Below are 52,606 nucleotides of genomic sequence, written 5' to 3'. Positions count from 1 at the left end.
AAGAATGAGATTAAGTGCAAGTAGACAACATATTATGATATATGTGTGGAATGCCAAAGACATCTAATTTGTTTCATATTTTCCTGTTTTTGAAATTTTTAATTTTTTTGAAACAAATTAGAAATTTTTTTATATATTTACATACCAAAACAAAAGACATATTTTCCTGAAATATTGAAACCAAATACATCTTCCTTCATTCACATATATCACAATAAGTTGTCTATTTCCCCTTTTTTGAAAATTTTCATATTTTCCTAAAATTTTCTAATTTGTTTCAAATTAGTCCCCAAGGGTTTTAAGATTAAGTCTTTAGTCCCTAAAGCCTGATTTAAGCCTCGTAGATGTAAGATATTTTTGTAAATCAATTACTTTATGGTATTTGAGAAATTATATTGAAATTATTATGATTTTATTCCTGTTAACTTCTGTTAACTTGCTGTAGCATTCTCGTAACCCTATTCTGGTGACAAATACAAGTTAGAGGTGTTACACAAATAGATTCACCTGTTATGGAAAATTTGTATTACAATTATTTCTGTTAATTTTTGTATTACTTATTATGGGAAATTTATACATAAATAATTATAAGTTCAAAATAATATATGAAAAGTGATTACTTATTTACTTTTATTGCACGTTGCATTTAGGGAAAGAGAAGTATGTGTAAAATGGTACGTAGTTTGTTAAGTGAAATGGTGCATACCATTGCTAGCTGTGAATAATAATTGGTGTAGTTGCCTGAAACGATTATTTGTTTTCATTTTTAGGCTGAAGGGTGAGGGGGATTAGTTATGCATGTTTCAGCAAGGAAATTGAATTTTGTTATTCTTTGTTTCTCATTCTTCTATATTCTCTCTCTTATTTTCTCTTCTCATTTTTAAGTTCATAGCAAAGGTATCAGAGCCTAGACGATTCTCTATGGCCAATATAAAGGGATCACTACCAGATTGCAGAAGGAGTTTAGCCACTTGTAGTAGGCAGTTGTCCAACTCTAGGTCGAGATGTCACAATGGGACACCAAGTTAGACAACTATTTGAAGGAGCTGAAGGAAGACTTTCATGATGGGATCAAAACTGAATTATAGAGCTTGCTCAAGTAGTACCTAGGCATTTGCCACATGCTGCTTCTATTGTAGCTGTTGGTAGATCTTCCCAATATAGAGGCAAGAGTATCTTGAGTAGTCCTCCTCCTAGCTTCATTCCACGAAATCCTGTGGTTGTTTCTCCTATAAGGGACTTGGGTATTCCTGACACCTTCTCTCGTCGTAGTGCCGTAGATGGCTCGAGGCGGCCCTATAAGTTGGATTGCCTAATGTTTGATGGCATAAATTTTTTAGGTCTGTGGTCTAAGTTAGAGCAGTATTTCGAGGTAGAGGGTATTTTTTACAGTGCCAAAGTCAGGGCTGTGATACTCCACTTAAAGGGAAGGTCTTGGATTGACAACACTTTTATGCTCAGAGGAAAAGAGGTTTCCATCTATTAACTTGGGATGAATATGCTTGTAGTCTCAATGAACGGTTTGGATCTACTTTCTTTAGGAACCCTATGGCTGAGTTGGTATCACTGAAGCAAGTAGGGTATGCGGATGATTTTGTAAGTCTCTTCAATCAAATCCAACTCCTTGAAAATTATGCACTCAGTATCTTTGTTAGTAACCTTAAACTCAAGATATGCCAATATTTGCACCTATTCAAGCCTAAGTCCTCGGTAGAGGGTTATTTGGCTGGTAGGCAGGTAGAGATTATTTTGGTTAATACTAATAAGAAGCTAGGCAACTTAAACATGAGGGGATAAACAGATCTCTTTCCTTATTCCCTGGTACTAAAACCAACCCTACACCATTGTTTGATCTAGTTCCTAGTGTCTCACCAGTCAGAATGATTGGTCAAAAATCCACTAATCAAGTTCTCTCACAAGCTGACATGGAGGATAGGAGAAAAATAGGGTTATGTTTCTGGTGTGGTGCTAAGTGCGGTCTATGTCATAAATGTATGAAGTCCTAGCTATATTAGTTGTTATTGGAACCTCTATTAGAAGAAGATTGTGAGGACTTTTAAGATTGCCAAGAAATTTTTGAAACAGCTGAGGTTAAAGGAAACAAGCCCTTAATCCTATATTGTCCTTACATGCAATACAAAGGTATAAGGCCATGACACTATGAGAATTGCAGCTCAACTAGGTAATATTGGGGCAATTATTTTGATGGATTCTGGCAACAAACCTAATTTCATGGATGTTAAGCTAGTGAAGAAACTAAACTTATTAGTGGACTCTTAGGCTAGAATCAAGATGGCTATTGCTAATGGTAGTAATTTACTGACTCAAGGTCACTGTAAAAATGTATCTTGGGCTGTATAAGGAACCAATTTACCACTAACTTTGTGGTATTGGCCTTAAAAGGGCGTGACTCAGTGCTGGGCATTCAGTGGCTACTTTCATTGGGCCCTATTATGTGGGACTTTGTATCTTTAACCATGCAATTTTGCCATTATGGCCATCCTTGTACCCTACAAGGTATTCATCTTGGAAGATCATGCAAGCCACACAATCTACTAAGTATTTAGCCTTATCAAGACAAGTGCCTTGTACCTTGATGGTGACCTCCAACAAGCAAACAACCTTGTCAACATCTACTGAGTTCTTTAATGAATATGTGCAGTCATTATTGGTTGATTATGCTAATGCGTTTCAAATTCCACAAGGATTTCCCCCTCCAAGGCTACAGGATCATAAAATTTCTCTCAAAGATGAAGGAGCAGTTGTGAGGATTCAACCATACCATTACCTTGTAATACAAAAGTTTGAAATGGAAAAGTTAATTCAAGAGGTGCTTCAGTCTGACATTATTCAAGGCAACAACAATTCCTTTGCCTCTCCCATTGTAATTGTTGAGAAGAAGGATGGGAGCTAGAGGTTGTATGTAGACTACATGCAACTTAATAAGTTAACCGCGAAAGGCAAGTTCCCAATACCAATGATTGAGGATTTGCTTGAAAAAGTTTGGCCCTTATTTGAGCATTTTTTAAAAAGTTTGGTTCTTATTTGACCATTTTGAAAAGTTTGACCTTCATTTGAGCACATTTATAAATGTTAGGTCCATATATTACCATTTTGAAAACTTTGACCTTTATGTTAGCATCCCCTAAAACGCTGGGTCAATTTGAGCATTTAGCTTTTATTTTTATACAAATACCATTATAAATAGGTTTCATCAGCGATTTGGCTCTTAGTATATTTTTCACTTTGGTACCTAAACTATTTTTTGTCCCAATTTGGTACCTATAGTATGCATTTGTTATATTTTTTAGTCCATTTCTTGACGGGCACTAAAAAAAAAATCTGATAACTAATTACAAAGCGTCATGTGACAGTTTTATGTTAAAAAATAAACATTTTATTTATTAAATGTATATACACATCAAAAATATGAAAAATGGAAATAAATATATAAAAATTCAAAAATATATATAATCTAGAAAAAAATATAAATTATAAAAAAATTTACAAAATACGATAATTGCAAAGAAATTAGTTGAAATTAATAATATTATTACAAAAAAAAGTAAAAAGTGTAAAAATTATAAAAAATGTAAAAAATATTTAAAAAATATTTTTTATAAAATTCTAAAAATTATTTAAATTTCAAGGTTCTTTTTTGCAATTACTTGAAATTTAATTTTTTAAATTTTTATAAATTTTTTCAATTTTTATATATTAATTTGATTTTTTTAAAATTTATAAGTATATATTTTAGAATTTTATAAGAAAAATTTATATATATTACTTATGAATTTTTACATTTTTAATCAATATAATATATATGATATTAAAAAAATTACAAAGGGACACGTGATGTACCACGTGGTAGTTCAACGTCCGATCAACGTCGAGCAACTGTCGGTAAATGACAACAATGTTTTCTAATATTTAATATTATATATTTTCTATTTTTAATTTAAATTTAATATTTTTATTTTAAATAAATCAAATTGCTACATAACATTTTTCATTAGTTAAAACAAGCCACGTGGTACTTTTCCATTGGCCAAAGTGGCCTAATAGATTTTTTTAACCATCATTACAAAATGGACCAAAAATAGAAGAAATTGATACTTTAGGTACCAAATTGAGACAAAAAAATTTAAGTACCAAAGTGAGAAAATGAGTATATTTCAAGAGCTAAATCGTGAATTAAGCCTTATAAATATACATGGTATGTATAATAGCTTTAAAGTTGAATAGATAATCTAAGGATTAAATCACTTTTTAGAGCTTAAACTTCACAATATTTTCACATTGGAATTTGAACTTTTTTTTTATCCAAGTTAAATCCTGAACTTAGTAAAATTTTCCACATTGGGGCATGAACTTTTTTTTTAGCTAAGTTAAGCTCTAAACTTGACAATTGTTCTCACATTTAATTCTTGAAAATCCTAAAGCTGAGGCTTTAACGTATGACCAATAATCAAGTTTAAACCTTAATATAGGAACAATTATCAAATTTAGGAATTAATTCGAATAAAGAAAATTCAAAGCCGAATGTAGATAGAATTACCTTGGTCCAAAAATCATTAGTTTACCAATGATATTGGATCTTTCTTTTACGAGATTTAGGGTCAGTTTAGCATTGCTTTTGAGAAGTGTTTTTAAAAAGTGCAGTGAAAAAGTAATGTTGAGAAGTGCTTTTGAAAAGTTTGGTTTAAGATTTAAGTGTTTAGCATTGCTGTCAAAAGTACTTTTGATAAATAAAATGTCCATTTTAGACATTGTGTTATAAAGTAATAGATATGCATTTAAATAATGTTCAAATTAATTAATATTATGATATCTTAATAAGAATATAAAAAATAATTTATTATAATTTGTTGTTAATATTTTAATATATGAAATATAAATTTTAAAATTTTTTAAGTAATTAATATTAATTATTCATAAAATTTAATTCGAATATATAAACTATATTTTAAATAATAAAATATGATGAATAAAAAAATAAATATATAATATTATATATAAAATAAAATTTAATAAGAAAATAATTACATATACAATATAAATATTATATAAAATATATTATAAGGGTTAAAATTATCATTTACTTCTAAAAGCACTTTTGCCAAAAGCAAAAGCTAAAAAAAACAGCTTTTACTTTTGAGTTGAAAAGTAATTTTCAAAAACACTTCTAACTTAAAAAGTTATTTGTTTAACATTGTTTCCGGCTGAAAAACAATGCTAAACAAAGCCTTAAATTCAGAGTACAACAAATGTGTAATAAAAACTGTCTTTTAACGCTTCTACTAGGGCGGTTAAAAAATTTTACTTTCATATTTTAGTGACGGTCAGTATAGTATAAAAAGAATTTGAAAGTATTTGGTAACTCTAATGCTTTATTAAGTTAATTCTTTTATTATTAAACAAATTAATTAAAATTTGAATTATTGAAATAAATAACATAAAATGTTTAATATTTGATATTAAAAATGTAATTTATTATTCAATAAAGAGTTAATCGTACCAGATATTTTAAAACTATCGATGTTATATTAATTAGGTCTTTCTATTATTGAAATCATTAAATGAAATATAAAATCTTATATAATATAATTTAAAATGAAAAAAAATAAACTATACTTTATGTAAAAATTTCAAAAACCTTAAAATTAATATTTTTACAATATATTTTTTTAAATTTTTATTTTAAATTATGTAACATAAGATTTGATATTTCATTTAACTGTTAAATTAATGATTTTAGTAACGAGATGACCTTATTAATATAACATCGATATTTTGAGGATGTAATTAAAATATTTTAAAGTTTAATGATCAATTTAAAATGAGGATAATAGTTTGAGGACGTTTGGTGTAATTAAATTTTTAATAAAATTAAAAATTTTATAACTATATAAATATATTTTTTAAAAAGATGAAGAATTTTCATAAATAACAAATATTTAAGAACAACAGCTTTATTTAAATCTTAGATGAGTTAATTTTATTCATCTAATAACTAAAAAAATTAATCGGAAAGGAGGAGGAAATGAACCAGAAAATAGCCTTTGGAAAGTGGAGGGGATGGCGTTGGCGGGGACAGTCTGGCGTACTTATCTTTTGCACCTCGGATTTCACGCTAATCTACGATTGTACCCTTTTCCCTTTGCTTTTTTTACTTTCTTACCCTCCTGTTTCCATATCCCCTTCTACAAAACTTACTCTAACGGTATCCGTACTCCTTTCTGCCAAAAATGAACCCTGCCGCACACGATTGGGTTTGGTCGGCCCCGTCCTTTTCCAGTTTTGCTTTCTATCTTTTCTTTGGGTGCTTTAATTAATTAATTTATTGATTTCATTTTTTTTCACCATCAAAATGTGGGTTTTATTCTTAAAATAGATAATAAAGTTAAGAGTAGAAGAGTTTAAAAGGACGGATCTAAAAAAGGAAATTTTGAAAATAATGAAAAAAAAAATCAATGATTGTTTCAAGTTGGATGCAATGGATTTTTAAGGTGATTTGACATTTTAATTATTTTTAGTTTAATTAAATTTGAAAAAAAAAATAGGGTTAATATGTTATTTATACCTAAATTTAGTTTAAATGTTCAAATTTGATACATAAATTTGACTTTGATGTCTATTTCGTTATTTAAGGTTTTTTTTTAATTTGATACTTGAGCTCTTTTTGTGCTAGTTAATTACCCGATTTCAATGTTTAATTAGAATAAAAAAGTTCAAATACTTAATTGAATACTAAAACTAATTTAAATACCAAATGGTGTATTAATCCTTGAAATTAGAACGAAATTTTTTAGGGTAAACTACAAAAATAGTCACATTTATTTACCTCAGATTACATTTTAGTCACTTACGTAATCGTTTTGTTACGAAATGATCACTCTACCGTTAAACTCCGTTACCTCCCTAACGGCAATCCTACGTGGCAGTCCAAATAGATTTTAAATACCAACTTTGATGTCTAATTGCTAGGATGAAAACATGTTTTTAATTAAATAAATTTAATTTGAATTTGCCACATAGGACATCCAAGTTGGTATTTAAAATGGATTTGCCATATAGGACATCCAAGTTGGTATTTAAAATTGCTATGGACTGCCACGTAAGACTACAGTTAGAGAGGTAATGGAGGTTAATGGTAAAGTGATCACTTCGTAACAAAACGAAGACACAAATGATTAAAACATTACATTTCAAATATAAGTGACTAAAATGTAATATGAGACAAGCAAAAATGACTATTTTTATAATTTACCCAATTCTTTATAACTTAAAATATTTTACAAAATTTCAAGTTAAATGAGGCTATTATTCTAATTCATATTGTTACAGGCCATACCAGAAGTTTACATTATACCAGATATTGCACATGGATGAAAATAAAAATAAAATGTTTAAATTATTTTAAGACAATAATCTATTCGATAATATGCAGTAGCTTTTCTAAGGAAGTTTTTTAAAATGTTAATAGATGACAATTACAGAGGAAATTTATTGGATAAATATTTTTAATTTAATTTTTAAAAGATTACTGTAAATTATATAAATATAATTAATATATACAAAAAATTTGAGTCGAAAGTTGACTTGAAAATTTTGTGTTAAATTTATGGATGATTTGAAAAAAAAGTTAGAATCTTTGAAAATTTTTTGAATACAAAAAAAAAAATCTTTTGATTCTTCTCTTCGATTTGACTTTGATCCAATAATCGTCTGACTTGATCTTGAATAAATGTTGATTGCTTCAAGGATCGTGTTGACTTGCTCTTGAAACAGATTTAGACCTCTTTTCTTAAGTTGAAATGGATTGAAAGACAACTTTATTCAGAAACAGCTTTTGATTTGTTCTCCACGATTGAACTAGATCAAAAAGTGACTTTTCTTCAGAATTGATAGGGCGTTCTTCAAAATTTCTTCAAATTCTTTAGCTTCTTCAAAGAATTCTGCAAAGATTTTCCAGGATTCTTGAACTTGAGTTTGTGTAGAATGCTTGGGGTGATCCTTTTTTATAGTGTTAATTACTCAAATAAAAGATAGTTATTGTATAATTTAACTGCTCCATTTGATTCATCACATTAATAAAATAGAGTTATTGCAAAATTTAATTACTCCATTTAATTTAATTGTTCAACAAGAATTTAAATGAATTTTATTTATTATTTATCTTTTATTAGTTTAATTAATTAGAGATAAAATAATAATTTAATATTATCACTTAATTATTTTATTTTTAATTAGTGATAATATAGAATTTTAATATTTATATGTTAATTAAATTAAATTAATCAAAGAAAATTATTTATGACACAAGTATAATATCATCAATTTTTATCATGGTAATTTTGACTTTAATCTACAATAATTTTAGCTTGACATGTATCGTTTTTTAATTCGTCCAAAAAGTTCGTCGTTTACAAATACTCTACTAAGACTTGATCACGAATACAAATTTAAAGTGTAACAAGTGAGCCATGAAATTTGATTTGACATGTATCATCGATGGGATTTCTAATTGAACATATATTTTTAATCTAAATTAACTACATATTTTTTTATGCATATTCGTGTGTCACGGGTCACGAATCAAAACTCATGACAAATGCACACAAAACGTTTCATAGAGATCAATTGATCAAATGGGGTTCATTTGACCCACTTGAACTGGCCTGATTCAAGGAACACATAGAGAAGCTCATCTACTTGAAGCCTTGGTAACATTCCAATAAAACTAGAGTTACCAGGATACTTATTATAAATCCTAAGGGATAATATTGTATAGACTTTAAATCCCTTAGGATTCTCATTTTATAAATAGACACTAATCTCAACCGTTAATGTAATTCAATCAGCATCGTCGGATATGGGAGCTCAACTATAAATAGAGGCCTTCTCCCTCATTTGTAATCATCCCATTGTATTCCATATTGATTTAAAGAATATATTTGAGAGCATTTACTCAAACACTTTATGTGTATTGCTTTTTGGTGGCTTTCTAAGCTTTTACTATATAAAACCTTATTTTCAGTGGTGTCAAAAAATTACATTTTCGGGACTCTATTTCCATAAACTGAGTCCGTAAATATTTAATACGAATATTTATGGAGCTAGTGTATTGATGAATTTAATTTTGGTTAAATAGTTTAGCTGAAATTGTGATTAATTAAGGCCTAGGGACTAAATTGTAAAAATTCAATCGCTATAGATTTTTAATTAGAAAAAGGTTTGAGGACTTTAGTCGTTGAGACGAGGCTTGATAGTATGTTGCACCATGCCATGGCATTTAGATCTTGTTGTGACGACATTCGAATGATGTCACGACGTCACATATTTTTTCTACAATCTCAAATGAATTTTAACCTGTATTTTTTTCAATCGAACTCTAAGGACATTCAATTCATATTTCAACTAAAAAATGCAATCCTTTTAACATCAATTCATATACTTTAATGCTTTATTCAACAATACGCAAATGCTTGATTACCTATAAGCTAACCATCTAATGTAATACCTTCAAGTCATATGCATTCATATCAATTTAACCAAGGCCATTAATATTGCACCATATCACACCATTTCATACCAAATTTAATTAACCAAGCTTATACATTAACCTTTAAAAACATAAGTGCATATAAACATAGTTATGTACCAAATACGACTCAATTAGGTACATGCCGTATAACTAACGAAAGAAAATACACAAACATTATTGAGTTAGGAACATTTGACTGGATGTTGAAGATGATGCTCAGAACCTCGAATTAAACCTAACCTGCTCACGAAAAACAAACTGTACGTTGAGTGATAAAACTCAATGGTATTTCTATAATTCAAGCAAGTTAAGTCAATTATAAACATTCAACTAATATCCTATTTCATTCAACTAATATGACATTCATACCAATTACAAATCAACGTGCTAATTCTCTTTTTCACTAAGTATACCATTTATGCCATATGATCCCACTTATAAATGTTCAGTTAACTAATCGAGTTGCTTTCGTAATGGTATGTCGTTGGGAAGAGCTTAGTCACGATACTATAGTGGAATGACTTCATGACTAAATAAGTTTATAATTAATAGACAAAAAGCTGAAACTTAATTATAAATCAGTTAAACCTCAATTCCATATGTCCAATCGATCCCTGCGCTAGCTCGTTGAAACCAGAAATGAATTGCATGATGAATCAAATTAACAAAAATGAATATAAATTGTGAAATAAGAGAAATGGAAAACATTCAGAAATGATTGTGGTTTTCTCCGAAATGAAGAAATAGAGTCATTTGGAAATGAATGTGGTTTTCTCAAATTGGAAATGGAAATGGAAATGGAAATGGAAATGATTCATTTGCAAATGAACATGGATTACTAAAAAATGATCGGAAGAATGAGCTTATGTTTTTGAGCTATTTTAAAGCTCGAAAGTAAAAATAAATCATTCAGTCATAGTGAACAAATTGAATGGTGAAATATTAAATATATTTTCTTAGAAATTTTACCAGGAGTAAAATCATCATAATTATATCAGGTGTAAAATTGGGATGAGAAAATTATTTAATTGAATATAAATATTAAAGTTTATTTGGGAAATAGAAAAACATAATTGAGTTGGGTCAGATTATAAAGTACTGGGTCGAAAACCCATGAAGTACTTGTAATTTGATCTGATATGAGAGAGCCTCAAAATCCCCTAATGGAATATGAATGGGAGGCAAACCTAGTAGGAATACTAAGGGATGTCGTCCACCCTACTCCTACCCTAAGGAGGAAGTTGTTTTTCTAGTCGAAATAAACTTTTGCAATTCAACAAGGGTTTTACTTTAAGATATTGTTGCTCTATCAAAAAGTAGATAGAATTTATTCTTAACTATTGAATATATTTTTCCAGAATAACAATTCTGTCGGTTTCTATTTTGAGAATAAAATTTTCATTTTCACCCCAAAAAGAAAGAAAATGGTTTCTAGTTTCTATGTTTGATTCGATTTGATCGAGCTTACACTCAAGGAAATTCGTGGTACGAGAATAATGAAGAAGATCATTTGGTTGAAAGTCGAGAACGATAAGGATTCGTCTATCTGAAAACACAGGTACAATTTTGGTCTAGGGTTTATTGCTATAAATATCACAAATTGGATCAATTTTCAAAATTTTTATTTTCTGCTATGTAAGAAAACCATTTTCAAACCGGATATTTTCCAACAGTGCCAATTTCACCACCTATTGTTGCTTGTAACCAGCATTAGCTATCTCGATGAGAATGAAGACTTCCATACTCATGAAGGGATCTTACAGGCCTGATGTATCCTTTCAATGATGGTTCAAATACTTTTGATTCTTCCATGTTATTGAGGGGAAGAGTCAAAGCCTTCAAACCTTGAGTTATTTTATCATCTACGCTAGGAATAAGAGGTATGGTCTTTCTTTTTTACTTGGTGTCTTTAATTAAGCTACCTATAATTTCTTCCGCAAATGAGCTTTACAAATAAAACTTAGCATCGAAAAAGTGAGCTTCTACTGTAGAAAACAGCTTTGTATCTACAACAACTATTTTGGCTTGACCATTGTTATTATACTTGAAGCACTGGTGAAGAGTTGAGGAAACCACACCATTTTGATGGATCCATGGTCATCCCAACAGCATGTTATATGTTGTCTTAACATTAATCACATGGAAAAGTGGATTTGATTCCATATCTCTGATAAAAAGTTGAAGCTTAAGTTTACCGAGAGCCTTTTGCCCCTGTAGGCTCAATATTTGAATCATTAAGTGATTTTGCATCAACTTATCGAGAGGGACTCTCAAACCTTTCATCTTCTTCAAAGGGAGTATGTTAATAATTAAGCTATCGTCTACTAAAATTTGATTCACTTTTTTCTCACAAACGTATCTAGTAACGAACAAAGGTCTATTGTGAGAAGTGGATCCTAACAACAAGTCTCCAACAATTGTCATACTCAACTCCATATAATGAGCTCGAGTGGCTAACTCTTCAAAGGTCTTGGGCTTGATGCCTTGAAGAATATAACTCAATCCCTAATTCATTCATTAGATTCACATGTCTAGATTAAAGATCTTAAAATTCTTTCCTTGCAATTTAGACTTAGATTCCTTCAGCGATGGATGTAGTTAATGACTGGTTCATCTTTCCACTGTTGTGTACTAGTAAGCTTAATCATGTTAATAATGCAACATGTGGTGTAAAATTTGTTTAGAAATTCATGTCCAAGTTGTTCCCAAATATCAATTATTCCAAGCTTAAGGTCAGTGTACCAATCAAAGGCATTTACTTTTAGAGATCGGATAAATTGCTTCACTATGAGATCACCATCAATTCCAACATTATTGCAAGTCTCCATAGAATGATCAACATGCTAGCGTGGATTACCTTTGTCGTCAAACTATTGGAATTTGAGAGGTTGATAGCTTGTTGGCATTTTTAAGTAATCAATCTTGTAGGAATATGGCTTGAGATAGGTGTATAAAGGTTGAGTTACACAATCAACTTCGTCTTTAACAACTTTTTTTATGAGCTCCTTAAGTTGATCAAGAGTGACAACTTCACTAATGGTTGGTTGAGGAACTTTGGCAACTTGCACATTGGATTGTTCACTAAGCGTTACTAGTAGATTCTCATGTTGAACTTCATTAACTGGCCTTTGATCAGTAAGATTAAGAGGCCATTTCATTATGAAGTCCATCTTTTTGTCCATTTGTTTGAGGCTTACAGTAATTCTCTATTGTCTTTGTTAGAGATGCCACTTATTCTTCCAAGGATGTGGTGTTAGTTGTTATGACATTTATCACTCCAAAATTTGGCTTTGAGGGAGATGTTGGAATAGCATGGTCACTTGATTGGATGTCTTTTTCCCTTGAATGATAAGCAGTGGGCTACACTCGATCGATAAGGAAAAGCTTCTTCCGGATTATGAGTTAATGAAGAATGATAGAATGGATTGTCACTGAGCATTGAAGAAGTTTGACCAAACAACTCTAAAAGAGCATTCGTCTTTCGCCTAATGCCATAAGGATGGGTGGGAACATTGATGTTTGATGATGAAGTCGAATGGGTTGTAGGATTAGCTTGAGCGGGCTTGCTGATAATGATCCTCTTTGAGGCCATCGTTACTATGAACTTTGATTTTTTGAGAGAAAAGATGAAAGGCAGAGATTGTAGTTTACCTAATTATCAACTTAATTGTTATTAGCATTTCGATCGTAACTTGTCTACCTACGTTAGCTTTGTCAAGATCTCTTCAAAAATACCAAATTTGGGTGACAACTACAATGTGAACTTTAGTGGTGCGATCCCAATACGATCTAAAACGATCTCAACCATTGAATTGATGAAAATAAATTTAAGCCATTAAATATAACAGTTCAATACTTACTACTTACTAACGGGTGACTCATTATCTTTTTACATTGGAAAGTAAGTTTTTGACTTAAATCATTAATATATATTATGTGCAACTATGACGGAACTGAATAAAGCCAGGAACCTAAATTTTCAAATGATTTATCTTTTCCTTTTTTTTCCATTTAGGGACCTCTTTTTCTTTTATTTATTTCTTTTTTTTTATCTCAATTGTTAGCTTCATTTATTCTTTTTTCAAGCTTCTAAAAATAAAGTACATCTATTTAATTGTTTTAAAAATCAAAATAACTAATTTGTAATATGTTATATTTTTATAATAAAATTATTTAACACGTTTTCATTTATATAATAAATTTTTTATAATTTTTATACTCACAAATAGCAATAACAAATATTAATTTTAAAGAAAATATAATTAAAAGATTTGATTATAATAAAAAAATTATCTAATATATAATAAACTAATAAAAAATTATTTACACTCTAGAGGTCGAGAGGCTAGCGATTAATTCTATTTTTGAAGATCACCGCATGTTTGCTCTACCTAACGGGAGCGAAAAATTTATTTTATCGATCAAAATCAATCTTTTCAAAATTAGACCTGTAATTGGTTAGGGCACTGGTTCAAAGATAGGGGTTGAACAGATTGACCTGCAAATCGATACAAACCGATTGAACAAGACCAAAAAAACCAATTGAACTATTTTTTTTTCTCTATTTTGATTTTTTTTAAATTTTTAATAATTTATTTGAACGAACTAGACGAACTGATCAAACCGGGAATTGGTGGTTTGACTGGTTCAACTACTACTCTAATTTTGAAGAACAAAAAAAAGAAAAAGAAAATGTATAAGAGAAAATATACTTTTATTATTTTTTATTTTTTTATCTTTTTTACCGTAAGTTAATTTTTAAATAGTGTTTTTAAATAGACTTAATGATTTAACTAACAATTGAAGTAATAAGATATCACCTTGAAAAAATAATAGTTTAGGCATCATTTGTGACAAAAAAGAATGTGTAAGTATCAAAATAGAAAAATACATGGTTTAATTACTAATTTGTGAGTTAACCCTTTTTTTAAAATATACTTAATGGTTTGACCAACGAGTGACCACTTGTAAAAAAAAAAAGATATCAAAAAGAGAAAAATGATAATTTAAGTACAAATTTATAGTTTCAACCTATAATAAAAATACAACATTAAAAATGATTTAACTCCTTAAAACGCCACTAACATGTGGCAGAGTTTTAGAGGTTTTCAAAAATAATTTTAAATGCTAAAAAGTAAAAAAAAAACTAATATTTATATATAAATTTGTATTTTTTATTTAATTTTGAAATAAGAAAAAGTCAATGAAAAAAAGAGAGCGGTCCTCACACATCATTACACCAAAATACTTTTATTGCTGAATTTGACCACTTTGACAAAAATTCTTTGATTTTCTATCGTATTGTCTTCCTTACACCAATGATAGACAATAAAAAATACCACACATCTTAACTTCGAATATTGAATTATTACAAACACTAATTCAAGTAATTAGTCTAATAAACTAAGTCACCTAAATAAATACAAATCAAACTCACACTGCCTTGTAATTGATATGCTTTGGCTAAGAGCAAATAACATTGTGCATAATTTGAGTACTAAGTAATAATTTAGTTGACACAATCCTAAAATAATAAAAAAATTTAGTAACGTCGCGCCTTATAATCATTCTTTAGAATGCGGAATTATTATTTACATAAAAAAAGTATTTTCACTATTTTGTTTACTTAAAACACAATCCTAAGTAATAAACAAAATCATAATTGAAAAATAGGCATAATATCAAATCTAGTCCTTAACGTTTTTATCTTTTTGTTAATTTGATTCTTATTCTTTTTTTAAGTTAAATTTGCTCCCATTCTTTTAAAAAAGAATTAAAATTGTCAAATTTGACCATCAATTTTTTTAAAAGCGAATCAAAAAATATTTTTTTAACAAGAATATTAACTAAAATATTAAAATTTTAAACATAACAACTTGCATGACAATCCATGTGCTATCCATGCTAATTCTTTTTAAAATTTTATGAATTTTTTTTATATATTTTTATTTATTATAAGTTTTTATTTAAATAGTTTTAAATTATTTACTGACATGATGTATAAGACAAATGATGTTATATTAGCATGACATGTCATGCGAGTTATCAAGCCAACAATGTTAAAAATTAATATTTTAGTCATTGTTTCCGTTAAAAAAAATAAATTGACTTTTCTTTCTAAAAGTTTAAGATAAAGTTTAACTTAAAAAAAATAAGGATTAAAGTGACAAAATATAAATGTTAAATGTTAAATTTATTATTATAATAGGAAATACATTTAAAAATTAAATAATATTAATTAAATTCAAACTTTAAAGAATATATAATATATTGCAATATATAGATATAAGAAATAAAATGCTTCAATCATTATCAAATATGACTTTGTTTTATAAAACGGAACGGATATATATTGCCAATAACAGAATTTCAAATGGCGTAGACTTGTTAAATTTTCAAATAAAATAATTTTGGAGTTAACAAAAAATACAATATATTTAATAAAGGATGGAAATAAAGTAATTTTATTAATATAAAAAATTGAATGCATTCTTTTTTGGGGATAAAATAAAAGAAAATGAAAAGAAAAATATTAAACATATTGAAGTGCAGTAGTTTGTGTGTGTGTCCTTTTTCAATGCAAGGCAGCCGCGGGAATCATTAAAAATGGTCAAATGAGACAAAAGGGGTAAATACGTCATTCAACGACGCCCTCCCTTTAAAGTACAAATCCTCGTTCCAGCTCACAACTGTAACAAAGTACATCCACCTCAAAGCTCAGGAGTTGCACAGCTGTAAGGGTATTTTCGTAAATAAACCAAAACGGTAGCCCCACTTTGCAGCGAATTTTAATTGCAATAAAATAAAATCCATTGAAGATCCAACTTTGCCCATCCAGAAACCCCCCATTTTTTTCCGACGACTTAAAAAAAAAAAATTCAGCTAGAGAAAGAAAATCAAATAAAAGAGAAAAGAGAGAGAGAGAGAGAGAGAGAGAGAGAGAGGGAGAAGAAGAGTAGCAGGCATTAATGGCGGAAGGAAAAAAGGAGAAGAAAGCGACGAACGAAGAGAGCGTGAAGCTGTTTGTTGGTCAAGTGCCGAAGCACATGACGGAAGCTCAAGTTCTCGCAATGTTCGAAGAGTTTGCTTTGGTAGACGAAGTCAACATCATCAAAGACAAGGCTACTCGTGCCTCTAGAGGTTCAACTTTCTTTTTTCTTTTGTTTTAAGTTTATTATTATTATTTTTAAAAGTTTTAAATCTCTCACATTGTTCGTTCTTCTTTTAGCGGTTGTCTTTTTTAGTGATTTGTTTGATTCGTTTAGTTTGGAGTGAGATTTGTCGTGTTTTAGTGTGGTTTATGGTGTTTGGAACCCTAATTTTGAGGTATTTTCTCGTTGCTTTTCTTTTATGTTGATTAAGGGTGTTGCTTTGTTATATGCCCGTCAAGAGAAGAGGCTGATAAGGCGGTCAATGCTTGTCATAATAAGAAGACATTACCTGGGGTTAGTTCAACTTTTGAATTTCTTTTCCTTTCATCTTAATGAATTTATTGCCACATTATTAGTTATTGTTGTCAAAATCTAGCTGGTACTGTCCAAAGATTTTCTCCACTGATCTTAAATTCTTAATGTATCGTACATTCACAATTAATTTCACACTTTTAGCTTAATTCAGCGTCTGACCTGCAAAAGTAGCACCTAACCGCTATATCTGTCCACTCTATTTCACTATTGATCTGAGGCAGTCAAAATTTACTGCATTTTAAACATTGTGGTAGTGGCATGAATCTCAATATTTACTGTTTTTGACGCTGAAAGCTTGTATTATATGACATTATTTCTTAAGCTTCCATTAAAACTACCTTGCAATTGTGTTCCCTGGCATTTTGTAACGAACTTGGTAGAAGTTCTTTTCTGCTTCATTGTGCTGATTAAGGTACATGCAAATAGTGCAATTGTAGAATATACGAGCATATAAATTTGATAATTATTTGTACTTGCTCATTGAAGTAAATCAATGTCTTGAGTTTTAGAGACAACGGAAAACGAGAAGATCACAGCATCAAAGTCCAGCATGCTGTAAGCTTATTTTTTTAACACCTGGTTGTTTTCTGATGAAATGAAGTTTTGAGAAATTTTACTAGTATGTATAAGATTAAGGCTAGGGGTTTCTATGCTAGGTACCATTTTAGCAGCACATTATTTCAGCGAGAAACAAGGTGCTTAATGATTTCAATCATCAAATTTTAAGAAATTCAAATAATTAAGCAAACAATAGGTATTGAAGTTATAGTGATAGGGCATCACATAAGGCTGACTAGTCTCCAGTTCCCCTCCCTCCCCCCCCCCAAGTAATCTCCAGCTATTTTGCATGTTGTCACATTATGTCAATCGATACCTATCATAACTGATTGACCTGCTTACCATCTTCGAGTGAATAAATGCATGGCTTATCATAAGAATTATATTGTAATCGAAAACAATGAGCTAGCTGATCAAATGAATTGGTCTGGTTAGTAATTTCAATGTAATGAGTAAAAAGTGTATGACTTGAGTGAAATGAATGAGGTGATACTGTGGTTTTGGAAATAAGGGGAAGTATTTGTGCATATTAATGTAAATAAGAAAATGCTTATCAACAGAAAAACCTTTCAACGGTTATAAGGTAACATCAAAATGAGCTTCTCCCAGTCAGACTTACTCCCCTTAGTTCCGTTATGTGCCTTTTTTGCTGATCATTGATCGTTTTAAACTATGTTTGAAGCACCTTTCTGCCCTTCTTTTCATGAAATGGTTGTTTACTTTTACAATACAAATGAGCTGCTGTAGCAAATTGGAAATGTTAGAATGTCTAAACTGGAAGTAGATGAGGACTTCATTCTCCACAGTTAATAAAAGAGATGAATTTCTTTATGTAGCTTGACAAATCAAGGAGTCTGAAAAGAATTCATGATTTCATCGTAATACTGCAATTCAAAGTATGTAAGCATAGTTGATAGTGCAGCAATGGGAATCCTCTTTATATCATCTCCTGTACAAGTTATATTAGATTTGATAAATTTTAAACAAGAGCAGGAGAATCGCATGGTTATGCTTGAGCATAGATCTAGGAATCTAATCCAAAGAAAACCAGTGTTCCTTCTGGGAACAGTTGTTACTAGAATTTGATTGACTAAAATAAATTGTATTTTTGCATCAATTTATCCTAAGATGATACTAGTGCGACTGGATAAATTTATGCCACAAGTTTGGCGTACATTGTCAGTCATATTTGCATTTTATTTTCATGATTGATCATTGTGCATTCTGTTATGATGGTGTAAGATATGCATCTTTATACAACATAGTGTATCCTTGAGCTCGGGCTTAGAGTGGTTAGTCACTCGATTCTTTTCCTTCAAGCCTTTAACTAAAAATTTGGTGACAATTAATCCAAAGTACTTCATTGCAATCTCCTATGTCTGCTATTGTATATTTTGTCCATAGTATTACTTTTACCATGCCAGTGTTATTACCTCCCTGAGTAGGACTCATCTTTCTGTTGTTTTGTCTGATTCAGGCATCTAGTCCATTGCAAGTGAAGTATGCAGATGGCGAGTTGGAAAGATTAGGTATGCGTAACTTCTGTACATTAATTGCTTATTATTCTGCCTCCTATGAGGTTGAAAGAATTGATTCTCATTCATCTTTTGGTAATGCTCTTTCTATGAAATCCTTGGTTAAAATGAATAATCATCTTCTTTTTACTGCCTGATGGATTTAGAGCACAAACTCTTTGTTGGCATGTTGCCAAAGAATGTCTCTGAAGATGAAGTTTCTGCTTTATTTTCTAAATATGGAACCCTAAAGGACCTACAGATTCTAAGAGGTTCTCAACAAACAAGTAAAGGTGCTTATTCTTTGATCTTGTTTCTTTTTGGTTTGTTATTATTATTATTATGTAGAAAATATGAGAACCACTAAATTGCATTAACAATAAAACCTAAACCACAAGCTGATTTCAATATGTGAATTGTAGTTTTGTTGGTTTCTATTGCAGGCTGTGCCTTTTTGAAGTATGAGACAAAAGAACAAGCCCTTGCTGCCCTGGAGGCCATTAATGGAAAGCATAAAATGGAGGTTGGTATATTTTTAGATGCTTCTGCTGTTGAAAATCAACACATTACCATGAAGCTTGTTCTGGGTATCTATTCCTGTTTTATATGGTATGCAATGGTTATATGCTGACCAGCTATCTTACATAGTCATTGCTCATTCATAGGAATGAATGTCATCAAAATTTCACTTATTTCATGATGTTACCTTGTGAGAATTCTAGTTTCTAAAGGTTCCGATACTAACCTGGAAATTATTTGCATTTGCGTCAAAGGCTGATGTCTATGGCTTTTTATCCCTATTATGTATTGTAAGCCACAAAGCAGATCTCACTGTTATAAATAATAGCATGCTGCATCCAGAATCAACATTGTCAAGCTAGTGGGCTCTCTTTGGAAGTCAATAATCTTTTATCTTCATCAAGATACACTTGGATTATGTCTGGAATTTTGTTCTAGACCCTAGTGGTTTGGAAAATGCATATATACAACTTGAAGTCATTGTCTTCATTAGACTTTGATCTTGTACCAGATAATCAGTTTTTATTCTGGCATCTCTTTCCCTTTGGCACCGAAATCTTAGTTAAGGATGCCGTGGTCGTTTGCCTGAAATAGCATCTTATTGTTATCATGTATGATAGTGAGTTAGACGGTTAGTTATTCTAATAAAACTGGGGTACTATCTTCTGGTCTTTATCTTCTGCTGTTTTAGGGTTCAAGTGTCCCTCTCGTTGTCAAATGGGCAGATACAGAAAAGGAAAGACAAGCTCGAAGGGCCCAGAAAGCCCAATCCCAAGCTTCGAACATGCCAAATGCTGATTCACCACATCCTTCATTGTTTGGAGCCTTGCCAATGGGTTATGTTCCTCCATATAATGGATATGGATATCAGGTTGGTTTTCCTTTTCTTTTTCTGGATTTTTAAATTTCTGAACAAACTCATTAGTGATTCTGTCTCCTATTAACTGAGCTATGGGGATTGTCCATTTTTAGTGTCATGATGCTTAGCTGAGCATCTAATATCTAAATATGATATATCATCTCATTATTTATTTAGGCTCCAGGAAGTTATGGACTTATGCAGTACCGCTTGCCACCAATGCAGAACCAACCTGCGTTCAACAATATGATTCCTCCTGTGAATCAAGGAAGTTCGTTGCGAGGAATCACCCCTGAGCTTGCTCCCAATATTGCTCCTAGAAATTATGCTGTGCCTCCTACAAGTTATGTGGGCTCAGCTTACCCAGCTGTACCAGGTCTTCAGTACCCCATGGCATATCCTGGGGGAATCATGAACCATCGTCTGTTGACTGGTTCACCTGGTTCAGTGCCACAAGCAAACATAAATAGTAATTCTTCATCATCTTCCCCTGTTGGTACAAATTCAGGAGGGCAGATTGAAGGTTTGCTATCTCTGATCATCTTGGTTTTTGTTGTACTTTCAAAAATAGATTCTTGGTTGTAGTATGTTATTAAATAGTGTATCCTCTGACCTAGGTCCACCTGGTGCAAATCTATTTATTTATCACATACCTCAAGAATTCGGTGATCAAGAGTTGGCTAATGCTTTTCAAGGATTTGGCAGGGTCTTAAGCGCAAAGGTTTTTGTTGAAAAAGCAACAGGAGTTAGTAAATGCTTCGGTAAATGTGTTCTCTTTTACCTGTTAATCTGATATGATTGTTAAGGAGTTTTATCTCTCAACATTCTCCTTTTGCAGGATTTGTTAGTTACGACTCTCCAGCAGCGGCTGAAAATGCAATAAACATGATGAATGGATGCCAATTAGGTGGTAAGAAACTCAAGGTTCAGCTTAAGAGAGACAACAAACAAAACAAACCTTATTGATTAGGAGGTGGTAGAAAATCTTTGTAACATTTGGTCACACGGAGCTTGGATATATTGACTGACTGGTATCAGCCTTTCGGGTGGATTGAGGATAAGCTGTGGTCATATGTTTCACTCCATCCTCCTTGTAATTGCTTCATGGGATCAAATTCCCAGAAACTTGTAATTTATGGCGCATTCCATGCCTATGCAATTTGTATTCTGTGTATCATTGAATTCCATTTAGATACTAAACATTAATTTATTGATTTTTCCTCTAGAACATCTGTTTGTAGTATAATTTTGCAGGGACAACCAGGATACAACATTCCTTTAATGTATTTGTTTCCACTTTCAAATAACTTGTTCTCAACAGTTTTGAATTTTTTTTCCTCAGCAAGATACATTCTGAGAGTTTATTCAATATCTCTGTACTTCTCTTTTGTTCCTTGGTGAAACTTCTTTTTGCTGATATTTTTAAGGATTCCTTCAAGCTACCTGAAGTGACCTGACATTCAGGTATTATGAAATCATTTATGCATAGCGGTCTATCTTTATGATTTTTGCAAGAGAATTTTTTTCAGTTCTCCTTCCATATATTATCTGCATTGCTGTCCCTTGCATATTTTTACTGTAATTATGATTTATCATTTAGCTACTTATTTCCCCTTCTTTGAATTTAGTTTCTATTGAGATTTGTAAGATTTTAGTTGTACAACTAACATCTATCGTACCTATCTTTATCTTCAGTAGCTTAGTTCAAGATGATGGAGATACATTATCTAGATAGATACTACCCAGTTTTCTTCGTTGAAATTTGGAGGTATTTCTCATGCTCCGCTGTTTCAGTTGAGCTTTTACCTGCTTGGTTATATATCTGTTTGTCGCAGGGTAACCAGGGACCGAACATCTTCGGTATCACTTGTTGCTTCCATGTTGACTATTGTTTGTACTGGGATCGTGAAGCATTACTGAAAATCAAGGTATCATCTATCTCATTTATGAGAATCATCAATTTATCATTGTGACATCACTAGGATTAAAATTGTACGTTCTGAGGAGCAGTCACATTACTTTGACAAGCCTCATTCAATAACTATTCCTGACGTGATGAACCTTCTTCCTCGCATTTTATATCTCCTTTGATACTTGCTTATTTTCATTAGTTCATGGCTGCATTAAAATGATTTTTATTTAACCATCATTGTGTGGTTAATGGTTTCTTGTAATACTGCTAGTTGTTGTTGATCAAGTTGATATAAAGGACTAAATCTTGACGTGCGCAATTGGCCATGTTCTTGACATGCGCTATTGCACTGTTCCTTTCATTTTCCGTTCCTTCCATACGTGTCTCTCTTCTTTGTCATGCATGCCACATTGTCCATGTTCCTGTGGGTGCTGGTTGCAACCCGCTGCATTGTTGGTTTTTTGTTAAGTAGGGACTTTCTAGAAGCATAAAAGGCAAAGAAACGTCATTTGTTTTATTCAGATTTGAGTACTAGTGATATAAATCTGTTGGCTGCTTGTGACGCCCGGACCCTTCTTTCATGATTCTTTTCCCCTTTCGTGCTGGTTCGGTCCTGTGATTGTATCAAAGTTTAAATCTTTCGGTGGGTCTTCATCATTATTAACCTTATCTATACTTTTCCAGATTCTCATATCTCAGTGAAATAACAGAAATACTAAATTATTAAATAGTCCATGCTTGGTGAAGTAATGATCCATCTTTACCTCTCTACCACGTTTTCTATTATTTGATTTGTTGGGAGGTCGGCTGGTTCGATTTCGAACTGGTTACAAATTGAACCAATATTCTACGCCAAACTCATCTGTTCTCAGCAGTTCCATTTCCTTTTCTTGTTTACCTACTAAATTATTATTTCTTATCTTAGTTCTTAGTTATTCAGATGGGTATTATTTGTGCTTGATTGTATTTGTAATTTAAAAAGTTTATTTTATTTTCTTCCGTTTTGGCATTATTAGTCATGAAAAAGGAATTTAAAAATGGATTGACAGGTTTCACCCAGGGAATAAATTAATTCCATTTATAATAGAAAGAAAGAAAGGTGGAGCAAGAAATCCCAGAATTAAAAAAAAAGGAAAAAAAAAAAGAAAAAAAGAAATGAAATGAAAAAACCGAAACTCGCTTAGTCAATTGTTGAATACCATCAAGTAGCTCTACCAGTTTAACACGTGGTTGATTTCAGGCGAAATAAAAAACTGCCATAAAATAAATTCCAATATATTTTTTGGGTAAACTACTCAAACAGTCCCAGTATATCTATATTTTTATGTTGGTCACTCATTTAAAAAAAATTATTATTTTAGTCACTCTTGTTAGTTAAATTTCTTATTTTAGCTACTCCCCGGCGACATGATTTTATTTTGATTTTATTTTGATAATTTTAGTCACTCTTGTTAGTTAAATTTCTTATTTTAGCTACTCCCCGGCGACATGATTTTATTTTGATTTTATTTTGATTGATATAATAATAGTGTTAGCATTATAAAATTTTACACAATATGTAAATTTGATTTTAATCCTAAAAATTCAAAAAATATATTTATAAAATTTTCAAAATAAAAAGTAAATAAAATTTTAAAAAAATGATTATTTTTCATCAATTTTTTTGGTTTTTAGATTTTTGTCTGAAAAATATATTTTATATAATATTTTAAATATCAAATATTTATTTTATATTATAAAAATTTAAAATTCATTTCAATTCACACCATTGTACTTTTTATTGTGAGATTAAAATTAAACCAAACAAATTTAAGTACAAACTAAATTATAACTGAATCAAATTTAATAAATCTCAAATTCTTAATCGGAATCAAATCAAACAAATTTAAGTAGGAACTGAACTATAATGAAATCAAATTTAATTTATCTTAACTTTTCAATCGGGATCAAATAAAAAATTATTATTTGAATTGGATTTTTTTTTTGTTCAACCTTAGGAGTGAGTTGGTCTTGCGATTTAGAGTTGAAATCAACCTACCTATCTATCTATCTATCTATATATATATATATATATATATATATATATTAATTTTTGGATTTTTAACCAAAAAAAAAGGACTTTGGTTTTATTAATGTCGGATTAAGTGTTGAAAACACATACAGAGAACATGATTTAGCTATAAGTAACAAAATACTAGATAAGTATAGGGGGTCTAGTTGAAGTAATCTCATGCCATTAAATTTGCTTAGGATTGAATCTCCTTGTTACTCTTGCCATTGCCTTGATTACATACTTAAAATTCACAACTTGGCAGAAGAGCACTTTTTATTTTTTTTAATTTTTAATTTTATGTACTTTTTATTTGAAATCTTTATAATTACAATTTTTTTTTAAATTTTTAGGCTTAGGACCAAATTGATACAAAATGTAAACATTGAGAGAGAAATTGTTATTTTTTTTAGAATAAGGATCGAATTGACATAGTGTATTAATATCAAGGGTTAAAATTATTATTATACCAATCAAAATAAAGCCTAATCAACATTCTATTTGTATTTTAACGGAAAGTGACTAAAATAACAAATTTTTAAAATAGGTAACCAAAATAAGAACACGAGTAAACTCGAGTGACTATTTATCATAGTTTACTTTTTTTACTTTATTATTATTATTATTGATGAACCCCATGTGATTTTTTTAGTATACATTCAGTGCACGTTATGTAGTAAAACATCTCCATCCATCCCTTTTAGTTTCCCACTCTTTCATTGTACGCTCCGTTTCCCTATATTATAAAATCATAATCCTCTTCATTTGGGTTAACCTCTTCTCTAAGTTTATTCGTCTATAATTTTTTTAATGGTATTTAAGCTTGTTAAAGTTTGATTTTTATTATTGTTTTTTTTCCTAAAAAGGACAAGTGTTTTGACAAAAAGGGAAGAAAATTGTTGGATGAGTGTTTGGGTAATGGGAAAAACACTTCCTTGTTTGCAGACGGTCAAATATAGCAGTAACCAGTAGTTTGCTCTTTTTTATTTTTTTTTTAGTTTTCTTTTGTGATCAAAATAGACCCCAAACATTGGTCATTCTTGGATTGATGTGTGAATTAAAAATTAAAATATGTAATTTAATTTTTTATTTCGGATTTAAAAGTTTAAGTTCAGTTGTTACCACCAATAAATTTCTTTTATTAAATTTTCTAGGGTGATGTTTTGAAATTAAAAAAAAATTATACTTGAAAGTCATATAATAATAAAAATAACATTGAAAATATTAATAAAAAACTTTTTTTTCTTAAAAATGCCTATTCAAACTCATGATAAAATAAAGTTGTTCTCTTGAATAGTATTCTTAAGAAAAATTGCTGTCAGCATTTTAATTGAAATAGTTAGAATTATTAACTATTTAGATTAACTAATGTCATTATAAAAGTAGGGGGATCAAATCATGTTAAAAATTAAAAATAATAGATTTAATCTTACATTTTAGCATCGCCTAGGGACCAAATTGAAATTTGACCATTGTCTTTTAATGTCAATTAAAACAACTCAAACCTAATAGAAATAAGAAGCTACATACATGCCAACTTCTAAGACTCGAAGAACTAAATAATAACATTATAAAAAATATATGAGACTAAATTATATTAAAATTAAAGTAGAAAGATTGAATCTTATCTTTAAGCATAATAGAGGAACCAAAGCTAAAGATTAATCATTCTTCTAAAATGTGGGGGGCCCTCGTGTCAATTAAGGAAGGACCTTTCAATTAATTTTTCAAAAAGGAGAGAAAATCTCTCCCATTGTATTTTTTTTCCATAAAATTCAAAATTTAAACTTTTCACATGAGAGGTGGTAAAATAATTCAGGCTCGATCCTCGTAATTTTTTTTTATCACACAAGGGATGATAAACTTTTCACAAATATAAAATCTGAGTTTGTGTCAGGGCTAGATTTTGATCAAATCCTCATCACTTTGCCCTAAAAATTATCAAAAATACCCTTATATTGATTTTGTAACTAATTATATATATTAGAACATTTACAATATTTTAATTATTTTTATGTCTTTAATTAAATATTTTATAATTTTATAATATGTATTTTTATTTAATTTTGTCGAAATTAATATAATATAAAAATTAATTAATATTTCAAAATGGCTAAGCATGAGAAGGGAATTTTATTTTTTAGGGGTTGGAATTGGATATTTAAATTTTGAATAAAATCGATTTAAAGGCAACATTGAGTTGGATTTGGAAGGAGTAAAAAATCACCTTACCTAATTTCACTCTGATACCATCTCTAAGACTTTACTTGGTAGAATAAAAAAATTAAAAAATTAAAAAATTAAAAAATTAAAAGAGTAGAAAAATAAAAGGATAGAAAATATCATTTTTTCAGTGGTGTACTTGATAGGATAGTTTAGAAAATAGCTTGTTAGTTGAAATAATAAAATTGAGTTATCAAAATCGATAATATTTTAAGTTTGAATCCCATCATGTACAAATATATATATTTTTAGATTTTATATATAGACACAAAATTGCCAGGATAATATCTATTACTTTGTAGAAGTAAGTGATTTTTAGTAAATTTTCCACTAAGTTGGGACCCATTTAAAACATGACATTAACTTCGTAAAAATTTTAAATATTAATATAGATACATCTCTCTCTCATATTTTTTCTTCTCATGATTTGTTTTTATACAATAAGATAAAAAAATTTAAGGGTACAACTGGTCACCTAACTATGCTCGCATCACTAATGTTTGAATTCATTTCTGTTTTAGTCACTCACCGTTAAATTGATAATAGAAAGACTTTTTGTAATTGGTATAATAACACATTAGTCCTCAATACTTACATATCTATCAATTTGATCCTAATTCTAAATAATTCAATAAATTTAACCTTTCACATTTACAAATTCTTTCAATTACAACTTTTAAAACAAAGGCGTTGTAACAAATTTATAGATGTGAAATGCTTCTGTTTTAAAAGTTGAAAGTTTCAGTTAAGAAGTTTGAGGATCAAATTGATAGAATTTGTAAATGTGCATGGTTGAATTTATTAAATTATTTAGAATTAGAATCAAAGTGATAGAATTTGTAAGTATTGAGGACTAAATATGTTATTATACAAGTCTTAAAAAAAACTTTATGTTATTAATTTAATGGCTGGTGACTAAAATAAGAATGAATTGAAACGTTAGTGTCTAAATTGAAAATTTTTAAAATTGAATGACTAAAACAGGAATGCGAGCAAAATTAGATGACCATTAGTAAAATTTACCCAAAAATAAATCATCCCTCCTATACCATTTTCTGTCATTTTCCTTCTATACAAAGCTTTCCATTTTTTTATTCAACCAAACACAAACTGTTTCTATAGGCTAATTGTATTTCATATTACCTTGTTTTACCTTAAAAACAGGTACAAGTAAAATGTGGGGGCTTCTGGAAGATTTGGTTTACTTTTTTTTTTTATTTAACACGTTTTCTTCCTTCTAGAAAAGTAAAAGGCAGGCAGATTGGTTCTGAATTTAATAAGGGTTCAAATTCAGCATGCCAACAATGCCCACAGCCACACTCTCTTTTTCTTCTTTAATTTAATATTTTATTTTAATCTATCTATCCATCAGCTATAGTATACAAAAGTCCTTTCATGTTATAAAAAGGGAGACTTGAAAACAAAACAAAAGTCAGTCTTGTGCTTTTTTGCTCATGTTTGTTCTTTAGTGCTGTTATTATATTATATAATGAGTAAAGTTATTGATATCTCTTCTTACTTGCTGTTTGAAGCTACTGGTGATTCGGAATCTGGGTGTTGTTTCGATCCTGCCATGTCTGTTATTAACCGTGATGATGATGATGATGATGGTGGTGGTGGTGGTGGTGGTGGTGGTGGTGGTGGTGATGATGATGATGATGCAGAGTCATGTAGCTGTGATACTACTACATCTGATGTTGTTCATGGTGTTAGAGAGGTTAATAGGTTTGAACAGAAAGCAAATGATGATGACGACGACGACGACGACGATGATGATGATGGGGAGGTGGTGGAGATGCAAAAGGAGGTTCGTTTGCATAAAAAATGCAGGGATGATAGGCGGTTCAATGGAGGAGCGGCCAAAGACAAGAAATCATCTACTGTTGATTCAACCAAAACCCCGAAAGAAAGGAACAGGTTATTTTGGGAAGCTTGCCTAGCATCTTAAGCTGTTAAATATTTATTATATCTGCAATTACCATTAAGTGTGATATAATTGAAAATACATAAATAACTATTCTTTAACTCACTTTCTACTTCCAACTATACAAATTATCTGGCTTTGAGTGTATTTAAATACGTTTTTATTGATTAATATTTTAGATAAATTTTTTTGATTTATGAATAATTTAAGTAAGTCATCCGATAATAAAATTTGTGTTTACATATCTCTAACTTGTTTGATAACCATTATAGTTAATATATCGTATAGAATCTGATGTAATTGATCTCCAATTCTTAAGGAAAGTTGAGAAAAATAATTTCATTGGTAATTACAAATAATTATACTCAAATTCAATTACCCAAAACTTTTTTGTATTAATAATAATAGATTTTAATTTTAATATATATATTATATTTTTTAAAATATAATTATATGTTATTTTATTAATTTCGTCTAAATAATTTAAAAATTTTATTGATGATAAATAATTGACTAAATTAAATTGTATTTATTATTAATTATTTATATTGTGTCAATGATCGATCGATGATAATAATGTGTATATGTTTAATGTTACAGAGAGATTAACTTAATAAATATGGTAAGCTAAAGTAATTAGATAACATTGTTTAGGATGTTTATTTTTCTTATTAATTTTATCAGTAATCATATTTTTAAATATTTTTTAGATTGACGTATTATATATGATAGACTGATTTTAAGTTTTGTTACTTGTTTAAAGAATTTTTTCTAAAGCGCTATCAATAATTTTTATAATAATTATTATCTTTTCAGAATTTAAATTTATATAGCATAATTATAATATATTATTAAATATGACACAAGAAATTACAATATAATTACGTTCTATTAATTAAAAATGGCTAGAAAACTAGAAATTTTCATAATTATAAGAGAGTGTGTATTTATTACCTTATCTATGATGTTTAAACACCGTTAATAATCTTTGAGTGTTGGTTTTTTAAGTATATGGACGATTTTTCATATTTGTCCCTAAAACTTTTTAGAGACAGTTTTAAAAGATAATTGTTGGAGATGACTTAAGTTGTCTTTGAATCTATTGATGACTTAAGTTGTCTTTGAATTTATTGAGGACGATTCTTAAATTTTTAGGGATAGTTTAAATTTTCCGAAAGCCACTATAGAGACTTTTGCACCAAGAGTTAGATTGCAATTTGCACTTTCTACTAAAAAATGGGTAAATTAGCTTATATATATTAGTTCAAACAACAAGTTGATCCTTTTGTCAAAATTTTCATTTATTTCTATTGTTAAGTGGTTACATATTACTGTATGGTTGCTTAAATTAGTCCATCCACGTAAAATTTCATTCATTTTGCTTGAATTAATCCCTCCATATTAGCATGAGGTGTACGTGACACGTTAAGTGTTATTGTTTGGTTTCTCCAGCAAACATGTTAGCACTTAACAGTAAAAATGAATGGAATTTTTAACAGAAAAACTAATTTGATCAGTAAAAATGGATGAAATTTTTAACAGAAAAACTAATTTGATCTTTAATTTAATATAGAAGGGCTAATTTGTCTTTTTTTTTTGCGTAGAATGACAAAATGAAATCTAATTTCTAGTACAAAGACTTCCATGGTACTTTACCGAATTTTAAATAAAACAAAAATGTTCTAACCATTTATGTGATTGTAGCTTGTTAGCAATCATATTCATCGTCGTATCATTAGCCAGATTCAAGTATAATATTGATATTGATATAATTATTTAGGTTTGATTCGATAAGAAATAAAGTCTTAAATTTCAAATTTTTAAATAGTTAAATGAACTCGTTTAGATCTTACTCACATTATTATTATTAAATAATATTTTTATTTAATATTACTATCTTTATATACTTTTTTAATTAAAATTTGAAATATAAACAACTTAAATATTTTTAATATTTACATTATATTAATTTTATAATTATATAAAAATAAATAAATGACGTACATAATATAAAATTGAGAAATGAACTAGGTTGGACTCAAATTTTGAATATTAAAACTAATTCGATTCGTATTTTAAATAAATTTAATTTTTATTTAAATTTATTTTTCATATTTAATATTTTTATCTAAAACCCTTTTAAATACCAAACTATTCTTCAAACTTAAATGCTTAACCTAACTTTAGAATAAAAATCTTTTCAAGCTGAGCCAAAGTTTAATCAAATTATTTCATATTATTAATTTTTAAGAAGAGATACCCAATAAATTTAATGCTTAAATATCAAATCAACCTCTTTTAATGATTATTACCCAGCAAGAAGAATGCACCAAACTACAGTTTGATGAACCCAAGGATCGGATAGTTGAGCTATGTTATGTTCATCCCTCAAATTCGAATGCGTTGGATTAAGTTTAAGTATGATATTACTATCATATATAATTATTTAAGTTCAGTTTGATTTGAAATATAAATTTTAAATTTTATTTAATTATGTTTATGTTTGTAAATGATTAACTTAAATTCATTTAAGTATGTTTATATTAAAATTTTTAAATCAAATTATTTTTATTTAATATTTCATAATTATATATATAGTGGTGGATCTTGGAACAAAATTTTGAAGGCTTAGAAAATTTTCAAAAATTTTAAGAGTTTACCGAGATTTTTTTAAAAAAAATTGAGGTCAAATTAAATTTTTTTAATTTTTTGTGAGATTAATGATAATTTTTAAAAACTTTTAGGAGAGATTAATTAAAAATTAAAAAAAAAGTTGTATTGAGAATTTTTTGAGAGATCTAATTAAAAATTTCCAAAAATTTTAAAGGAAAAATAAAAAATTTTCAAAATTTAGGGGAGAAGAACCACTGTAATGGTCTGTCTTTATATATATATATATTAATATCATTTTATATTTTCTTTTATTAAATTTTTAATAAAATAATTTATTATATTTTTAACGTTTAGATTATAGTAATCTATTTAATTTATCTTACGAATTATATAACACATGAAATAAATGAAAATTTATGTGTGTAACAAAATATTTTATTTTCCTAAAATAACCTCAGCTCATTATTAACTCTTGCACATAATTATCTAAATACTAAGTGTAAGTTTAAGGGTTTGACATTTACATTATACTTATCTTTTTATCTTTGCTTAGAAAAAAAACAAATATTTGATTTTTTTAAAAAATAAATGGTGTCACATCTTAAAAATAGGGTTAGAAGAATTGAATTTGTAAAAATCGAGAGTAATCACGCTTCGATTTATAAGGTTATTTTTGTGCGTTTGTAAATAAGTCGAGGGTTTGAAGTGAATACCAAAATTAGGGGCATAAATAATTAATTAAACTATTAAAATGATATAATCATGTTTTATTTTATTAATTAATCTAAAACGAAACTTGATTACGATGTTTAATTTGAAAATAGTGTGTTTTAATTGAGTTAGGACCTAATTAGAAAAGGGGAGAAACAAGGAGTGACCAAAAAGGCAAATTGTCCAATTTTTAGGAAATTAGTCTTCTACTAGGAATTTCCAATATCTTATTCTTCCCTCTCCTAACCTATACCCCCATCCTAAGTTCTGAGATTAAGTACTTTAAGAATTTAATTATGTTTAAGTTATGTTAATTAAAAATTATGTCAATTAAGTAGCTTATTTACTACTTTAATAATGCTATGTATAGTATTATAAGAGGAAACTAGTGTTAATGATACAAATTTTAGTTTATGAAATTATCGTAATTTTCAATAATAATGGAAAAAAGACTAAATTGTAAAGTTAAAAAAGTATGTCATGACATTGTATAAAGTGGAAAGAAGGCTTAAGTGAAGAAGTGTTAAAAGTTATGGTGTTATATTTGTAACCTAATAAAGAATATGTAAGTTGAATCCTTTCCTCCTATTTTATTATTTTCAACAAGCTAGAGAAAAGTCACACCTTGAAATAAATCGATACAATTAAGAAATAAGATTAAGTAAGAAATAGACTTCAAACTTAATGGTTTAAAGTTAGCTTCCCTTGTTTGCGATCCCAAGTTTGAACCCCTTCTTCTCATTTTATTTTGGAAATTTGGCAAGACTCCAAAAAAAAAGTAATATATACAATTAAGTGTCTAAATTAGGTAAGAAATGAGTTGTAGGCTCAATGCTTAAAATGCTAAAATCTCTCTAGATCCAAGGTCAAGCCCCCTCATTCCCTTTTTATTTCATAATTTTGCCAAAAACACCCTAAGACACAACTATATGATTAAGCGTAAAAAATAAATAAGGATTGAGCAATAGGCTCAATGGTTAGGGTGTTACACTTCTTTGAAGCCAAGGTTTGAGATGTTGCCTCCTCCTTTTCATTTTAAATTCAATTTTGGCAAATCTTGAGAAAATTGCAGGTGACGCCTTTAGGGTTTACAAACTCTAAGAATTTAACCAATTATTTCCTAATTAGAATTCACAACTTACTTATTCCTAAAATTTCTAATAGAACTAGAATTCAACCATCTTTTTATATTATTTTCCTAATTAGATTTTCATATTTCCCATTTTCAAATCCTAATAGAATTTGCTCTCCATCTTTCTATTCATTCTCTTTTTATTTTCTTCCATTTTCTTTACACCATATTTTCATCCTAAATGCTGCTGATTATTTTGCTATCTTGAATCAAATCATCCCCTATTCAATCCTTTTCTATCGGAGTTTAGATTTGTCATTAATAAACATCCATTATCCTGGCCAATAATCGGTAAGTGCCTTTCGTTTTTTATGTTTAGATCTCAAATTTTTGTAGAATTTCTATCCGACTTTAATCTTTCAATTCAACTACTCAATCTTTTTCGGTTCTTGTCGAATCTTTCGATAATCTTGAAAAATCTTGAAACCAATTATTAATTCGTGTATAAATGTCGTTTGAAGGACCTGTTTTAGGTGCATCGGATCAGATTTAATCATGAGGAACATCGATACTGCTTCCAAAGAAAAGTGTGTGTTCTTTTAAAAGTGAATCGAGGCAAACTGGCTCTATGATTAGGGCCACATGGTCTACCACACAGGCGTGTGGCCTACACGGGTAGACCACATGGCCCCCACACAACCGTGTGCCTTGCAAACCTTAGGTTAGTTCGTGAACCATGTGACTAAGACCTTGCCACATAGCCGCATCTCCCCTGTAGATTAGTTTTTGCATTTGCCACAAGGACACAACCTATTATACAGTTTGGCCACATGGCCGTGTAACCCTTCTACACAGTCGTGTGTCCTCTATTTTACAGTTTTGTCCAAAATTTTATGAATTGTTCAGTTTAGTCCATGAATAGACCCCAAACTATTTTTAGTGCTTTATTTCATTCAATTAAATCCTTGATTGTAACGGCCTAATTTTCAGTGGTGTCGGAAATGGTGATTTGAGATCACTAAATTCAACAAATAAGATTGAACAAGATAGTAACTTAATATTTATGAGTCAAGTAAGAATTTAGAAGAATTTGTGAAATGGTGAAATTAGTGAATTAAAAGAATTTATTAGGTCAAACGGGTCAAAAATGAGGTATCGAGACCTCAAAGTTGAAAATTGAGCTATAAATATTTTTATAAATATTTATGGAGTGTCATTGAGTTAGTATTAAAGTTTCGTTAGAAAATTTTAACGTTTGGATGGCTAATTAATTAAAAAGGACTAAATTGAAAATAGCGCAAAATTTGTTAAATTGTGAGTAAATAGCTTAAGTATTTAAAAAGATGGATTTAAAGAGCAATTAGACCCAAAGGTTAATGGCTGGACGGTTTGGGTATGAAATAAGCAAGAAAACAATGTGAACAAGGGGCAAAATTGGAAATAGCATAAAAGTTAATAGTTAAATAATGATGTAATTGAAAAATCTAGACATTTCTTCATATTTTCTCAGCAAAAACGCCATAGAAGGTCTGGAGAAAGCTGGTTTTTCATATTTTTACATCATGTGAGTTTAATTCTTACTTTTCTTGATAATTTTTATGTTTTTATGACTTTTACAATTAGGTCCACTTGTAGAATTCATTAGTTTTTGATTTTATGGGTGAAATTGGAAGTTACCCTGGATGGATAAGGGAATTTTATGATGAATTATTATGAAATTTAAGTTCTAATTTCATATTAAGGTGGTTTTATTAAGTGATTTTGATAGGAAATGATATTTAGGACCTAATTGTGAAAAAGTTGTGAATTGAAGGTTTCTGTTGAAATTAAGAATATAAAAGGTTTTGAAATAGTTTATAATGATAAAATAAAGTGTTAATTGAGAAAAATTAGTTCAATTGATGGGTGAATTGAGCAGGGACTAAATTGTGAAAATTATAAATTTTGGGGTAAAAGTGCAATTTCAAAATTTGAACAGCATAAATTGTGAAGTGAAATAGAATTGAAATGGATGCTAATGAAGGAATGATTTTATAATTATAGATCAAGAAAACGAACTGAATTGTGGAAAGGAGAAAATTCAAGAATAGTCCCTGAATTTCTACGACTTTTGCAAATTAGTCCAGGTAAGTTCATATGGCAAAGTTCAATGGTTTGATATGAAAATCTTATGGTTGTTAAAGTATTTTATTGTTGATGAATACTATCAATTTGCATTAACTAATGAATAATGTGTAACTAAAAGTACAAATTAGTAGGAACAATGGATTTGAGTGCTTCTATTCTGTGACCCTGATGAATTGACGAAAAATATGTGATAAGTGTGCCCGTTTAAGACCATAGCTGGGCTATGGCATCGGTGGAATGTGATAATGTGACTCCGTATAATACCATAGCTGGGCTATGGCATCGGTATAATGTGATAATGTGATTCCGTATAAGACCATGTCTGGGATATGGCTTCGGTATGATATGTGAACCGTGTAAGACCATGGCAAGGCTATGGCTTCGGTGTGTGATGCGTAACAATGTGAAAGTCCATAGTTTACTATGGCAATGTGATAATGAAGCACTCAATTCCCTTATTGTTCATTAAATTGACAATGAAGTAAATGAGAAATGGGCCTAAGGGAGTTAAATTGTGAGTAGCCATATGGAAATTATTCCAATGAGTTATTAATGAAATTGTGATTTGGAGGATGAAATAGTTAAACTAATAGATATAAGATTGTGTACGATATTTGATATGATTTGTGTTTATATGCCTACGAGCTTACTAAGCTTCAATAAGCTTACTTGTGTGTGTTTAATATTTTTATGTAGATTGACTTGAAGTGAAGTGGGTAGATCGGATCAACACAACAGGGCACACTATTCAGATCAATTCCGGTAGTTTTTGTTTTATGTTTAAAGATTTATATGGCATGTATAGAGTTTGAATGAATTGAAGTAAAGATGTTATGAACTAGTTAACAATATTTGTACTAAAACAGTTTTTGGTAAGTAGCAGTAGTTTGACTTTGAAAATTCACCATAAATTGTAAAAATTGAGTTAAGGGCTGGAAAAAAAAATGAGATTAAAGCCTAATGAGTCTAGTTTCATATAGAGGAAACGGTGCATGCAATTGGATTTTATGTTATGAGATATTTAAATTGTGGTGAGACAGAGTCTGAATGACTTCGAGTTCCCCTGTTCTGATTTTAGAAAATCATTAAAAATTGCACAAAAATAATTATGAGTCATACTGTATATGTATGGATTCCTCATTGGGTCTATTTTTAAGAGAAACAAACAGCATGGTTATTTGAATTTTGTACAGAGAGAAATTTGGTTCGTAGTGCACAGGGGTCAAAGTAGCCAAACCCTAAAACAGGGGAGGATTTAACTAATAAACTGTACTAATTGGACCAACCAAAAATTATAAAAAAAATTGGTAAGTAGATATATGAGTATAAATTCGGGGAAAATTTACGGATTTGGGTTTCGAGTTTTATAACTCGAGATATGAATTATTTAGCAACTATGACGCAGTTGGACAGCTTGTCTGAAAAGTATGATATAAATTATCTAAATTTGGTTAAGTGCTCAAATAAGTTTAGTAGTGCCTTGTGCTCGACTCCGGCAACGGTCTCGGGTAAGGGGCGTTACATTTATTGGTATCAGAGCTTCGGTTTAGCCGATTCTCGGAATATGTATGATGTGAAAAGTGTCTAGAATTACATGCCATATAAATCTGTGATAGTGTGCTGTGTATGATCTGATCTAATCCTTGTTTTTATTATAGATTATCTTCAATTTGAAAAGATGTCAGATAGACCAGAACAAACTGAGCAAGAAGAAGTTAATAGCAGAGTACAAACCTCTGAACAAGGAACAAGTAGTGAAGCTCCGATTTCATTGATGCGAGAACAAGAACTCAAAAATATGATTTATGGATTCATGAATCAGTGGTATAATGAGAATGTGCGAGAAAGAAATCAGACTACACAACTTCCTCCCCCTATCTCAACATCTGTAGCACCCCCGGTTGCTCCTCCACCTCCTCCGACAACTGAATCTGGCAAACGTTCTCCATTTGAAAAGCTCAGAAAACATGGGGCTGAAGAATTTCGGGGAAGAACAGATGATGACCCCGTTAAAGCTGAATATTGGTTACAAAGTATAATGAGGGTTTTTAAGCAAATGGCGTGCTCACCAGATGATTACTTAATATGTGCCGTGTCATTATTGAAAGAAAAAGCTTATAACTGGTGGGAAACAATAGAAGCTGTTGTACTGGCTGAGAAGATCACTTGGGAATTTTTTCAAAATGAATTTAAGAAGAAATATGTCGGTAAAAGATATCTGGATAAGAAGAAAAGAGAATTTCTCGACTTGCGACAGGGAAACAAGTCGGTGGCTGAATATGAAAGAGAATTTGTTTATCTGAGCAAATATGCTCGAGATATAATACCCACAGAAGAAGAAATGTGTATCAGATTTGAAGAAGGGCTTAATGATGAGATTAAAATGATGATAGGGGGCATTGAGATACGAGAATTTGTTGTTCTATCAGATCATGCTCAGAAGCTTGAAGAAGTATATAATAAAAAGATGCAACGAGATAGAAGAAGTAAAGAATCTTTCAAAAAAAGTGCATCTAAGTCATTTTCGGCTTTACCAGTGAAGAAATCTAAAGAGGAATTCAGTCGAGCCACTTCAGTGCCGGAAAGATCAGGAAAAAGTAGGCCAAGACAATCTGATTACAAAGCATCTGACAGACCTGCTGTTAGTGTGGGTAGTGTACAAAATACCCAAAGGCCTAAGTGTCAACATTGTGGAAGAAGTCACCCCGGTGAATGTAGAAGTAAGTTAGGGGCTTGTTATAAATGTGGGGCCACTAATCACTTTATTCGTGATTGTCCCCAATTACAAGTAGAAGAAGTGGAACAGAGGGAGAAACAGAAAATTCTTCCTCAAAAAGGAAGACGTTCTGGTCAGAGCAGTGCTACAGGGGTTACTCGTTCGGGTATGAAAGATACTGCTAGCCAATCAGAAGTTAGGGCTCCTGCTCGTACTTATGCCATTCGAGCGAGAGAAGAAGCAACAGCTCCAGATGTAATTGCTGGTACTTTCTATCTTTATGATTTTCCTTTATGTCTGCTCAGAAATTGTTGCGTAAAGGAAATGAGGCTTATTTAGCCTATATTCTTGATACTCGAAGTTCTAAATCAAAGTTAGAGCAACTATCTGTTGTAAATGAATTCATGGATGTATTTCCTGAAGAATTACCAGGTTTACCACCCGATAGAGAAGTTGAGTTCGTGATAGATGTGCTTCCAGGAACAGCTCCCATATCAGTGACACCGTATAGAATGGCTCCAGCAGAATTAAGAGAGTTAAAAGCGCAGTTGCAAGAACTGTTAGACAAAGGTTTTATCAGACCGAGTATGTCACCATGGGGTGCACCTGTCTTATTTGTGAAAAAGAAGGATGGTTCATTGAGGTTGTGCATAGATTACAGGCAGCTGAATAAGGTAACAATTAAAAATAAATATCCTTTGCCTCGTATTGATGATTTTTTCGATCAGCTTAAGGATGCTACAGTGTTTTCAAAAATAGATCTCAGATCTGGGTATTATCAGTTAAAGGTAAAGGAATGTGATGTACCGAAAACAACTTTTAGAACTCGGTATGGTCATTATGAGTTCTTAGTTATGCCATTCGGTTTGACAAATACTCCTGCTGCTTTTATGGATTTAATGAATCGAATTTTCTAGTCTTACCTGGATAGATTTGTGGTTGTGTTTATTGACGATATACTGATCTATTCAAAGACAGAATCCGAGCATGCTCAGCACTTGAGAATTGTACTACAGATATTAAGGGAAAAACAGTTATATGCAAAATTTAGTAAATGTGAATTTTGGCTTCATAAAGTGGGATTCTTGGGTCACATTGTGTCAGTTGATGGTATACGGGTAGATCCGAGTAAGGTGTCAGCGGTGATTAATTGGAAAACTCCAAAGAATGTTACGGAAGTGCGAAGTTTCCTTGGATTAGCTGGTTACTATCGTCGATTTGTGAAAGATTTTTCACTGATTGCTTCACCGATAACTAAATTATTACAGAAGAATGTTGAGTTTGTATGGTCTGATGAGTGCCAACAAAGTTTTGATCAATTAAAGAAAATGTTGACAGAGGCTCCGGTGTTAACTTAGCCTGAATCAGGTGTGCCATATGTAGTATATAGTGATGCGTCTCTGAATGGTTTAGGTTGTGTATTGATGCAGTCAGGAAAAGTTGTAGCATATGCTTCTCGACAGTTGAAGCCACATGAGAGGAACTACCCTACACATGATCTTAAATTAGCTGCCATAATATTTGCTTTAAAAATTTGGAGACACTACCTATATGGAGAGAAATGTTATGTGTATACAGACCATAAAAGTTTGAAATATTTAATGTCGCAGAAAAAGCTGAATTTGAGACAGAGGCGATGATTAGACCTGTTGAAAGATTACGATCTTATCATTGATTATCATCCGGGTAAGGCAAATGTAGTGGCAGATGCACTTAGTCGGAAATCATCATTATTTGCTCTTCGAGCGTTAAATGCTCATTTGTCTGTTAATGAAAATGGTTCTATATTAGCTGAATTAAAGACAAAACCAGTATTCTTTCAACGAATTCGGGAATTGCAAGATGAAGATCTGAAGTTGGTGTTGAAACGACAAATGGTTCGGGATAATTTGAACTTAGATTACTCTATTGATAATAGTGGTATGTTATACCATCGTAATAGAATTTGTGTCCCGAATAATCTAGAATTGAATAAGGATATCTTATCAGAGGCTCATAGTAGTATGTACTCGATTCATCCGGGTAGTACGAAGATGTATTGTGATTTGAAAAAAATGTATTGGTGGCCTGGTATGAAACGGGAAATTTGTGAATTTGTGGCAAAATGTTTAATCTGTCAACAGGTAAAAGCTGAACATCAAGTGCCTACAGGTTTGTTACAACCCTTAATGATTCCAGAATGGAAGTGGGAACATGTGACGATGGATTTTGTATCTGGATTGCCAGTGACTCCGAAGAAAAAAGATTCGATTTGGGTGATAGTAGACAGATTCACTAAATCAGCGCATTTTATTCCGGTCAGAACAGATTTTTCACTTGTTAAGTTAGCGGAATTATATGTGTCAGAAATTGTGAGATTACATGGGGTGCCGACATCAATTATTTCTGATCGAGATCCGAGGTTTACTTCGAGATTTTGGAATAAAATACAGGAAGCTTTAGGTACTAAGTTAAAATTTAGTACAGCTTTTCACCCTCAGACAGATGGACAATCAGAGCGAGTGATTCAGATTTTGGAAGATATGTTAAGGTGTTGTATACTCGAGTTCAGTGGCAGCTGGGAAAGGTACTTACCTTTAGCTGAATTTGCTTATAATAACAGTTATCAAGCTAGTATCAAAATGGCACCGTTTGAAGCTCTGTATGGAAGGAAGTGCAGAACCCTGTTGTATTGGTCAGAATTAAGTGAATCAAAATTAGTCGGAGTGGATTTAATTCAGGAAACAGAAGAGAAAGTTCAGATTATTCGGGAAAGTTTGAAAGCTGCTTCCAATCGTCAAAAGTCGTATGCAGATTTGAAAAGAAGAGATATAAAGTTCAATGTGGGTGATCGTGTGTTCTTGAAAGTTTCTCCGTGGAAGAAAGTTTTACGGTTTGGTAGAAAAGGAAAGCTTAGTCCACGATTTATCGGACCATACGAAATCATTGAGAGGATCGGTCCGGTAGCTTATAGATTGACCTTGCCTCCAGAACTTGAGAAGATCCATAATGTATTTCATGTATCTATGTTGAGACGATATAGATCAGACCCTTCACATGTGATTCCTCATACTGAGATAGAGCTACAATCAGATATGACTTATTCGGAGGAACCAGTGAAAATATTAGCTCGGGAAGTTAAAGAACTACGGAATAAACGAGTACCTTTAGTAAAAGTGTTATGGCATCGACATGGATTGGAGGAGGCAACCTGGGAAACAGAGAAGTCAATGAGATCACAGTATCCAAATCTGTTTTCAGGTAACAAATTTCGAGGACAAAATTTTTAAAGGGGGGAGAGTTGTAACGGCCTAATTTTCAGTGGTGTCGGAAATGGTGATTTGAGATCACTAAATTCGACAAATAAGATTGAACAAGATAGTAATTTAATATTTATGAGTCAAGTATGAATTTAGAAGAATTTGTGAAATGGTGAAATTAGTGAATTAAAAGAATTTATTAGGTCAAACGGGTCAAAAATGAGGTATCGAGACCTCAAAGTTGAAAATTGAGCTATAAATATTTTTATAAATATTTATGGAGTGTCATTGAGTTAGTATTAAAGTTTCGTTAGAAAATTTTAACGTTTGGATGGCTAATTAATTAAAAAGGACTAAATTGAAAATAGCGCAAAATTTGTTAAATTGTGAGTAAATAGCTTAAGTATTTAAAAAGATGGATTTAAAGAGCAATTAGACCCAAAGGTTAATGGCTGGATGGTTTGGGTATGAAATAAGCAAGAAAACAATGTGAACAAGGGGCAAAATTGGAAATAGCATAAAAGTTAATAGTTAAATAATGATGTAATTGAAAAATCTAGACATTTCTTCATATTTTCTCAGCAAAAACGCCATAGAAGGTCTGGAGAAAGCTGGTTTTTCATATTTTTAAATCATGTGAGTTTAATTCTTACTTTTCTTGATAATTTTTATGTTTTTATGACTTTTACAATTAGGTCCACTTGTAGAATTCATTAGTTTTTGATTTTATGGGTGAAATTGGAAGTTACCCTGGATGGATAAGGGAATTTTATGATGAATTATTATGAAATTTAAGTTCTAATTTCATATTAAGGTGGTTTTATTAAGTGATTTTGATAGGAAATGATATTTAGGACCTAATTGTGAAAAAGTTGTGAATTGAAGGTTTCTGTTGAAATTAAGAATATAAAAGGTTTTGAAATAGTTTATAATGATAAAATAAAGTGTTAATTGAGAAAAATTAGTTCAATTGATGGGTGAATTGAGCAGGGACTAAATTGTGAAAACTGTAAATTTTGGGGTAAAAGTGCAATTTCAAAATTTGAACAGCATAAATTGTGAAGTGAAATAGAATTGAAATGGATGCTAATGAAGGAATGATTTTATAATTATAGATCAAGAAAACGAACTGAATTGTGGAAAGGAGAAAATTCAAGAATAGTCCCTGAATTTCTACGACTTTTGCAAATTAGTCCAGGTAAGTTCATATGGCAAAGTTCAATGTTTTGATATGAAAATCTTATGATTGTTAAAGTATTTTATTGTTGATGAATACTATCAATTTGCATTAACTAATGAATAATGTGTAACTAAAAGTACAAATTAGTAGGAACAATGGATTTGAGTGCTTCTATTCTGTGACCCTGATGAATTGACGAAAAATATGTGATAAGTGTGCCCGTTTAAGACCATAGCTGGGCTATGGCATCGGTGGAATGTGATAATGTGACTCCGTATAAGACCATAGCTGGGCTATGGCATCGGTATAATGTGATAATGTGATTCCGTATAAGACCATGTCTGGGATATGGCTTCGGTATGATATGTGAACCGTGTAAGACCATGGCAAGGCTATGGCTTCGGTGTGTGATGCGTAACAATGTGAAAGTCCATAGTTTACTATGGCAATGTGATAATGAAGCACTCAATTCCCTTATTGTTCCTTAAATTGACAATGAAGTAAATGAGAAATGGGCCTAAGGGAGTTAAATTGTGAGTAGCCATATGGAAATTATTCCAATGAGTTATTAATGAAATTGTGATTTGGAGGATGAAATAGTTAAACTAATAGATATAAGATTGTGTACGATATTTGATATGATTTATGTTTATATGCCTACGAGCTTACTAAGCTTCAATAAGCTTACTTGTGTGTGTTTAATATTTTTATGTAGATTGACTTGAAGTGAAGTGGGTAGATCGGATCAACACAACAGGGCACACTATTCAGATCAATTCCGGTAGTTTTTGTTTTATGTTTAAAGATTTATATGGCATGTATAGAGTTTGAATGAATTGAAGTAAAGATGTTATGAACTAGTTAACAATATTTGTACTAAAACAGTTTTTGGTAAGTAGCAGTAGTTTGACTTTGAAAATTCACCATAAATTGTAAAAATTGATTTAAGGGCTGGAAAAAAAATGAGATTAAAGCCTAATGAGTCTAGTTTCATATAGAGGAAACGGTGCATGCAATTGGATTTTATGTTATGAGATATTTAAATTGTGGTGAGACAGAGTCTGAATGACTTCGAGTTCCCCTGTTCTGATTTTAGAAAATCATTAAAAATTGCACAAAAATAATTATGAGTCATACTGTATATGTATGGATTCCTCATTGGGTCTATTTTTAAGAGAAACAAACGGCATGGTTATTTGAATTTTGTACAGAGAGAAATTTGGTTCGTAGTGCACAGGGGTCAAAGTAGCCAAACCCTAAAACAGGGGAGGATTTAACTAATAAACTGTACTAATTGGACCAACCAAAAATTATAAAAAAAATTGGTAAGTATATATATGAGTATAAATTCGGGGAAAATTTACGGATTTGGGTTTCGAGTTTTATAACTCGAGATATGAATTATTTAGCAACTATGACGCAGTTGGACAGCTTGTCTGAAAAGTATGATATAAATTATCTAAATTTGGTTAAGTGCTCAAATAAGTTTAGTAGTGCCTTGTGCTCAACTCCGGCAACGGTCTCGGGTAAAGGGTGTTACATTGATAATATGAATAATGTTGGAATCCATGATCTAATTGACAAAATTATTACTGTATATGTATGGTATGAAAATATTACATGTTTACTATCACTGTAATTCTGATGATATAATAATATTTTCTATACCATTGTGTTACTGATTGCATGATACACATTATTTATCCACAACGTATTTTAGTCGACAGTTTATTTGCTGGACCAATGGTTCATCCAAAATGTATTTTAGTCGGGAGTTTATCTGCACGACTAGTTGTTCATCCAAAACGTATCTTAGTCGATAGTTAATCTGCACGACCAATGGTTCGTCCAAAACATATCTTAGTTGGAATTTTATCTACACGACCAGTGGTTCATCCACAACGTACTAGCAGCTTTTATTTGCACCTATGGATAGTTTATCCATCAATATTCTTATCGTTAACAGTTAATTTACAACGATCAATGGTTAATCCACAACGTGGTGTAAAAGTAGATGAGTTCTGGGGGATTCCTACTATGGTATGTAGTGGTAGGGTAGGACCTTTTTTTATAAGTTGAAATTACATTGCATTCATAAACATTTGCATAGATGTGAATATTAAGATATTATATTGACGAGTGGATCTGAAATACCGATATTTTGAATTGCTATCCAGTTGTGATACCACTAAATGTAACACCTCTAGCCCGTCTTCAATGCCATATTAGGGTTACAGAGGGTTATCGTACAAATCAGAACATTCAGCATCAAAACAGAAATAATTATGCAATTCATGAACTATCATTAAAAACTCAATTTAATTTAAGCAATAATACACTTACGAGCCTTAATCTGAGCATACGGGGCCCTAAAAACAGTTTAGGAACATTCCGGGATCAATTTGAAACAAAATAGAAAATTTTGGAAAAAAATTAAAAACAAGGGTCAAATGTCCGTGTGGCCATAATGTGTGACATAGCCCAGACTGTGTGAACATTCGAAGTCTGGACACACGGCAGTGTCCCAGCCCATGTATCCATTCGCATGAGTATTTGAAATAAGGCCACACGGCCGTGTCATAGGTCGTGTGTCCACCCGTGTGAGTATTCGAAATAGGGCCACACTGCCGCGTCATAGGTCATGTGTCAAACCGTGTGTGCATTCGATGTTGGGTTACATGGTCGTGTCGTAAGTCATGTGCTAGACCGTGTTACAAATAGACTTGTGGCACAAGGCTGTGTCTCAGACTGTGTGAAACTTGCACCTAACACAATAATAACACAAAGACCGTGTGACAGCTCGCGTCTCAGGCCATGTGCTACTTAAGTTACCCCAAAACAAACCATATCATGAACCAAATCTTGCACGCCAAGACATACCGATCCCATATGCATTCATATGTCTAAAACACTATTAACAAAACTTCAATTCATACCAAATCAACTTAACCAATATGCCATCAAAAGACACCACAATTCATACATTAAAATCAACCCAACAATATCTCAAGTTCATTAATTAATCACATATCTAACATACCAAAACCATTTCAAACATATATGTCATTCAACCATGGTTTACCTATTATCACAAGGCATGCATAAATATTCAACAACCTATCAATGTACACCATTAACTATAATCATTGATGCATACATAAGCTTGGTACCACTCAAACATACCAAATTGTCAAACCAAAATCAAGCCCTATTATATTTAAACCTTATACATGTCATTTATAACCATTAGCCAAAATAACCAGAACTACCAAAATGATGATGGGATAGTGTGATCGTATTTCGATGCGATTCCAACTGAGCGAGCTTCTGATGATCTACAAAACAGATAAAAACAACTATGTAAGCAATTAATGCTTAGTAAGTTCATATAAAGGAAACTTAACCTACTGAACATTTAAGTTAAACAACTTTATTATGCCATAAACTAATTTTCCTTTTCTATGCACACCACCTCACTAGGTTAGTTGGTGTAACATTGCATATACAATTCCAATCAAAACATGACATAAAACATATATAACATTTCACTTTTATAATTCACCACTCATACATATACACTAAACCATCTTTTCCTTTCAATTACACATTTTGTCATAATCCATATCATTACTCAAAAATCGTAGTTCATTTCACATAATCACATACTCTTTAAGGCTTTATTTACCCGTTGAACCAAATGAAACATCATCAATAACTCGAAAAATACTCATATAACCATTTAATTCTCTAAACACACCACAAACATAACTAAATAACATATTTATAGACATATATTTACACCAAGGAATTAATATTCATTATCAAACTATAATAATCAAAACATTCATTTCATATTCATACTCATGTTACATATCTCACCTGAAACATGTTACCTGAATAGCGAACGGTTGAAGGATGAGAAACCAACCTTTTCATTGCTATTCTTTTTGACCTTTTCATTGATATCCTTTTCGACCTTTTCATTAGATACCTTTTTCAGATAACATCATTTTCAACCTTTTCATTGATTCGGAAATACCGAATGTAATGCCATGATATCTTTCAACCATGGTCTTTTCCTTTTCGAGTATAATACCATGATATATTTCAATCACAATCCTTTCCTTTTGTCAAATCAAGACAATCTTAAACATAGATACATATATAAAGATATCAATTAATCTTATAAATTCAAATGTAATATTCTAAAATAAAATACGAACTGATCTTGATTACAACGGTTGTTTCAGCAAAGTCGAGAACTAATCCAAAACTTTTGTTTTCCCTTGATTCAAGTCTGGTTGATTGTTTTATTGATCTAAATAATAATTTCATTCAATGAAATAATTCAAATAGCTTAATATCATTAATTCTAACTTATAACCCGTTTTAATGTAAAATTACAAAGTTACCCCTAACATTTATCTTTTGTAAACCTGAAACTTGCAATTTAACCATTTTAATTAATATTCATGCTAACCGTTTCTTAATAAATTCACAAACAACCTCTATTTTCCACCATTTCCCATTATTAACATTCAATTTTACTATTTTCCCAAATAAGTCTTTAAACACAAAATCAACAAAAAAATCACTTAACAAAATACTTATATCTAACTATAACTTTAATATTATATCAACTACTTCAAAAATACTTCAAACTCATTCAGAATAAATCCCTAAACCTTTAACAGTTTTACGAATTACCCCTCGAGCTAGCTAGATGAAACTAATACAAACTCAAAAACATAAAAATTACTTAAAACGGGACAAAATATCATACCATGCATACCAAGATAGCTTGGCCGAAACTTGCTTCCCCCTTGGCAATGGCTATTCGACTTTAAGGTGAAGAAAAAAAATAAAGAATATGATATTCTTTCATCTTTTATTTACTTAATTTTTATATTACCCTTAATAACTTAATTAATCATCAACAATTTAATGTCCATGGCTGTCCGCTACTTTTTTATATGGTATATTTGCCATTTAAGTCCATTAGTTTAAGATTTCATATCCGTTTCACCTTTTTAACTAATAGAATTCAACTTTTACATATTTTACAATTTTACAATTTAATCTTTTTTACCAAATTAATTATTTAAACATTAAAATTTCTTAACCAAAATTTAATATGACCCTAATAACACTTCATAAATATTTAATAGAATATTTACGGGCTCAATTTATAGAAACGAGGTCCCAAGACCTCCTTTTCTAAAACCACTTGACTTTAGAGATATACCACTTGAACCTAATTATTTGTTTAAATAATATAAAATATAAAATAAAAATTTATTATAACACTATATTTGACTCGTAAATATTAAATAATAATATTTACGTACACACTCGTCGGATTTGTGGCCTCAAAATTACTGTTTCCGACACTACTAAAAAATAGACTGTTACACTAGGAATTAATATTCTGTATGATTTTTCTATTGTTTGCACTGGTTTTCTTGTGATTGGACTCACACTAAACTTCATAGCTCACTCTCTCTCTTATTTCCATCTTTACAAACAATTCACCAGGTTAGGACACAAACTTGACATACGAAGAGCTTAGTTCGAATTGATCTTTTTATTAAAAAGTATTTTAAATTTATTATTTTAAATTTTGGTTATTTTGGGAACTTTATTATTTTATTCAAATTGTGGCATAAGACTTTGGTTTTGGGTTTGCTTAGCATGCATGCATGGTAGTTATTTTGAATTTAGAATATTGAAACTTAAATTTAGAATTTATTAGGCATAAAATTATCCTGATTTTATTTAATTAAAATTAAGTTGAATTTCACCTTTTTGCTACTAGATTATAAGCAAATTTTGAATAATAAATAATTTGGAAATTAACTAAGTTTTCGAAAGTTGTCACCAGTACAAGGAAAAAATTAAACTAAATTAATTTTTGTTAATTCGTTAGTTTTTCTGTAAATGGGCTAAATTTTCTTTCAAGATAAACAAATATTTTAATATAACTATTTTTTAAAAAGAAAATTCGATGACTTACTAGACCATTTCAATGACCAATACAATCTTCTGAATTCGAGCCTAATGTTTAAACTGAATTAAAGAGGTTACAAATGGATATTATTGATTAAAAAAAAAAGTCTCCAAAGGGCTTTTAAAATATTTATTAATGAGAGCATTTTCTTAACTTACATTTAATGCAAGTGTATTTATTTTGACTTAAAAAGTAAGAAGTTTAATATTTTTTATTTAATTTGTAAACAGTGTATTTTCTCTTTTAAATTGCTGCATTAAAGAAATCTTTTAATTTTTAAAAAAAGTCAATTAATTAGAGAAAAAAGTGTAAATTTTTTTTGGAGCTTCTACCTTCTGATCTGTATAAGTTAATAAGATGTATAGTGGGCAACTGGACTTAATTTTATCTGAGGAGATGGTGTACCATACAACCTTTTTGCACCCGTCCTTATAACGAAGAGGGTGTATATTATCGATTTAGTTTCGATTAAATTTGTTCATAGGATAAATTTCCGGTTTAAGTTTGAAGATTTTTTCGAAATTTGAAAGGATTTGGGCAAAAATATTAAATTTGAAAACTGAGCTTAGGCAAAAAAAAAATAGGTCCGTTTAAGATATAAGTTGAGTTCAGACTCGAACATTCAAGGTTCAAGCTCAACTTGTTTTCAGTGTTTTATAATATAATGTATTATGCTGAGTGAGTATTAGGTACATTGATGGTGTACTTTTTTTTATTTGATAAGCAATCTTCAAATTTTGATATGTATTTTTTTTAAAATATTTTATTATATTCCTATAGGATAATTGTCAACTATCTTACCATGTGAGATTGTATTTTTGGACAAAGTCTATTATTTGCAATATCATTAGATTACCATATAAGCTCATACGAACTGCGTCTTTCTCCGGTAAAAGAAAGCTCCCCATACCAACCACAATACAATTGAAATCAAACCTTTTGCTCTTAACTTCAGTGCCCTCCATTGTACTATTCAAGGAATTTTTATTATGAGCAAAGACTTAATACCTCTTTCCAAACAGTGTTGGAATAATTGCATTAAAAAAGAAAAAACAAATGGTTTCTAGTCTTCATCTCCATCTCAGTTTGACAAAATTAACAGCTAACATTTTAAAATCTTTCATAAGTTGTTGGGTTGCTGAAAATATTTAAACTGGATTGGCGAAGGAGAAAAACCCAACAAACAAATAAGAAATGATCAATGTCCAGTTTGAAGCCCTACATTTTCGGGTCAACTGCAAGTATAATATGTGGGATTATTCAAGTATCCGAGTTCAAAATGGCCTTTCTTGGGAGGATAAACTACCCATTAACTTTACTTTGATTTGTTTATAAGCTTATGTAGTTATGTTCATCCAAGGAAACAGCAAGACAAAGCTTATAAATCGTTTGTTTATAAATTAAATGTTTGACTTTGGAAAAAAATAATTGTACCAGAACATAAATAATATGATAATGATTTGACATTAAACATTGCCTAACTGGATTACAAAGATTCCAAATGAACAAGTATAAAATGGCAGAGCTGGTTTTGCCAATGCCATTCCACATTGCAATTAGCAAGATATCAAAGATGAGAAACCAGGCTCTCATTTTGCTTTGCATTGTAGTTTTTGGTGTTATTGGGACCTGCCATGGAGGAAGCCTTAGGAAGAAATACTACAAGAAAACATGTCCTAATGCAGAAGAGATAATCAAGAAAGCTACTGAGAAACATGTTGCCAATGATCCCACATTGCCTGCAAGGTTCCTCAGAATGCATTTTCATGACTGTTTTGTTAGGGTAAGGCTTTCTAAATATTGTACACCACATTTATAATGTGTTGAATCATGTATGCTTATTGGGAAATCATTTCAGGGTTGTGATGGTTCGGTCCTATTGAACTCGACAACTAATAACTCAGCCGAGAAAGATGCGATTCCGAACCTAACCCTTGCTGGTTTCGATGTCATTGACGATATAAAAGCAGAAGTCGAGAAGAAATGTCCCAATGTGGTATCGTGTGCTGATGTTCTAGCCTTGGCTGCTAGGGATGCTGTTTCTTTCAAAGTAAGCTAAACCAAAACTCTTTACAAGATTTTAATTTTGGTATTGAAAGCATTTGATTTAACTATGTAATTATTTGCAGTTCCAAAGACCCTTGTGGGAAGTTCTTACCGGACGAAGAGACGGCAGGGTGTCACGAGTTTCCGAGGCATTGGCTAATCTTCCTTCCCCTTTCTCTAACTTCACCACCCTTGTTCGGAATTTCGCTAACCAAGGCCTCAATGTACATGACCTGGTGGTCTTATCAGGTACAATATCAATGCAGAACATAACTAAAGAGAGTTTGATCATTCGATGTTGACAAAGATTTCCGAAAAAGTGCTAACATAAAAGTTGAATGCAGGCGGGCATACGATCGGAGTAGGCCATTGCAATGCCTTCAGCAACAGACTATACAACTTTACTGGAAGAGGTGATCAAGATCCTTCCTTGAACCCAACCTACGCGGCTTTCTTGAAGACGCAATGCCGAAACCTTACTGACAACACGACATTCGTGCCGATGGATCCTGGTAGTGGGTTCACATTCGATAATAACTATTACGTCACCGTTAAGCAAAACAAGGGCCTTTTTCAGTCGGATGCAGCCCTCTTAACAAACAAAGGCTCCCGCAACATCGTCAACGAGTTGGTCGACCCGAAGAAATTCTTGACAGAGTTTGCACAGTCAATGAAAAGGATGGGAGCCATTGGAGTTCTCACAGGGAATGACGGAGAGATTAGGAAGAAATGTTTCGTGGTTAACTAATTCTCGAAAGAAATTGCTCATTCATTTCATTTTTAAATTGTTTATTAAAATTTGGGGAAGAGAGCACTTGTTGAGCTACCATTTATGTTTGATTTCGAAATGCTCTGCTTATGCATTAATGTTTGTAAGCTACTCTGAATAATAAAGTCGTTTTTATTTTTTGGGTGTTATAAGGGTAATTACGTCATTTTGTCAAAATGGATGATATATTAATTTTTGTGGATAAACTAAGTTGTGGATAATCCACTAGTAATAAAAAAGGTGGATGAATCACCAAGTTTTTTTTTATAAAAAGTTTTGGCAAACAAGCTGTCAGTAGGTTGCAGATGCACAACATATTTGCAGATTAAAGTTGCTAGTATGGTGTGGATAGACCACTCATTGTTGCAAATAAAAGTTGCTAATACGGTGTGGATAAACCACTTATTATTGCAAATAAAAGTTGCTAATACAGTGTGGATAAACCACTCAGTGGTTTAGATAAACTGCTCACACTTCCTCCGTTCATAGTGCCAGATAGAAAAATTACAGAAATTCTGGATCTAAACTCTAAAACGAGATGCTTTTATCATTTCTTGGCAAGTATTGTAATGCGATTGTCGTCAAATACAAAATCAGTAGAAGAATAATTAAACAAGAATGATTGAATTCAAGAAAGTAAAAATGTTCAATAGCAAAAAGATGTAAAATTTGATGCAAAAAAGAAGGTAAGAAAAAAAAGATGAGAAAAACTAGGGAGAGAGAAGGAAAAATTCTTATTGGGGTTAGAAGAGAAAACAAAACCCATGCTTAAATGGGAAAAATTGGAGTAAATAGTTACGATTCGAGTGGCTCAAACTCATGACATTATTTGTTTTAGTGTGCTTTTCATCCTAGTTAGCTGAAAATAAAAGGAAAAGAAATGAAAAAAGAGTAATTTAAACCTAAGACCACTAGGAAATGCATTAACTATTTAGCCATCAAGCATAATTCATTTCTTAGTTAATTATTTCAATTATCCTCCTATATTTTGGGGTGTGACAAATATACTGATGGATCACATCACCTAATCCGAGCTGGCCATACTTTTTCCATCTTCAACAGAATACTTTCCCATCCTTTGCAATAAGGAAAAATAATATAATTGACAACAGAAACATGCGACAATTAAAATGAGTTGAGTTATAGAAATATAAATCGAAAGCTCGCGTTACTCGTTGTCAGCTTTTACATTTCCTTTCTCTTTCGATGATTATGCGTTGTTTTTAGCTACAAATAATAATTTAGTAATGGTATAACATAAAATTCCATACAAATCAAATTAAATTATAGGGTCCTACATATTTTACGAATTATTCGATTTAATCCTATATCTCGATAATCAAACAAATTCATACCAATACTATTCGATCAGTCATAATTAATTATCAATTCATTAAATATCTCAAATTTTAATTCATCATATTCAATTTATTATATCATCTCTTTACGTTTTAGTCTCTAACACACCTTATTGTACCAAATTCTTGTAAAACAATTCAAATTACAATCACACAAAAAGGAATTCAAAATTCAAGAATATATTGCAAGTAAATA

At 30.7% G+C, this 52,606-nt stretch overlaps 3 protein-coding genes across 6 annotated transcripts; all 3 read left to right on the top strand.

The window, feature by feature from the left end:
• Positions 1–16,243: 16,243 nt before the first annotated feature.
• Positions 16,244–21,688, top strand: LOC107930136 (RNA-binding protein BRN1). Of its 3 annotated transcripts, XM_041082396.1 has the most exons (10): positions 16,505–16,687; positions 16,910–16,992; positions 17,523–17,568; positions 19,049–19,100; positions 19,253–19,378; positions 19,529–19,608; positions 20,296–20,475; positions 20,641–20,986; positions 21,081–21,224; positions 21,302–21,688. In XM_041082396.1, exons 2-10 carry the CDS (start codon positions 16,961–16,963, stop codon positions 21,427–21,429), a joined length of 1,134 nt encoding a protein of 377 aa, XP_040938330.1. In that variant the 5' UTR covers positions 16,505–16,687; positions 16,910–16,960; the 3' UTR covers positions 21,430–21,688. The 3 variants fall into 3 exon arrangements, with proteins under 3 accessions (XP_016717204.2, XP_016717197.2, XP_040938330.1); XM_016861715.2 differs by lacking the exon at positions 17,523–17,568 and having other exon boundaries at positions 16,244–16,687; positions 20,689–20,986; XM_016861708.2 differs by lacking the exon at positions 17,523–17,568 and having other exon boundaries at positions 16,244–16,687.
• Positions 21,689–27,935: 6,247 nt separating this feature from the next.
• Positions 27,936–28,677, top strand: LOC107939354 (aspartate and glycine-rich protein). 2 transcript variants are annotated; one of them, XM_016872690.2, is made up of 2 exons: positions 27,936–28,079; positions 28,181–28,677. In XM_016872690.2, the coding sequence occupies exon 2, from the start codon at positions 28,222–28,224 to the stop codon at positions 28,594–28,596; it is 375 nt and encodes a 124-aa protein (XP_016728179.1). In that variant the 5' UTR covers positions 27,936–28,079; positions 28,181–28,221; the 3' UTR covers positions 28,597–28,677. The 2 variants fall into 2 exon arrangements, with proteins under 2 accessions (XP_016728179.1, XP_040938329.1); XM_041082395.1 differs by lacking the exon at positions 27,936–28,079 and having other exon boundaries at positions 28,086–28,237; positions 28,292–28,677.
• A 21,121-nt stretch (positions 28,678–49,798) lies between these two features.
• Positions 49,799–51,201, top strand: LOC107939367 (peroxidase 3). Its single transcript, XM_016872699.2, has 4 exons — positions 49,799–50,020; positions 50,096–50,287; positions 50,367–50,532; positions 50,628–51,201. The coding sequence occupies exons 1-4, from the start codon at positions 49,811–49,813 to the stop codon at positions 51,029–51,031; spliced, it is 972 nt and encodes a 323-aa protein (XP_016728188.1). The 5' UTR covers positions 49,799–49,810; the 3' UTR covers positions 51,032–51,201.
• The last annotated feature ends 1,405 nt before the right edge of the window (positions 51,202–52,606 follow it).

The sequence above is a fragment of the Gossypium hirsutum genome, chromosome A12, assembly GCF_007990345.1.
Source record: "Gossypium hirsutum isolate 1008001.06 chromosome A12, Gossypium_hirsutum_v2.1, whole genome shotgun sequence".
In the NCBI taxonomy this organism is placed as follows: domain Eukaryota; kingdom Viridiplantae; phylum Streptophyta; class Magnoliopsida; order Malvales; family Malvaceae; genus Gossypium; species Gossypium hirsutum.
Note: the sequence above shows the minus strand (reverse complement) of the source record. Positions and strands in the feature narration are given on the sequence as shown.

Bases quoted from the DNA above. Each gene is read 5' to 3' on its own strand.
- LOC107939354 (XM_041082395.1), top strand. From the start codon at position 28,138: ATGAGTAAAGTTATTGATATCTCTTCTTACTTGCTGTTTGAAGCTACT. The intron at 28,238-28,291 runs GTGATGATGATG...GTGGTGGTGGTG, and splicing joins TGCCATGTCTGTTATTAACC to GTGATGATGATGATGATGCA.
- LOC107930136 (XM_016861708.2), top strand. From the start codon at position 16,516: ATGGCGGAAGGAAAAAAGGAGAAGAAAGCGACGAACGAAGAGAGCGTG. The intron at 19,609-20,295 runs GTTGGTATATTT...CTGCTGTTTTAG, and splicing joins ATGGAAAGCATAAAATGGAG to GGTTCAAGTGTCCCTCTCGT. The intron at 20,987-21,080 runs GTTTGCTATCTC...CCTCTGACCTAG, and splicing joins TTCAGGAGGGCAGATTGAAG to GTCCACCTGGTGCAAATCTA.
- LOC107939367 (XM_016872699.2), top strand. From the start codon at position 49,811: ATGAGAAACCAGGCTCTCATTTTGCTTTGCATTGTAGTTTTTGGTGTT. The intron at 50,288-50,366 runs GTAAGCTAAACC...AATTATTTGCAG, and splicing joins GGGATGCTGTTTCTTTCAAA to TTCCAAAGACCCTTGTGGGA. The intron at 50,533-50,627 runs GTACAATATCAA...AGTTGAATGCAG, and splicing joins TGACCTGGTGGTCTTATCAG to GCGGGCATACGATCGGAGTA.